General features: G+C 44.8%; 4 protein-coding genes across 4 annotated transcripts; all 4 read right to left on the reverse strand.

The window, feature by feature from the left end:
• Window positions 1-328: 328 nt before the first annotated feature.
• Window positions 329-1610, reverse strand: LOC143859391 (uncharacterized). The gene is made up of 2 exons (XM_077370109.1): window positions 1284-1610; window positions 329-1177 (listed from the first exon to the last, which is right to left on the reverse strand). Exons 1-2 carry the CDS (start codon window positions 1608-1610, stop codon window positions 329-331), a joined length of 1176 nt encoding a protein of 391 aa, XP_077226224.1.
• Window positions 1611-36821: 35211 nt separating this feature from the next.
• LOC143859392 (uncharacterized) lies at window positions 36822-39021 on the reverse strand. Its single transcript, XM_077370110.1, has 4 exons — window positions 38665-39021; window positions 38119-38576; window positions 36942-37182; window positions 36822-36890 (listed from the first exon to the last, which is right to left on the reverse strand). Exons 1-4 carry the CDS (start codon window positions 39019-39021, stop codon window positions 36822-36824), a joined length of 1125 nt encoding a protein of 374 aa, XP_077226225.1.
• Window positions 39022-39369: 348 nt separating this feature from the next.
• LOC143859393 (protein ANTAGONIST OF LIKE HETEROCHROMATIN PROTEIN 1-like) lies at window positions 39370-40731 on the reverse strand. Its single transcript, XM_077370111.1, has 2 exons — window positions 40183-40731; window positions 39370-40104 (listed from the first exon to the last, which is right to left on the reverse strand). Exons 1-2 carry the CDS (start codon window positions 40729-40731, stop codon window positions 39370-39372), a joined length of 1284 nt encoding a protein of 427 aa, XP_077226226.1.
• Window positions 40732-68750: 28019 nt separating this feature from the next.
• LOC143859394 (putative glycosyltransferase At5g03795) lies at window positions 68751-69863 on the reverse strand. Its single transcript, XM_077370112.1, has 3 exons — window positions 69793-69863; window positions 68995-69472; window positions 68751-68885 (listed from the first exon to the last, which is right to left on the reverse strand). Exons 1-3 carry the CDS (start codon window positions 69861-69863, stop codon window positions 68751-68753), a joined length of 684 nt encoding a protein of 227 aa, XP_077226227.1.
• Between the last annotated feature and the right edge of the window lie 1172 nt (window positions 69864-71035).

A 71035-nucleotide genomic window follows, 5' to 3' on the forward strand; every position in this document is an offset into this window, starting at 1 on the left:
TGCATCAAATGATATTTCTGATTTTTATAAATTTTGATGCATAACAGGGGGCATATCTGAAAGGTTGGGTAGGCCTACTAAACAAAAGAGGGGAGAGCTACTTGGATTGAACAAGTCCCCTAAGGATGGGCTTGGGCTAGCGCCTTCATCGCCCTTGCAATGAATAATTAGGGGCGAGGCAGCTAATAGACCAAGTTGGTCTCCAACTAGCAGGGGGACAAGTTAGGATACAACTTGGAAAGGGTTCTATAAATGAGGCATTGTATGCTCCCTACAAGGAACCTCTCTATTAAGGCTAGGGGAAACTTCCTAAGATACACGCTCTAAACTACGAGGCTTGGTTCATAACACTTTGTAAGAACAACATATGTTTTACAGTTCGATCTAGGAGCGCATCAATGCTACACTTTGCTCCGCTTGGGACCATTTCTCGTAGCTCCTTAACCCGATCTTGGATCATCTGCCTATCCCTAGGTCGCTGCCTTTGAGTATCGCCAGTTCCAGCTCCATCTCCAGCCTTTCTTCTGCTAACTTGATACGGCTTTGGGCACTTTCTGGACTGTGCATATCCGATTTTCTGCCTTTTTTCATCCATGAGCGCGCTTGCTCCCTTTGAAATAGAACAAGTTGGAGAACTTGTGAACACTTCACTTCTGGAGACAAGTGCAGATTTCCCATTGTTCCACACACCCAAATTATTTTCTACCAAGGCACTGCCTCGAGATCTAATCTCTGCTTGGCATGAAGTGATAAACTGCCCAGATGAGCTACTCGGTGATCTGATTTTGTTAGATCTGGTGAATACATTCTCATATGAACCACCACATACATTGCCTACCACTGCATGTAAGAGATGCTCTAGACTGTCTCTATCCAAAAACAATCCATTGGATTCACATATATCACAGATTGGACTTGAGTTGTTGCGTTTATCTTCTCCTGGAATAGTTATATCCAGTAGACCAATATCACCTCCTTTCCAAGGAGAGGGCCCAAGCGCTTTGTGTAGCTCAGAGTCAACCGGGAAACTTAGAGTATCACTTGCAATATTATGGTTGTCCTCCTCAGTTGCCATATTAACAAACATTTGATCCATCGCATGTCTAAAAGAGCAAAAATCATACTCATTGGCTAAATTTGTTGATACGCTTCGAATGATTTTCTGTTCGAGGTGGTCCTCCCAAGAATTCAACATGGAGAACTCTAAATGATTGGGATTCATAAATTGATTTGGTGTGGATGATACAGTTGAGGGTAATGAGATCTGCCACTGGTTCCACAACTTGTGCCTTTTCAGTCTCAGCATCCTCCTCTAAAATAATATTTATTGCATTGTCATCTGATATTGAGAGCTTCCCATCAGCCCCTCCCCTCTTCGACCTGGACTTCTTTGCTATCATACCATCTAATGGTGGAGATATATGCGCCTTAGTAGCTACAACTCCTGAATTCCAGTTTTCATTTGCACTACGAGAAGCATCCACATCTACAACTGGACTACCCACAAACTGATCCTCACTAAATAGAGAAACCCTTACTTTAAAAGAATCATCTTGCTTTTCATCTAGGTTTGCTATTCTCTTATACCACAGCAGATGGGCAAAGCTCATTTAATGATCGAAAACAGAGCAGACTATCCAAACCAAAAGGAACACTATGGATCATTACATACTGGTGCATTTAGAAGAATTTTCAAATTGTAATTAAGAGAGAACACTTGACAATGTTATTTTCTTCAAAACACAGCTATAAAAAAATATTGAGAAGAAAAATCAAATCCATCGGATGACCAGAATCAAAGGTATATCACTCAAATCAGCTATTATACAATTATAGATGTAATTTTAAGAAGGAAAATCCATCAGATCTAGAAATTATGCAAGGGAATGATGAAAATTTTACCTGCTACAGACGAATTTCTACCTTCTTCTCAGAATTGGTGAACTCTCCCTTGCAATTTTCAAAGCAACTGAACCAAATAGCAGAGAGCCACCGGATTCGTGATAGCAGAATGACTTTGAACAGAGAATCTGGCGGTCGGAGCTCAGATCCCGGCCGGTAGATCTGCCGGAGAAGGAGATTCGAAATCACCGGTCACTTTCTCTCTCTCAGATCTCTCTCCTTTTCTTTTTCTCCTTTTTCAAATTAGGGAAAACCTAATCAAAACAAATCCCTCAATTTCAGATCTTAGATCTGAGGGTTCCCTCTCAGATCTGAGATTTTCTTTGCTTACCTCCATCTCTCAAACTTTCTCCATCTCTCTCTCTTTCTCTTTCTAAGATTAATGACCGGATCTAACAAGATGTAACCGAATAAAATGGTTGAAATTTGGCCAGAATTCAGCAGGATTCATTGGAGAAAATGGAGAAATAGGTTAGGGTTTCGATGGCTCATGATGGAGATCAGAAAAGGGAAGAATAAGATGGCCGGCCGAGAGCTTGGGTCACCGGAATCAATGGTGTTTGCCGGGGTTAGGGTTTGAGTTAAAAGAAAAATGGGTTTGCCAAACAGGGCTAACAGATAGATCGAAAGAGGAGAAGAAGAAGGAAGTTGGAATGGTGATGAAATGGAGATGCGGCTGACGAGGTGCGGAGCTCGTCGAATTTCCGGCGGAATTGCCGGAGAAGAAGATCGAAATCCCTCTGCGAGAAATCTACCTCTTTTTTTTTTTCTTTTCGTTTGATTTTTTTTATATGTAAATGAGATTTGTGGATATTGGCACTCCACAGATTGATGGGCGCACCACATTTGATAGGCGCACGAATCGGTTCCGTCCCAGACGGGCTAATTCACTCCCCTTTTTGTATAAAAATGATATATTTACCTTCTTTTCTCCCATGGACAACCCCCTTTTCAAATGACTCACCCCCCTTTTATTCTGCATTATACACATTCTCTCGGTTCGTTCACTGAGCAAACGTGCTCGGATCTCAACGAAATTTTACAGAGACCTGAGGGAGACCTTAAGCTATCCCAGGGTTCAATTTGGGACCCCAGCTCACTGATTTGACGAGGCTTCGCACAAACGCTATGAACCCGGGTCCGGTCAAAATGGGGTGTCTACAAGAGGCGTGCCATTTTATCCGGCGATTATCTCCCGGGAAATGGTAGCGTCATTATGTGGCTTTCGGTCGGTCACCTGATAGGGAGGAGACACGTGTCGGGTGGGTCGCGTTGTTTTGAGACACAAGGGTTTCTTCCTCAAGTTTATAAAAGGAAGACCATCCCGGTATTTTGTCATTGCTTTCTTTTTGAGATAGGTGTTTCTCAGCATTTTTTCCCTTTTTTCGGCAACATGTCTGGTTCCCCTTCGCGGGTTAGGGGCAAAGCCCCTCTTTCCCAGGAATCCTCAAGTGACCCCGACCTGTCCTCCGACTCGGAGGAGGACCTTACGGCCCGTCGGAAAAGGGCTAGGAGGGACTCGGGCCCTCCCTCGGGCTTTCCCCCCCTTCGCCTTTCCTCCTTGCCTAGCAAGGACAAGTTGTCTCGCTCTTGTGTTGCCAAGGAGTGGTCTTTTTTCTCCCGGGCCTATCAGCAGGGGATGAAACTGCGTGGTCGGGTCTCGAAGATGGGTAAGGAGATTGAGGACTTGAAGCGGGAGAACGAGGCGTTGCAGAGAAAGGTTCACGCCATCAACGAGCAGCTGCTTGAATAAGAGGTGGACCCCTTGCTGGAGAGCTCCTGGGAAGAGGAGGGGGACCCTTCGGGAAAGGAGTCTTCTTCTGTTCGTTCGAGCGATTAGTTTCTGGCTTCCTTTGTTTTCCTATTTCACTTTCCTTTCTCCCCCCTTCTTGTGGGGGGTTATGGGGCCTGCTTGCCATATGTTTGGTTTCTTACCCCCCCCCCCTTTTTTTGTAGGCCTGTGGGCCAAAAAGATGTGAATGGATGGTTTCTTTATGAATTTGTGCTGTGTTTCTTATGCTGCTTTTCTCATCTGTGTGGTGGTTAGTTTTATTTGAGAGGGAGTGGTGGTGATGAGGCCGGGCTTTTATAGGACCGGGCCCTTTCCACTGTATTTGGTATATATTTTCCTTGTTCCGAGGAATTGTGACGGCTTTGCCCGAACCTGCGCCGGGTTCCAAGCCTTTACCTAGCGCGTTTAGTTTCCTCCGCCTGTCGGGTTCATATGTCGAGCTCTCGTGCCGTGGCTCTGGGTCCAGGCGCGTATTTTTCCTCTAGTGGCTTTGAGGTCGGATCTCTTTGCTTGGTTTCCCATCTCCGGACCCTTCCTTTTCATTAGATGGGGAGGAGTTGAAACTGGGCCAGCGCGGACGATTTGAAGTCCGAGCCCTTCCTTTGATTAAGTGGTGAGGATTTGAAACTGGGCATGTGCGGGTGGTTCGAAATCCGAGCCCTTCCTTTCATTAGGTGGGGATGTTATAGGGATGGCTTGCTGGGGGAAGTTTTTAAGTGGTAGGGGTAGCAACGTCTTTTCAGTCAGGGGGGGGATGACGCTTCGATTTCTAGCGGTTTCCTCGAATTCCCCAATCGGCACCACGTGTGCGCGTCCCATCCGATTAGACAGGGAGGGAGATTAATCGACGCGTGTGGAAACCCTAGCTCTTTTTAAGGCCTTTTTAGGGATTTCATTCTTGCCTTATTTCTTCGTCTTCCTCGGGTGAAGTGGGCTTCCTTCTGCAGCGATTTCTCTGGGTGCTGCTCTTCACCAACTTCTCTCTGGTTTTTGCCCTTCTTCGTTTATCTGCCTCGGTGAGTTCTGTGCTTTTTATTTCGTCTGACATTTGATTATTTTACGATATATGTCGCAATCGGTTCTCAGAGTCCGTCTACCGAGTCAGTAGAAGTAGTCGAGAGGGCTCTGCCAAGGAAAATGAGGCAGTTGGTAAAAGGCGGGGGTGGTGGCTCTCGAGATGAACAGCTGCCCAGGGAGTTGGAAGATAGCTCCGGGGCTTCTGGATCGTCGTTGGGGGCCGCTCCCTTTGAATCTGCCACTCGAGTTTCTTCTGCGCGCGAGGCGGAGATTTTGGACATTCGGTCAGGTGCCGTTATCCGCCCTGGTCGGGTGGTGTCCTGTAAGAGTTCTTTGGAAGAAGGGGCGGCGGAGAGGATTAGGAGGGAGTTTCACATTCCCGAGGATTACGGGATTAGGGTTCCTTCTTTTAGGGATGGGGTGTGTGAGGGCGTTACGGAGGAAGAGGTAGCTTTCTACGTGGAGGCTTTTCGGGCGGGGATTAGGTTTCCGCTCTTGGGTATCATAGTAGAGGCCCTCGAGTTTTACTGGATGGCCCAGTCCCAACTGGCGCCCAATAGTTGGTGTACTCTCTTGGCTTTTGTGGCCAAGGCGGGTCTTCACAAGATTCAGCCTACCCTCCCTCTGCTCAGGAGTTGCGTTGCCTTTAGCCCATTGGTGAAGGGGGAGGACAGCTGGTTGTACCTGACCCAGCGTCCTCAGGTGAAGATCGCGGCGAACTTGCCCTCTTCCATTAAGAAGTGAAAAGAGGAGTACGTGTTTATTATTCCTCCGTCGGATGCTGGTTGGGGCTTCCCCCGTTCTTGGAGGTGCTCCGTTGAGTGGCGAAGGAAATCCCTCATCGACGAGTCCGACTGTAGCAAGTTTGACTTGGAGAAGCTCGCCTCCGGGGAGGCTATTGATGTTTCTGAGTTTAGATGGGAGAGGGGTTTGAGGAGGTTCGGTCTGCTGGGTGCTATGGAGAGGAGGGCCCACTGCACGGGCGAGGAGGTGGGGAGAGTTCCGCCAGTCATCGCGGTGAGACTTTTTCCCTGGGCTTGTCCCCCCTCCTTTTTTTTAGCTGTCGTTTTCTTCGCTCTGAGTTGTTGTTGCTCTTCTATTTTTGGCAGCATGTATGTCTTCTTCTGGTGATGCTGGTAGGGGAAAGGGGGTTATGGCGAAGGCGGCGAAGGGTCCAGCTAGCCGTCAGAAGATTCCCTCCGGCTTTATGGCCGTAGTCAGGAAAGACCGGTCGCAAACTAGGCTTCCCACGTCCGCGCCGTCTAGTTCTACCGGTCGATCGGTCGGAGTGAAGGATACGGCTAGGTCTCCTCCTCGGGAGTTGGAGCCTTCCGCCAAGAGGGTTGCCCCTTCTTGTGCTAAACAGCGGAAAGCCGGTCGTGGGGCCCGTTCTCCTGCCGCCTTTGCGGAGGACATGTCGAGCTGGCTAGAAGGGTCAGTTATGACCAAGCTGCTTCTTGAGAAAATGGAGTTTTCTCCGCAGTGCTACCGGGCGCAAGGAGAACTGTATAAGCCTGACTGGAAGATCAGCGTTGAGGATGGCGTCCTTGGGAATCCCCGAGTCGGGGTGGAGCTTGGGTTGATGACCGCCCTTCCTGGCGATGAGGTTGAGTTAGAAAACTTCCCCCGCAGGGCCCTGGGGGCCGGGTACCTTCATTCTATGTCCTGCGTAAGTACCGAGTGGCTGGCTTTTCCGCTTGCGTTTTCCCTTTTTGGTTGTCTTTGAGACTGCACTCGACAATTCTTTAATGGTTCGCTAGTGGCGCAGGCTTTTGTAGGTTCAAACTTACGCCAGGAAGATGCTGCAGTACATGGTTGAGGACGAGTCCGAGATCGGTGCTTTCGAGGAGCGAGTCCACAAGCTGAGCGAGGACCTGGAGAAGGCCCAAGCCGAAAAGGCGGCACTTGACGACACCGTTTCTCAACTCCGGGGGGAACTCCAGCTGTCCGAGGACGGGAGGAACTCTGCAGAAAATAACTTGGTGGTGACCCGACAAACGTACGCTGAGGAGCTCGTGAAAGCGCGGGAGGAATGGCGAGATTCTGAGGAGTTTTTTAAGGCCGCAGCCTGAATACATTCAGCGTGGATATCGAGATGGATGCTTTCGTCGAATGCCGGCGGCGCGTTCGCGATGTTGATCCTTCCTTCCCTTTTGAGAAGTTAGTGCACGAGGCCGAGGAAGCCGTTCCGGAGGATCTTTTGCCGGAACCAGTGGATACCACGAGACCGGTCGAGGATCCGATGGTTGCCCCGGATGCCTCTACTATTATTGAGACCTCTGCGGGGGGTCGGTGAGGCTCGGACGCCTTGGGATTTTTTGCTTCTCTTTATGGTTCTATTGATGCGCTGGGTCTGTAATAGCTATTTGAACTCTCTTTTTTTTCTTTTTTTTTTATATATACAACGCGTCGTGGGCCAGTTGAGCTTTTTGGTATGTTTCTTCATGGCGGGTTGCTATTAAATTCTAATTTGGTCGGCGAGAATACTTCTAGTGCGCCTCTGTAGGGCGTCGCCTTAGGGCGTCTTGTTCGTAGAAGGGCCATCTTCCCCTCGAGTGATCAGCTCGGAGTTAATGGGTGCTGCCTGCCCTTTAAAAAGGGTAGGTCTCTTTTTTTCATGGGGAGCGTTTTAGGGTATTTTCGGGGGGATCAGCCTAGATGTTACCTCTGTCCCACTCCCTGTCTTCTTCCGGCCCTTTATTCATCATAGGCCGAAAAGTGGAGATGCGCATGGCTCAGGTGGGAACGTTATTCCATTGATTTGTAAAGGGGAATACATGGCTTTGCTCTGGAAACAACAAAAAGAAAACAAACAAAACATCTGTCATAACTTAAAAGAAAACACGGACCTTACCCTTCCTTTTTACTGGTAAAACTCTCGGAGGTTATCTATGCTTCAACTTCGCAGGACTGGGGCCCCGTCAAGGTGCTCAAGCTGGTAGGCCCCGGGGCGGAGCGCTCGAATGACCCTATAGGGTCCTTCCCATTTTAATGCGAGTTTCCTGGTGTTTCGGGGGTCGGATACCTCCGCACGCCGTAGTACTAGGTCTCCGGGCTTTACCGTGCGTTTTTTTACTCGGGCATTGTAGTATCGTGCCACCCTTTGTTGGTAGGAGGCGGTTCGGAGGAGGGCTTGCTCTCTTTTTTCGAGAACGAGATCGAGAGTGTTCCGGAGGAGCTCAGAATTTCCTTGTTCATCGTAGTTCTCCGTGCGGAAGCTAGAGAGGCCGATTTCCAACGGAATGATCGCTTCGGCCCCGAAAGTCAAACTAAAAGGGGACTCCCCGGTTGCGGTCCAGGGCGTTGTCTGGTAGGCCCAGAGGACGCTAGGGAGTGCTTCTACCCAACACTTTCTGGCTTCTCCCAACCACTTCTTGAGGTTTTTGAGCAAGATCCTGTTAGTTACCTCTACTTGTCCGTTGGCCTACGGGTGTGCTACGGAGGCGAAACGGTGTTCGATGCTCAGATTATCACAGAACCTGCCGAATTCAGCACTTGCGAACTGGGGTTCGTTGTCTATTACGAGTATTCTTGGAATGCCGAAACAGCAGACCACGTCATGATAAAAAAACTTCTCTGTCGCTTTTGAATTTGGCCTCGCCACGACTTTAACTTCGACCCACTTGGTGAAGTAATCGATGGCGACGTAGAACATCGTGTGCCCCCCCCCCCCCCCCCCGGGGCTTTTGGGAACGGCCTGAGCAGGTCCATGCCCCACATGGCGAAAGGCAGGGGCCCTGCCACCGCGGTGTACGGGGTGGCCGGTTGACAGGGGGTGGTAGCGAACCCTTGGCACGGGCTGTATTTTTTGACAAATTCCTGGGCGTCTCTGAGGATTGTAGGCTAAAAGTAGTCGTGCCTTAAGATCTTCTGGGCTAGGATCCTGCTGCCTCCGTGGTGTCCACAGATTCGCTCGTGTACCTCTCGTAGTCCGTGTTCCGATTCGGAGGTTACCAGGCATCGGAGGTATGGCCATGTGTACGACCGTTTGTACAGCCTGGGTCCGTGGAGCACGTAGTGGGCGGCCTTTGCGGTTAGGCGTCGGGCTTCCAGCTTATCTTGGAGCAGTATCCCATCTTTTAGATACCGCATGATGGGGTCCATCCAGTTTGGTCCTGGTGGAATTTCCAAGACTTGTACTTCATCGATGCTGGGGTGGAGCAGCATCTTTGTGAGCACGGTATCGAAGTCATGGGTTTCTTCAGAGGCCATTTTTGACAGAGCATCCGCTCGATTGTTCATGTCTCGCGGTACCTGGAGAATCTCAATTTCCCCATTCTCTTCAGCTTCTCTTTTACCTTCTGGAGGTATCTCTTTATCCTAAGCCCCCTGGCCTCGTATGCCCCGTTTACTTGCTCGGCGACCAGCTAGGAATCGCTATAGACCTTTAACTTTCCTGCGCCGAGCTCAGCGGCTAGGCATAGCCCTGCCAATAAGGCATCGTATTCAGCCTCGTTGTTGGAAGCTGTGAAATCTAGCCAGGGGGCGTACTCTACTGTGAATCCGTCGGGGACGTGGAGGACCACTCCTGCCCCGCGCCCTGTTTTACCTGCTGAGTCATCCACGTGCAGGGTCCAGTGAATCTCGCTGCTCTGTTCCGCGGGTCGGGCCCCATGTCTTCGTAATCCGTTTGCCCGGTGGGGCCCCTGGTCTTCTCCATTATTGCGGTTCCGTGGCAAGGGCTGTGGATTCCACTATAAAGTCGGCAAGGGCCTGGGATTTAATGGCCGGCCTTGGTCGGACCTGTATCTCGAACTCTCCTAACTCGACGGCCCAGCTTACCATCCTTCCCGAGGTCTCCGGTTTTTGGAGAATCCTCTTGAGGAGTTGGTCAGTCAAACGTATTATGGGATGGGCCTGGAAGTAGGGGCGGAGTTTCCAGGCGGCGCTGACAACTGCAAGGGCAAATTTCTCTATGTTCGAGTACCGAACCTCCGCACCGTGGAGGGTCTTGCTTACATAGTACACCGAGTGTTCCCTCTTGCCGCTCTGTTTGGCCAATACAGCACTTACCACCGTAGGGCTGATGGCTAGATACAAAAATAATTCTTCCCCCGGCTCAGGTTTGGCTAGTACGGGCGGTGTTTGGAGGTATTGTTTCAAGGCGTCGAAAGCTTCTTGACAGGCCGGGGTCCATTCGAATTCTCGTATGTGTTTTAGCTATTTAAAGAAGGGCTGACATTTCTCCGCCGACTTAGGCATGAAACGGCCGAGGGCGGTGATTCGTCCCGCGAGCCGCTGCACCTCTACCGCTGTTGCCGGGGGCTCCATGTCTAGGATGGCCAGGATTTTTTTGGGGTTGGCCTCGATGCCTCTCTGGCTAACCATGAACCCTAAGAACTTTCCAGAAGTCACCCCAAAGGTGCATTTTGCTGGATTCAACTTCATCCGGGCTTGTCGCAAGGTGTCAAAGGTTTCTTGAAGGTCGGAGATGTGTTTGGAGGCTTCTAAGCTTTTTACCAGCATGTCATCTACATACACCTCCACGTTTCTTCCGATCTGCTTCCGGAATAGCTTATTTACGAGCCGCTGGTATGTGGCCCCCGCATTTTTCAACCCGAAGGGCATGACGGTATAGCAATAGACGCCCTGATCGGTGATGAACGCAGTTTTCGGAATGTCTGGTTCGTGCATTTTTACCTGATTGTAACCGGAGAAGGCATCTAGGAAGGTGAGAAGCTCATGCCCAGATGTGGCGTCGATGAGCTGGTCTATATGCGGGAGGGGGTAAGGGTCTTTTGGGCAGGCTCGGTTTAGGTCTGTAAAGTCTATACAGGCCCGCCAGCCCCCACTGGTCTTCTTAACCATGACCACATTGGACAGCCACTCGGGGTACCGGATCTCTCTGATAAATCCGGCTTGTAGCAGTTTCTCCACTTCGGCTTTTATGTGAGTTTGGCGCTCTACTGCGAAGTTCCTCTTTTTTGGTCAGAAGGGTATGAGGGTCGGATTTACGTTTAACCTGTGAACGGCCATTTTCGGGGGTATACCGGGCATGTCCTGAGCGGACCACGCGAACACGTCTTTGTTGGCTCTGAGGAAACTGATCATTTGGTCTCGTAAGGTGCCTTTTAGCAAGGAACTAATCCGGACTTGCTTCTTTGGTTGATCTTCGGTTATAGGGATGGAGTCTAGCTCCTCGGCAGGCTCCCCTCTGATTGTACGGGCCCGCTCCCGGGGGTCTTCACTCCCGATCGTGAAGTTTTCGGCCGGGGCGTTGCTTCCTCTCAAGCTTGCCACGTAGCATTGGCGTGCTATCATCTGCTGCCCCCGAACTTCTCCTATCCCGGTTTGAGTGGGGAACTTCATCTTGAGGTGGGGGGTGGAGACTACCGCTCCCAAGTCTCTCAGAGCGGGGCGCCCTATGATGGCACTGTAGGTGATAGGTATGTCTACGACCATGAAGGTGGTCAAGATGGTCTTTTGGAGGGGGTACGTTCTAAAGGTTACGGGTAAGTCGATTTTGCCATTGACCCGCACTGATGCCCCGGAGAACCTGTAGATGGGGTACTCCGCGGGTCCTAGTCTCCCCTCGCCCAGTTTCATCTCTTCAAAGGTTCTGAGGTGCAGCACATTGACGGAGCTCCCCGTGTCAACCAAAAATTTTCTTATGTCGAAGTTGGCGACGATTAGCCTGACGACCAGTGCGTCGTCGTGCGGAACTTGTAGTCCGTTGAGGTCTTCGGAGGAGAAAATGATGACCTGATCGTCATGGGGAGGATTCGTCCGGGCCTTTTTGGAAGGCATTTCCAGGGAGAACACCCGCTCCGCGTACCCTCGTCGACCGGCTGTTGTTGGTCCTCCCGCCGCGGGTCCACCTGCGATGATGTTAATTTTTCCGACAATAGTAGGCAGCTGTTCGTGGGCCTACGGCCGTTCAGGGGGCTCTTCTTTCTTGGGGCGCTGGTGGCGGTGTGTGTCACGCCTGCTGCGGGATCGGTGTCTACTCCGGGAGCGATACCTGCTGGGGGATCGGCATCGGCTACTGGATCGGCGTCGGCTACTGGACCGGCGTCTGCTACGCGACTGGCGCCTGCTTCTGGGTTCGTCGGCGGGGTGATGGGCTTCGTGCGAGTTTTCGACAGGGCTCCTGAGGTATTGATTTATATGCCCCTCCTCGGCCAGTTTTTCTAACTGGAGCCTGAGGTGGAAACAATGGTCGGTTTCGTGGCCGTGGTCCCCGTGGAAATCGCAGAACTTTCTGGTGGACCCCTTCTTCGGGTCCGTGGTCATTCTCTTGGGGGGGTCAGGAGATCCTGATCTCTGATAGCAAGCAGGACATGGGAGAGAGGAACCTTCAGGGGGCGCTTCCCAGCATTTCGAAGACGGGGACGGGGTTCCAGCTTGCTTGTCTTTCCTCGGCCCACGGCCTCATGACCCTTCGGCCATCGTTGCTTTTTCTTTCCTCGGGGCCGGGTCGGCCCCGCTCTCGTGGACATGCTTCTTCCGCTCGTACGAACTTTTCAGCCTTGGATTTCAATTCCTGCAGGTCCCGTGGTAGCTTGAGGGTAAGGTGCATTTTGAGATTCGGGTCGGTGGTAGCATGCTTCAGTGTTGCGACCGCTATTTGGACGTCAATGTTGGAAAGTTGGGCTAGCTCGGCGTTGAATTTTAACATGAAGTCTCTTAGGATCTCGTTTCTTCCTTCTCGGAGGGCTAAGAGGGCATCCGCCAGATCATGGCGGAGGCGGTTGTTGGCGAATCTTGCGCTGAACTTCCTTCTGAATTCGTGAAGGATGCAATGGAGTCGGGCTCCAGTCTCATGTACCGATCGTTAGCGGTCTTTCTTAACAGGGAGGCAAAGGCTCTGCACATAAATCAGTCCGACGCGCACTGGAGCGTCATTACCCTTTTGAAAGTTTGGAGGAACTCAAGAGGGTCTGTGCTCCCATCGTACAAACCGAAACGGGAGAGGTCTACTCGTGCTTCCACTGGGGTTTTAAGACCTCCGAGGTGAACGGGGATGCCGTTTCCCTCTCCCACTCGTCGAGGATGTCGTGGGCGTAAGGCTATTTCATTTCCTGTTTTACTTCTCGGATTTGCCTTTGCAGGTTGGCTAGCGGGTCCAGTCCGGGGGGTTGCGCTGAGGTCGCTACCTCCTCTGTCCGAGCTGGGGATGGTTCCTGGAAGTGAGCCGTCCGGACAGGGGGAGCATGGCTTAGCGTAGCTTGCTTTCCGTCGTTTCGCTGGTGCCCCCTGGCTGTGGGAGGCAAAGGGCTATTTGCCGAAGGGGAGGGCGTCCGGCGGGCCAGTACTCGCCTTCGCCGGGGATGACACTCCCCCGGCTGTTCCTCGTCACCTTCGTCATAAGCTTCCGTCTGGTCATGTGTTGTCAGGGGCCTCCCTGAGGCCAGAGGTTCCTGCGGAGGCAAACGTTGGAGTAGCTCGTGGCGGAGTTCGTTAAACATTTCCATGGTGGAGACCATTTGCGGTGTGCTGGAGGCGGGCTGGTGTCGGCCCAAGAGCGGCGAGTTTGGTTCCCGGGAACTTGAGGCGTGGGTTTGTGCGTGTTGGGCCTGGCTTCTAGTCATTACCCCTGTTTCTTGTTGTTGGGTGTGGTTTCTCATCGTTGTAAGGCATTCAATACTCGACGAGTCCCACGGATGGCGCCAATATGATGGCGTCGGAATCCGGGTCTGCGATCGCGCGGTGGGTAGAGAGCCTCCGCGGGGTCTGTAATCACAAACAAATGGGTCAGGGGGGTCCGGGGTGGGTCCCGGACGACCACTTCGACACCCAAGTCAGATTCTTGACCAATCAATATAAAGAACAGCGAGAAGAGGTGAGGGTTTGGCCAGGTTTACCAAGGTCAAGGTGCAGGTTCTCTTCTTGGTGTGTGGGTGGATGGGTCGGAGGGGACTAACAGGGAGAGTGGGATTAAGCTCCCGGCCTCCTCTGTTGTTGCCTTGCCTCTTTCTTTCTTTTCCGGTTGTCTTGAGGGAGATCCCGAAAATCTGTCTTCTTCTTCCCTTCTCCCCCTTTTAAGGGGTGGCGTGCGGACCTTTTCATCATAATGGATAGAAAACCTTCCTTTGCACGATTGGGCCATTCTCCTGTTTTGACGGCGCGCGTGGTTTCGCTGGATAATCCCTTCCATAATTTGTGATGATGAGGCTTGGACGGCGAGAAGGTGACACGTGTCGTAATCGTATGGTCTTGCCATTTATCAGCATCTTTCTTCATGATGGTTAGGCTCAATTGGTGCATGGACGACACGTGGCGAGATTTGGGAGTAGCGCCGTATTTATGTCCCATCACAAGCTCTCCGTGAAAATAGGGCGGCTCTAGCACGTGACCTGATGAAAGTCACCGACACCAAGGTCTTCTCAAATAGCCGAAGAAGATGAAAGCTAGTGGGAAATGACAGAACTTGAACAAATATTGTGGGTTCCACCAAGACGGATGAATGATGGCACCTCAAGGAGATTCAAAAGCTGAAAATTGTTAAACCACAGTCAGCTGAAAAGCTCAGTACATAATGATGCACCACAAAAGTTGGGTCAAAAGCATGCTATATAGAGGGTCAATAGGTAAACGAAGATGGTAAAAGCTACACATGAGGTGACTAATACAAATACAATATCTGAGAAACAAAGCTTACAAAGTCATATTTCAAAGTATCACATCAAAGAAGGTCTCAATATGAGAAGTCACAAAGTCTTAAGAGATCACTGTAAGCGATCAGAAAGGTACGAAATCACCCAAAGGTCATCGGCTTAGCCCAAAAAGCATGCTATTTTATCCGACTGCCCGCGGTTCGAAACTAGTTTTTAAGTTCATATACCTGTCGACAGGGTCAACGAATAGCACCCACTAATAGGACCCAAAAGCCAACGTATAACCCTCATTGGTGTGGGCTCTTATAGTTCACATATAACATAAGCCTCCACAAAAGATGTCCACACATTCACAAGGTCCAAAGATACGTACAAAGTTCCAAAGATTGTAGTTCAAGTTGGTTCCACAAGATTTTTTTCAGAATAGTTGAGTATACAACAATCAAAAGGTTCTCATGATTTTCTTGTTTTTGAAAATATTCTATCTCCTAGACGTCGTAGAAAATTGAGAATTTTAATGTGTTTCAATTCCAGTAATGAGAATATTGTGGATATAAATCCAGTATATAAGGGTCACATATTCAATGCGAAAATCGTAGGCTATCAATGAGTACAAAATTCAATAGATTGTGTTCAAAAGAGGATAAGCATGCAAAGACTCAAATCAAAGACTAAAATTATCAAAGATTTCATATTTTCAAAGAGAATAGAGAGTTACAAATCAAAGGGGCATATCATTCAATGGAGAATTATATCACTAAAGTGGTACAAAATTACATACCTTGATATCGAACTACTTTCCTTTTCATAATCACCTACAATCAAGAGTATGAATATTCTCCATGAGTTTCATAATTAATTTCACTCCTATCAGGCATATATATACTCATACTGACACAAGACACCCTTTGGTGCCTCTTCGGAAAAGAATCGGCAAACCGTCCTAGTGTTCTTTTTAGTATTTTGGAATTATTATCATTATAGAGTCTCCAAAAAATTTTGATACTATTTTTAACAGAAAGTATTCATTTCTGACATGCCCGTAGAGTACAAAAGCGTCGAAAACGGACAAGAAACGAAGAAGTTACGAATTTTTGAAGTTTCATAATTTCTTTGCGATAATTTCAGATTCGTCCCCGATTTTGCCATAACTTCTACAGACCAAACTTTCTCGTTTTAGCTCCGATTCGCGCTTGTTCGGATCCGTTGGATTCGTATCGACGAGATGAATCCAACTAATATAATTTCACACTCAAATCGACACATATAATTATTATAAAAATAATCTAAACTATTTTGTTCGACCCTTCAAGACAAACTTTTCTAAAAACCAAAATGATCCGATCTTGGGCTCGTTAGGGATTCCATAACAAAGCGAATCCTAAGGAAACCGAGATCAATCCTAAGGCACATATTAAACAAAATAAAACCTTCGCTTTCATCTTTTCAAGATCACATAATTCTTGTTTTAGGGTTTCCGATAACATAAATCAATAAAGAACATAGTTCTTACCTTGATCTTCACTTTCTTTTTCCAAAACTCAATCTCCTCTTTCTTTCTCACGAGAATCCTCTCAGGGCTGTAGAAAATGTTTTAGGGTTTCTTAATGGTTGTAAAATTCTCCTAAGATGTGTATTTATAGGCTTTCTTAAAGAAGCCCTAATTTTAGTCTAATTCTCATGGACAAAAACATCGTTCATTTTTAGAGAGGAACAAATTTTTGAAAGGGGATAATTTAGGTATTTGCAGGGAGGGAGCCCGAATCCTTATAAGCCCATCCACATTGTTCCACTCATCCGATGTGGGGTAACCCCAGCATGGAGCATGGATATCAGCCACGGGGACAAAAGGACTAACATTGAAAGCAACTGTATATGACACTCTCTCTCTCTCTCTCTCTCTCTCTCTCTCTCTCTCTCTCTCTCTCAGTGGTCCTCCAAGGCACATTGAAATGATTGAACATATGTGATCCACTTCTTTTTGAGGTCATTTTCCGCCCGACATGGCAAAATGACATGTTTCCATACTATTCTCATTCCAATGATACAAACGCCAGTATTATGGGAGAAAGGACGGTGACAATCCCACGTTTTAGTAATGGCAGTCCTCTCTATCAATAATCTCATACGAATTCAGAACCACTTATTTATTTATTTTTAGATCTTTTCCTTTTGCTTGAATAGAAATTTTAATCAATCCATTTGAGGTTGAATAGAAATTACTTTACCATGCAATGAAAAGATCCCAAAATTGCTTAAAAATTCTGAAATTTTAATGAATGGCACCGACAATCACGGTGATTAGATTGTGTCGACATACAATCCAAAAGACAATATTGCCCTCAAGTGCGAATAAAGTATAGAAAAAACGTCAACTATTCCATCTTATTTTTTCTACTTTTTTCATCTTTACAACTCCAAAGAAGAGGAAGAAGAGGAAAAGGGGGAAGAATAAGAAGAAAAGAAGAGAAAGAAGAAGAAGAAAAGTAAAAGAAGAGGAGGAAGATCGACGCTGGAAAAATAGCAGGCGCCAAAAAAATAGAAAAGAAGAGAAAAAAGAAGAAGAATTGACGCCAGAAAAATGGAAGGCGTCATGAAAATGGAAAAGAAGAGGAAGGATGAAAAAATAGAAGACGCCGAAAAAAATGGAACACTCTTAGATTGACCAAACACAGGGATCATCTCAGTCTGTTCAGGGTCATCTTGGTCTGACAGGGATCGAACGCCCCCGAGTTCTACTAGAACGACATTGAATTCTATCAAGATGAGCGATGACCCCAAGTCTGACTGAGATGACCCCGGAGACAAACCACAATTATCCTGAGTTTGACCGATATGACCCCGATTCAGACCGAGATAACCCAAAGTCCGATCGAGATGATCCCGAGTCAGACCGAGATGACCGATGACCCCGAGTCAGACCGAGTGACCCGAGTGACCCAAGTTGATTCTTATTTTTCCCCTCCTCTACTCTTCTTTTCCATTTTTTCCTGCATTGATTCTTATGTTTTTTCTTCTTTTTTTCGGCACCTTCCATTTTTCTGGCACCAATTCTTCCTTTTACTTCTTATTCATCTTCTTTACTTCTTCTTTCTTTGCTTCCTCTTTTTTTCCCCTTCTTCCTCTTGTTTTTCTTCCTCTTCTTTGGAAGTACAGAGATGGAAAAACTAGAAAAAATGAGAGGAGGGGAAGAAGAGGATATTTTTCTGTGCTTTATTTGCACTTGAAAAAATGTGGGTGTTCACCATTGCTTACCCCGACTCGATGTCGCAATGCTGCTCGGATACCGGTTGATCTTAAATTCGGGTTTAGATGTTGTATCATTATCATCTAGTGGATCAGATACCACTTGATCCAAGATTTAACAGACCGGATCACTTCTGTATGGCTGCATTTGGTAGGAGAAAATGATAACACACGTTCTTAAGTGGAAACAAGCAAATCATGAACTGCAATGGACAGTCAATAGTTGTAGAACAATAGCAAACAAAAGATTGTAATATGTAACCCATGATTTTATTTTGGCCACAGATCGAAGAACGTGTGTTATTATTTTCCCCTACCAATTGCAGCCATAGAAAGCGATATGGTCCGTTAAATCTTGGATCAAGTGGTATCGGTTCCACTAGATTATACAACATCCAAACCCAAAATTTTCATCGCTTGTAACTTATTTTGCGTAGAAATAATTAATCCGACATCATCAGGGGCGGAGCCAGGAATTTGCTTGAAGAGGGGCAGAACATGGGTGACGCCCATTACTCTTTTACACTAGAGGGTTTCTCCCAAGTAAAAAAGGGGGCTAGTATAACTTTTCCCTTACATTTCATGTAGTGGGGCCAAATTATATTACACATGTTTTGATGGGTTGGGTCCACTATTTAACACTCCTAGCATGGCATGGGTAATTTGTTTTGGGATGGTGAAAGTTTGTGTAGTCTGGTATCATTCAAAAAGTATTGTACAACTTACCATATGATGATCCAAGCCGTTCATTTGATAGGCCACAATGTAAGGCTATGCCAGAAAACTCATTTCAATAGAATAATCCTAGCTCTATGAAAGGTCTCCATAATATGCAATTCCAATTCAAATCGTAGAGCTAGGATCATCCTATTGAAATGTGTTCTTGGGCTATGACCCTAACATCGGAAATACATTGCACCCCAAAAACCATTTTCATTGGGGTGCAATGTATTTACGATGTGGCCTAGGATCATCCTATCAAAATGAGTTTTTGGCTATGACCCTAACATCGTAAATACATTGCACCCCAAAAACCATTTTCATTGGGGTGCAATGTATTTACAATGTGGCCCATCAAATGGACAGCTTGGATCATCCTATGGTAAGTTATACAATACTTTTTAAAAAATAATTTGAGCTATACGAGCTTACACCATATTATAACTGATATATTTTGAGCGTATCAGTGGAGATTTTATATGGTGTGTGTATGCGTGAATTCCAGTTTTCTTCTGGGTCCCACTTCAGAGTTCATTTGTGGGCCACAAATCCACAATGTCATAGGAGATTTTTAGTTCGCTGGAGAGAGAGAGAGAGAGAGAGAGAGAGAGAGAGAGAGAGAGAGAAAAGAGTGAAGAACAGAATTTTATTTTCTATTTTTCTGGGATCTCTTACTTGCATTGGTGAACAACATTTGACAAGTATTATTAGACTTGCATAAACGTTTGCAAATTATATGAAATCCCAAAAGAATTTGACTCATAGGCTTCTACCTACCTTTAGACTCTTGAGCGATCGATGTTCCTTTCGGACTTTGAGACTTGGTTTTTAGTCAAAAATTGATTCTTGGAGTCAATTACATTTAATTATGAGTACAATATAATATTTTGGAACTCAAAATCAATTCCCAAAATAAAAAACAAATAAGGCCTTAATGTCACTCATGTTTACACTCTGAGTACGAAAAACAAATAATAGAAAAAGGGAAATCTTACCACACAACCATCAATCGAGTAAGGTTTGGTTGGGAGCGAGCCGTGGCGAAGTAGGCACAAATCCCGCCTCCCGAACCGTTGAACTACTATAATGGCATGGCGATGAAAACTTCGATTCGCTCCACAAAGGGCCTCGAATCAAAGATTAACACACTTCCTTTCATATGCTAATTCAAATCCTTTCTTTCTATATGAAATTCCTTTAGGCCACATTTGGATACCATCGAGAATTAGATTTGGATTTAGTTGATATTTTGAACTGGATCAGATCCGTATATTTCCAAATCAGCTACGTCAGTGCAAAAAACTCCGATTCTACGAGACATTATTTGGAAATCAATATTTGTGGCAACTTCCGTCACCATCGCTACTCCTCGACGTTGCTCCGGCAACAGCGATACATATCTCTCTCTCTCTCTCTCTCTCTCTCTCTCTCTCTCTTAAAACATGATCATGAAGATGATTGATGTGTTTTGTATCTAAAACTCAATTCCAAATCAAAATACAAATGCATGAGGTATCCAAACGGGCCCTTAGTTGCATGCCCCCCAACCTTGGCAAGGTGCCTTTCGTTGGTGGTAAGCTGGGTCAGGTGATAGAAGGGGGAGGGAAAAGGCAAATATTTGCCATTTGTAACTATATCAATCAACAATTGTTTAAACCAGTCCATGATTGGTTGATATCGGTTCTTGATTGGATCCTACAGGATGGGACCTTCAATCAAAGTCGACCTCTTTTGATATTTGTACAGCCACATCTTATATTTCACCATTTAATTAAAGTGCTTTCAAAGGCTATTACCATTACCAAAAGCTCTGAGAAGCCAATTAAAAAAGAGAAGAGAAGAGAAGCTGCATTTATATGCAATTATTAAAACATAGTTGGGGTGCCCTAAAATAAAAAAGACAAATTTCTTATTGGGGACTGATATCTGATATCACGACCAAATTTTGATAATGAGGCGAACTCACGTTGTTTTAGCATATTTAGCCAGCTGTTAAAGGCCAGCAATCTAATTACATATGCCTCTATCTTTTGATGTTGCGTTAAATGCGAGAAATAGTGAATTTGGAGGTGACATCATAGAGCTCCTCCTTGGCCTTGGGTTGGGTAGTCATGGCGTGAAGCTCCACCCTCAACTTTTCCATCGCGCTACTCGGCAAGTAAAAAGGCACAACAATCCCATCCCCGAATAGGATATAAAAGCTTGACAACTCTTGAAGGCCCCTCACCACACCCTCGGCGACCCCACCATAAACTGGCCTACCCCAACCGAAATCTATGTCCTCGAACCCACAAGATCTCACGTCCGAAACCAGGTACGTGCCCACCACCTCAAGGGGAGGCCGCCCTTTGACCACCATGAAGTTCGCCAACGATTGCATGTACGCCTCGTTCATTTCCGCCTTGGCCTTCCTCACCAACTCCACAGCGTACCCCAACGGATTCTCACACAGCTTCCCAGCCCTCGATATGGCCGCCTGGAATGAGAAAGCGTTCCCGTAATAGCCGTCCGGCAGTGGGGGCTTGAACTTCCCACGTGCATTCACAGTGAACACCATTCGGACCTCTTCGTCCGCGTTGAAGCCCAGAGCGATGGTCCGACATCGCCAGAGGCATGCGATCAGCAGATCGAATGCGGAGCAGGTGCGAAGGTGGGGTGGCACCTGCTTCCTCAAAGCTGACACCTGTTGTGGCCCGAAGAAGAAAGAGCCGTGGACCATGTTGTCGAATGGAATATTGATGGTCCCATTTGTGTGGACTACCTTGTCGTACTCGCGGTGCGTGTGCGTCACGTGTGGTGGGTTTCGCGCACTGAACAACTCTCTATGCCGCACGGGCAGCACGGACAGAGTAGATGCGCCTCGGGCTATCTCGCCCACGGCCCGCATGAATTGGACGACCCCGAACCCGTCGCTCATGGTGTGGTTCAGCCGAAGGACGAAGATGAAACCTCCACAACTCAGCCGGGTCACCTGCACTCACCACAAATCATAACTCAGAAACTACCTCTACCTGCGATGAATGATCCATGTAAGGGTGGGCCCTTGCATAAAGAGCTCAAAGAAATTAAAGGGCCCTCCATTGGATCAAGTCAATAATGATGTGCAACAAGGGACGCAAGGTCGGGTTCAACCCAAAAAAGTCGCGGTTCCGGTTGTGTTTGAGTCCGGTCGGGTTCGGATTTAAGTGTCAGTTTCTCCCGACCTGCATCAAAACCTGACATATTTATTTATTTTATTTATTTTTACAATTTTTCAGTTTTGTATTTTTAGAACATAAAAACCTTAAAGGAAAAATATCACAATAACTGGGTCAACCCGACCCAAATTGGGAAATTGAGTCTGGCTCGGGTTGAGACATTAATTTTTCGGGTTGGATCGGGTTAGCCTTCATCGGGTTGAGAGTGTTGAGAGTCGGATTGGGCCGGATTTGGGTTGACAGTTTAGAGATTTGGGTTGGCTTCAACCCGACCTGAGTTGCACCCCATATGCAACCGAATTTACTTTTCAACCGATTTTAAAAGGTCATAAAAATGACATGAATCCTGTTAGGCCTAAAATCGGTAACAGATATGACAGTGACGTAAGGGCCGGACTGGGGGACCCGAGAAGCCGAGGTGAGGGAAAAAGAGTCCGGATGAACTGTGTTCTGCACAGAAGCAAACGAGGTCAGAATGACCGACCCGAAGTGTACTCCGGACAGGCCCTTCGACACTCAAGTCAGTATGAGCCGGAGTGAAGAGGGAGTTTTAAGAGTGGTGGGTGAGAAGTTATTACCCTGATTTATGAGCTTTGGAAGCCCTTTTATAGAGGAAATTTGGGGTAGGTGGGGAGTTAATGCTCCAACGCAGGTGTCGGCCAGCCATAGGTCCAAGCTCACCTACTCTGAGGTAATTACCGAACTACCCTGGGATCTGCAGTGGGCCCACCTTGGGATACATGTCGGCAGCTGATAGGCTGGTCTACGGTGGGCCCTCCCCGAGACACGTGGCGGCAGCTGATAGGCTGGTCTGCAGTGGGTCCTTCCCGAGACACGTGTCGGAAGCCGATAGGCTGCAGCATTTTTACACCCCATCAATTGCCCCCCTAGTTCTCCAAGTTATTATGGTGACTTGGGGAAATGTGGTAGAGTACATCTTTAATTGGTGGTGGCAGAGGGGCCTGCGAAGCAGTCCGGATTCTGGAGCAGTCCGGATTTTAGAACAGTCCGGCTCTTGGAGCAGTCCGGATTTTTGGAACAGTCCGGATTTTTGGACCAGTCCGGCTTTGGAACAGTCCGGATTTTTGGAACAGTCCGGATCTTGGAGCAGTCCGGCTTTGGAGCAGTCCGGCTCTTGGAGCAGTCCGGCTCTTGGAGCAGTCCGGCTTTGGAACAGTCCGAATTTTTGGAACAGTCCGGATTTTGGAGCAGTCCGGCTCTTGGAGCAGTCCGGCTTTTTGGAACAGTCCGGATTTTTGGAACAGTCCGGATTTTGGAGCAGTCCGGCTTTTTGGAACAGTCCGGCTTTTTGGAACAGTCCGGATTTTTGGAACAGTCCGGATTTTGGAGCAGTCCGGCTCTCGGAGCAGTCCGGATTTTTGGAACAGTCCGGATTTTTGGACCAGTCCGGCTTTGGAACAGTCCAGCTTTTTGGAACAGTCCGACTTGGGCCAGACTGCTTTTTGTCGTTTAGCGATCCAGTCCGGCTTGGGTCGGACTGCTTTTTGTCGTTTTGCGAAACGCGTCATATCTAGTCCGGCTTGGGCCGGACTGCTTTTTGTCGTTTAGCGATCCAGTCCGGCTTGGGCCGGACTGCTTTTTGTCGTTTTGCGAAACGCGTCATATCCAGTCCGGCCTCGCTTTTTGTCGTTTAGCGATCCAGTCCGGCTTGGGCCGGACTGTTTTTTTGTCGTTTTGCGAAACGCGTCATATCCAGTCCGGCTTGGGCCGGACTGTTTTTTGTCGTTTAGCGATCCAGTCCGGCTTGGGCCGGACTGCTTTTTGTCGTTTTGCGAAACGCGTCATATCCAGTCCGGCTTGGGCCGGACTGCTTTTTGTCGTTTAGCGATCCAGTCCGGACTGTTTTTTGTCATTTTGCGAAACGCGTCATATCCAGTCCGGCTTGGGCTGGACTGCTTTTTGTCGTTTAGCGATCCAGTCCGGCTTGGGCCGGACTATTTTTTGTCGTTTTGCGAAACGCGTCATATCCAGTCTGGCTTGGGCCGGACTGCTTTTTGTCGTTTAGCGAGCCAGTCCGGCTTGGGCCTGACTGTTTTTTGTCGTTTTGCGAAACGCGTCATATCCAGTCCGGCTTGGGCTGGACTGCTTTTTGTCGTTTTGCGAAACGCGTCATATCCAGTCCGGCTTGGGCCGGACTGCTTTTTGTCGTTTTGCGAAACGCGTCATATCCAGTCCGGCTTGGGCCGGACTGCTTTTTGTCGTTTTGCGAAACGCGTCATATCCAGTCCGGCTTGGGCCGGACTGATGCACAAACACTTGGCGGATGCCCTTAACTCCTTGGAGATACGCACGTATTTGCTTGCGCTTTTATCTCGATGCGTGTGTCCATTTATTTATTTAATATAGGACACGTGGCATCAGTAAGACGCCCTCGAAGTGTGTGCCCTTCATTAAATATGCACCGCCTCTGGTAAAACTTATAAAAGGAGGTTTTTTCCTTCTCATTTTTTACTTTTTCTTCTCCTTCTCCTCCTCTTCTTTTCTCTGCCAGTTCGGCGAAGGCTAGTTTGGCTCTTGTAGTTTTGCAGCTGTGAACGGCCGCGGATTCAGAAGCTTCCAGTTCGGTACCTTTAGTAGACCGGTAATTTTCTTCAGCGCGCTTCATTCGTTTCTTTTCCTGCTTTCATGTCTAGTAGCTCTAGTTCTGAGTCCGGTTCGGGGGAGTCGTCTTCTAGTAGTTCAGGGTCTAGTGCGTCGATTAGAACCGAGGACAGGCCTACCTGGTCACCAGCCCCGAAAATGGCAAGTCCCGATGTCAGTGTGGATATCATATGGAGTGATGAGGAGGTGGAGGACGAAGTGATTTTGGACTTGAACGCCATTCCGCTTCGGACAGATAGTTACGTCCCACTGGAGGGGAGTGTTGGTAGTGACGTCGGCGAGGCGTCCACAACGTTAGTCCCTGGCCGGGCCGTTGAGGTTGTGGGTAGGGCCCGGATGGATGCCAATCCCAAATACAACATACAGGCTCTCAACGAGGAGAATCACCTGGATGAGTCCATGCTGGTGGTGATTAGGGATAAATACTGTATTCCATCCCGGTTTGGGCTGAGGGAGGCGATGGAGGGAGATAGGGCTTGTAACGAGAGTTCTGATGTTTGCATATATGAAGAGTCGTTGAGAGCCGGACTCAGATTTCCTATGCACCCATTCTTCGCCTCGGTGCTTCAATATTACGGACTGGCTCCAGCTCAAGTGGCGCCTAACTCATGGAGGCTACTGGTAGGGTTCGTATACCTCGTTCAGGGCCGGCTCCAGAGGAACTTGACATTGCCGTTGTTCCGTGTGTGTGCGCAACTGAAGAGGCACAAGGGCGGGGGTTGGATTTACATTAGCCAGCGCCCAGAGGTGAAAATGATCACTAGCATTCCCTCCTCGATACACTTGTGGAGGAACCGATTCTTTTATGTGGAGGACAGGGAGTCCAGCGAGCCCTGGCCGGTTCCTTTGAAATGGGGCACCCCGGACACAGCTCCGATGAGTCGCAAGCCGCTTCTCGAGGGTGAAGATGCGAGGACGCTTGCTTTGCTTCGAGACTTGCTGGACCGCGAGGGGCCTACCGACTGTTCGGACTTCCAAGGGGAAGAGGTTCTCGTCGGGTTGGGCCTTAGTACGGCGACCCGGGCGCGTACGTGGCCAGTCTCGCTTAAAACTTATCTTTCTTCTTTTTCCCTGCTTCTGACTAGTTTCGTTTTTGTCTATCTTTCAGAGATGCAGCAGCAGTCTTTAGTTGATAAGATGAGGAAGGGGGCCTTTGGGACGGTTCATCAGGGCCAAAAGAGAAAAACCGTAGAAATGGAGAGTCCGGCGCCCTCCCAGACCGCGGCACCGCCTGTCAGGGCACCGCCTGCAAAGGCCCCGCCTGCCAAAGCCAAGACAGTGGTCAAGTTGGTGGACGCCCAGGGCCGTGGCCAGGAATCTTCCAAGCCGGGAGGCACATCAGCGGGAGTCCGTCCTCCCGCGACGAGGACAGGAGACAATGTTTTCCGGCCCAACTGGGCCGTCCAGAAGAACGACACCGGTCTGGGTGAGACTCGGGTGGCTAAGGAGCTTCTTAGCAAAGTCCTCCTTAGCAGTGACAAGCAACAGGTTCTCCACGAACCTCCTGCCGCTGCTGAAGAGGCCATTTTTTCGGAGGAGGAGAACGGCAAGTTGATCCGAGAGGTGAAACAGCTCCAGGAGTCCGCTGAAAAATCGGCTGAGGAAAACAAGCGGCTGCAAGAAGAAAACAAGTGGATCAAAGAAGACTTCGCCGCTCAGCTGACTGCGCAGAAGGAGGAAGCCGTGGAAGCCCTCAACGCCCAGAGGGACAGAGCCCGAGAGAGGCAAGAGGTGGCTGTTCAGAGAAAGGAGGATGAACTCATCGCCCTGTCTAGCGAGGGGTACAAAGTCGGGTTCTATGACTGCCTCGAACAGGTCAAGGATTCCGACCCGGGGGTTGATTTGTCCAAGGTGGTTCTGCCTGATCCACCGACAATTACTGGTGATGATCCGGCCACATCGAACGCACCCTTGTCTCCAGGGGCAGATCCCGCGCCGGATGGCGGTGGCGAGGCGTCTTGAGCTCTTCTCCACCCCTTTTTGTGACTTTGGACTTCTTTTTGTAATGGACCTTTGGAGGCTCGACTTTTTGTAACGGTCTTCTGAGGCCCTCATATATAAATAGAAAGCAAATTTTTACAGTCTACTTCTTCTTCGCTTGTTCGTTTCTAGTTTATACTGCTTGTCCGTATACTGTGTGGCGATTACTCTAGGCGGTCGTCATGGGCTTAGGTTGAGCCTAATGTGCTTGGCGAACCAAGCATCGAGTACCCCAGTTTTAGTGAACTGGGTTTCCAAGGAGCTTTGGTTTCTGCATCCGGGCTGGTTCCGGACCAGGAGTGGACTCCCGGTCTTTGCGGAGACGAGCCGTGGCGAACCAAGCGTCGAGTACCCTAGTTTTAGTGAACTGGGTTTCCAAGGAGCTTTGGTTTCTGCATCCGGGCTGGTTCCGGACCAGGAGTGGACTCCCGGTCTTTGCGGAGACGAGCCGTGGCGAACCAAGCGTCGAGTACCCTAGTTTTAGTGAACTGGGTTTCCAAGGAGCTTTGGTTTCTGCATCCGGGCTGGTTTCGGACCAGGAGTGGACTCCCGGTCTTTGCGGAGACGAGCCGTGGAGAACCAAGCGTCGAGTACCCTAGTTTTAGTGAACTGGGTTTCCAAGGAGCTTTGGTTTCTGCATCCGGGCTAGTTCCGGACCAGGAGTGGACTCCCGGTCTTTGCGGAGACGAGCCGTGGCGAACCAAGCGTCGAGCACCCTAGTTTTAGTGAACTGGGTTTCCAAATGGACGAATACGAAGAGATTTGTAAAAGAGCTTCTTTCATTCATATTCAGTATAGATTTACAAAGTCATTTTCGCACTGGTTAGCTCGCTACTGATGGTATTTGCGAAGGTTCTTCGAGTTCCAGGCGTGGGGTAGCGGCTGTTCCTCGAGTGTTTCCAGCCTATAACTTCCCGGACGAACCACCTCCTTTACTTGGTACGGCCCTTCCCAGGTTGGGGAAAGTTTTCCAACCTTCTTGGGTTGGGAGATGGCAGCTTTCCTTAAGACCAGATCTCCAACTCGAAACTCTCTGGGGTGAATCTTGGAGTCATGATAGCGAGATACTCTCTGCTTGTAGGCGGCGACTCTGATTCGTGATTCTTCTCTGGCCTCCTCTAATAAGTCAAGATCCGCGCGGAGTCCGTCACCGTTGAGCTGCTCATTGAAGCTGGTGATCCGGGCAGATGGGGTGCCTACATCGACGGGTATTACCGCCTCTGTTCCAAACGACAGGTTGAACGGTGACTCACCCGTTGGTGTGCGCGGGGTGGTGCGATACGCCCATAGGACATGATAGAGCTCGTCTGCCCATCGACCAGCTTTTTCGTCCAGTCTTTTCTTTATACCCTGTAGTAGGATTCAGTTTGTGACTTCTGTCTGCCCATTGGTCTGTGGGTGCGCTACTGAGGTGAATCTCTGTTCGATTTTCAGGTCGGAGCAGAATTTCCGAAAGTTTCGGCAGTCGAATTGTTTATCATTATCTGTTATCAAGGCGCGAGGGATCCCGAATTTGCAGACCACTGATTTCCAAAAGAAGTTTTGCACATTCTGCTCGGTGATCTGGGCTAGAGGTTCTGCCTCTACCCATTTGGTAAAATAATCGATGGCCACCACTACGAAGGTGCGCCTTCCGGAGGCCGGTGGGAAGGGGCCCAAGATGTCCATCCCCCAAATTGCGAAGGGTAGCAGGCTGATGATTGGAACCATAGATACAGCGGGCTGATGAATGGTGGGGGAAAACGTTTGGCATTTCTCACACCTCTTGACGAGGGTCAATGCATCTTGTCTTAATGTCGGCCAGTATAGGCCTCTCAGCAGAACTTTGATCGCCAGGGCCTTGCCCCCTAGATCCTCTCCGCAGATACCTTCGTGTGTCTCTTGCAGGGCGTACGTGGCGTCGCTGGGCCGGAGACATTTTAAGTAGGGGAGGGTGTAGGATCTTTTGAACAAGTTCTCTCCATCGAGCAAAAAACGGGCTGCTCTTTGGATTACCTTGCGCGCTTCTCTCTTGGCCTCGGGTAGTCTCCCACTTCGTAGGTATTCGACGATTTCGTCCATCCAGCAGGGCTCGTGTTCCACCTGCATTATTTCAGCAGCCCTTCTTTCGATACTGGATGCCTGTAAGAACTCCATGCGTATATTTCCGAGAGTTGTGTATCCGGATGCGGCCAGCTTAGACAGTATGTCTGCCTTTGTGTTGTCCGTTCTGGGGATTCTAACGACCTCAAAACATTTGAACTTGGAAGATAGCTGTCGGACCAGGGATAGGTATTTGATCATACGCTCGTCGCGGGCTTCGTATATCCCTTGGATCTGGCTGGCGACCAGCTGGGAGTCACAGTAGGCTTTCAATCTCTAGGCGCCAATCTGGACTGCAAGATTCATTCCGGCAAGGAGTGCTTCATACTCGGCCTCATTATTAGATGCGCGAAATCCGAACCTTAAGGCGTAGTCTACGGCGAAACTGTCCGGCCAGGTTAAAACCAGACCGGCTCCGCAACCAGCCTTGTTTGAAGACCCGTCCACGTGCACTTCCCAGAGTGATTCGGCGATGGAGGGATCATGCTCAGCTAGTGGCGTGGGGATGATTCCTATTCTGGCTCCATCTTCTGCTGGGGCTCGGGCGACTTCAGGTTCGGAGATCGGCTGGGGGATGGAGCATTCGGCTACGAAATCTGCCAATACTTGAGCCTTGATTGCGGGCCTGGGCATGTACCGGATGTCAAATTCACTCAGTTCCACGGCCCATTTAACGAGTCGTCCCGAGGTGTCCGGCTTATGAAGAACTTGCCTAAGCGGCTGGTCAGTTAGGACCTTTATCGTGTGAGCTTGAAAATACGGTCTCAACTTCCTGGCTGCCGTCACCAGCGCGTAATCCAATTTCTCGACCCGCTGGTACCTGATTTCAGCGTCGTGCAGGACTTTACTAACGTAGTAGACCGGCTTTTGTTGGCTGTGCTCTTCACGAACTAGGACTGCGGCCAAAGCCAGGGGGCTTATAGATAGGTACAAAAGTAGCTCCTCACCGAGCTCCGGTTTTGTCAATAGCGGTGGAGAGGATAGATATTGTTTTAACTCCTCGAAGGCGACCTGGCATTCCTCTGCCCAGGGCGCGGTCTTGAGTCCTTTGACTGCGCTGAAGAAGGGGAGACAACTCTCTGCAGATTTTGAGACGAAGCGCCCCAGCGCGGCTATCATCCCTGTCAGTCGCTGCACATCTCTGATGGTCTTCGGCGGGCTGAGCTCCACCACGGCCTGGATTTTTTCCGGATTAGCCTCTATCCCTCTCTGGCTGACCATAAACCCTAGGAACTTTCCTGAGCTGACGCCGAAGATGCATTTGGTGGGATTGAGCTTCATCTTATGATCTCTCAGGACTTGAAATGTTTCCTTCAAGTCGGAGACATGATCGTGCGTGCTTCGGCTCTTGACCAGCATGTAGTCGACATAGACTTCCATGTTGCGGCCGATCTGATTCCGGAAGAGCTTGTTTACGAGCCTCTGATATGTTGCTCCAGCGTTTTTCAGGCTGAAAGGCATGACGCGGTAGCAGTAGGTCCCCTGGTCTGTTACAAATGAGGTCTTCGATATATCTGACTCATACATTCTGATCTGATTATATCCGGAGAAGGTGTCCATGAAGCTCAGTAACTCATGACCTGCAGTGGCGTCGATGAGTTGATCGATTTTTGGAAGCGGGTAACTGTCCTTGGGGCAGGCTTTATTCAGATCAGTGAAGTCGACGCAGGTTCTCCATTTCCCATTAGCCTTTTTTACCAGGACTACGTTTGCCAACCAGTCCGGATACTAGATTTCTCGAATGAAGTCAGCCCTCAGGAGCCTCTCCAATTCTTCTCTGATCGCCTGCCGCCTTTCGAGGGTGAAGTGTCTCCTTTTCTGCTTTACCGGTCTGTAGGTTGGGTCCACACCTAGCCGATGCGTGCTGACCTCAGGGTTAATACCGGGCATGTCTGCGGGAGCCCATGCGAAGACATCGGCGTTGTCCTGAAGAAACTGGGTGATGCTGCGCCGGGTGTTGTTGTCTAGAGAGGAGCTGATCTGAACCACCTTCTCATCTTCGTTTTCACACAGGGAAATGGATATAAGGTCTTCGCGGGCTGAGTCCCCTGAGCTTCATCTCTCAGGTCCAGTAGCTCGATTGGGAACGACTCCGTTGCTTTTTTGCCCTTGAGTGCCATTGCATAGCACTCCCTAGATTGTGGTTGGTCTCCCCTAACTTCTCCGACGCCGCTTGTCGTAATAAATTTCATCTTCTGGTGATAGGCAGACGCGACGGCGCGGATCAGATTCTGCCCAGGCCGTCCTAAAATAGCGTTATAGACCGAAGTGGCCCTCACTACTAGGAAGTTGACCATGGCGAAGGCTTGGCAAGGTGGCTCTCCGACGAGGACAGGAAGCTCGATTTGTCCCTCAACCTTGACTATCTCTCCTGAGAAGCCGAAGAGATCTGAGTTCGCCGGCCTTAAGCGGTCGTCACCTATCATCATCCTTTCAAAGGAGTGATAGTATAAGATGTCGGCTGAGCTACCATTGTCTACCAGGACTTTCCTCAGCTCCCAGTTTGCGACGAGCATTGTTAGGACTAGGGCGTCGTCATGTGGTAATATCAGGCCGTCGAGGTCTGCATCCGAGAATGAGATCTCATTCTCCGTCTTCGCCTTCTTGTTGCATGCGTGCATGGCATTAACTCGGCGTGCGTAAGCTTTCCGAGCAGCGGATGAGGCGCCTCCCGCAGCCGGGCCGCCTATGATTGTGCCAATGACTCCCCTTGGTTGGGAGCGGTGTGCCTCTGGTGGTGGACTGGGTGGCGGAGGAGATTGTCTTTGGGCTGGGGGCGGTTGAGACCGCGGAGGGCTTCGGCCCTGGGGATCCTTGGGGTCACTTCTGCGGGTGTCGCTTCGGACATATTTTTTCAAGTAGCCCCTGGTGATCAACTGCTCGATCTCCTCCTTCAGCTGCCAGCAGTCGTATGTATCATGGCGATGGTCCCTGTGGAACCGGCAGTACTTCGACTTGTCTCTCCTGTTTCCCTTGGAGATCATTGGGGTTGGCCACTTTATGAACTCTTCTCCGCTGATGGCAGCCAGTATATGTCTTCGGGAGGTGTTGAGAGGGGTGAAGTTTTCCTCCCTTTCTGGGAGGACTTGTCTCTTCTGACAACCTTATCATCCCTGCGCTGCTTAGCCGGGTACCTGTCTTGGTTCTTGTCATCAGAGGTCCTCCTCCGACTCGAGTCCAGAGCAGCCAGTGTCTCTTCCACCGATATGTATTCCTCTGCCCCGGCCATCAGATCTGCTAAGGAGTGAGGATTCCGGCGGGCCACCGCTCTGCGAAAATCATTTGACTTAGCACCTGCGAGAAGCGCGTTCGTAGCGGCCGAAGGGTCTAGATCTGGCACTTGGAGTGCCTCCCTGTTGAAGCGGCCGATGAAGGCTTTGAGAGGTTCATTATCCTCCTACCGCAAGGTCATCAGCGATGCTGTTGTTTTCCTTGGCCTGCGGCTGCTCATAAAGTGGCGGACCAGGTCTTCCCCGAAGTCATCGAAGTTGCTGATGGAGTTTGGTCTGATCCTTGAGTACCAGTCCCTTGCTGCACCTGTTAGGGTCGTCGAAAACGCTCTGCAGAGGAAACCGTCTGACGCACCGTGGAGGAGCATCATTGTCCGGAACGTCTCCAAGTGGTCCACGGGGTCCGTGGTCCCATCATACTGCGGGATAGTTGGCATTTTAAATCCCCTGGGTGCTGGGGCACCCATCACGTCGTCGGTGAACGGCGTTCTGCTTGAGAACGCCCTGGACGCAGGCCGGCTTTGATCTCTAGCCAGCTCCTCAATTCTGTGGTCCATTTCTTCTATTCTCCGCAGCATCGGGTCTGCCCTACAGTCTGGCGACCTATTTCTCTCCACAGATTGGCTCGCCGCGGAGCTGGAGTGGCTCTCCGGACTCCTACGACGGGACAGGGATTTTGCCTGCGGTGGTGCGCGCTCCTCATGAGCTCGGCGCCTTTGCACAGAGCGAGACCGCGACCTCCGACGTCGGTGCGGCTCCGTCTGTGCATGCCCGGCTGCGCGGTGACGGACTTGTTCGGGGTGACGGTGAGTTCGGTCCTCGCCACGGCACGACGACTCTCCCCTGTAGATTTCTGGCCTTTCTTGGACAGGTCGTGGAGCTTCTGGAGGAGGTTGGGGAGGCGCTTGGAGTAGCTGCTGGTACTGATCTACAAGGGTTGTCATTTGCTGGAAAAGAGCTTGGACTTGCTCTGGAGTGGGCATGGGGTTCAGGTGTTCCGAACGAGGTTGGCTCTGTTCGGCCGTAGCAGAAGCTGCCACTACCTGCGAGGCGACTCGCTCGCTCCGGGTCCTGCGAGGCAGGACGGCTCGGGTAGTCCGCGCGGTTGGCACCCGCGCACTCCTGCGCCCTGTCATTTTTATGAAGTGATTGGAACAGCCTTTAGTTCGAGGTCCCACGGATGGCGCCAATCTGTTAGGCCTAAAATCGGTAACAGATATGACAGTGACGTAAGGGCCGGACTGGGGGACCCGAGAAGCCGAGGTGAGGGAAAAAGAGTCCAGATGAACTGTGTTCTGCACAGAAGCAAACGAGGTCAGAATGACCGACCCGGAGTGTACTCCGGACAGGCCCTTCGACACTCAAGTCAGTATGAGCCGGAGTGAAGAGGGAGTTTTAAGAGTGGTGGGTGAGAAGTTATTACCCTGATTTATGAGCTTTGGAAGCCCTTTTATAGAGGAAATTTGGGGTAGGTGGGGAGTTAATGCTCCAACGCAGGTGTCGGCCAGCCATAGGTCCGAGCTCACCTACTCTGAGGTAATTACCGAACTACCCTTGATGACGCGGGATCTCCAGTGGGCCCACCTCGGGATACGTGTCGGCAGCTGATAGGCTGGTCTGCGGTGGGCCTTCCCCGAGACACGTGGCGGCAGCTGATAGGCTGGTCTGCGGTGGGTCCTTCCCGAGACACGTGTCGGAAGCCGATAGGCTGCAGCATTTTTACACCCCATCAAATCCAATCACGGTCCCATCTCTTTATGCAAGGGTACCCTTGTATTTATCATTCCTCCGATTATACATACCAAAGTCAGACGTCTTTTGTTGTTTTTTTACACAAAAGTTTTTTATTGGAAAATTTAATTTAATTTCCAGCATCTTGCAGACTCATTTTCTATGGAAATTGTTTTCCAAAACTGATAACTTTCCTTATTTTCATGGAATACCTACAACACATTTTTATCCCATGAATATTATTTTCCCTAAATTTTTTTACACGCCATGTACAGCATGGCTGTAGCCCTCCATTTGGCATGTCATGTTTGAAGGGTGGGGCCACCATGTTACCCCATGGGTGATCAAGGCCCATCATCTCCACCCAAATCCATGGATAAGGTGAGGCCCACTACTTTATACTCATGCACATAGCTTGGCTAGAAATGGTAGTAATAAAATAGCCGAGTTCGTTAAAACTTAAAAGAATATCCTAGTCACGGGAAATCATTGTTTAATGCTCTGTTTGGATGCTGGTAGATGTTGGGGGGATTCAGAGAAGAAGAAATCAAAAGGAAATCAAAAGGAAATCAGTCAACAGGGAGATTGTGAGCAAATCTCCCCGACGTTGTTTGGTTGGGGGTACGAATGTGCAGGAGTTTTTTTACCGTATTTTTTAAGATTTTTTTGGGGAATGTTATCAGCACTACTGTTTTTTGATGAGGGCACTCCTCACTTCATAAAAAGTACGGTATGGCCTGCATCACAGGATTATCCAAACCGTCCATTAGATGGCCCATAGCCTAAATAGGTTATGCCCCAAAATTATTTCCATTGGTTGATTCTAACCCTCCGATCTATAGAGGGTTAGGATCAACCCTCTAACATTCAGATTGGTGGGTTAGGATCATCCTATTGGAATGATTTTTGGAGCATAACCTATTTAGGCTATGGCCCATCTAATGGAGGGTTTGGATCATCCTATGGTGTGGGCCATACCGTACTTTTAATAAAGTGAGAATGCCCTCATAAGAAAACAGTAGTGTTAATAACATTTCCTTCTTCTTCTTTTTTTATAGGAATTTGCTAGCAAACTTCTCCTATGTCACTTCTCGGCATGTGGCCATCCTTGGTGCAAAGATGCGCACATGAGCAAAGGTTGCTAGCAAAAGCAAAAATAAGCAAAAAAGTAATCATTACAAAAAAACGAAAAAAAAAAGAAAGTAAAATAGCAAAAGTTATAAAGTTTTAAATGAAAAATTACCTAGAAATGATTATAAAGTTTGAAAATTGCGAAAAAAAAGACCAAACATATGACAATTACGGAAAAAACTACAAGCAAAAATAGAAAGTTATGACAATTACGGTGAAAAAGAATTTCCCTGAGAAATTCTCCCATTTTTCCTTCGATTTGGAGAAATTCGTCCGGCGAATTTCGAGGGTTCCACGTCACCCGCCGAGCGCCCGACATAACCGGCGGTCAAAACTCCAATTTTTGCTAAATCCCTACCAAACACCCCTCGGGTAATTAGTAGAATTACATTCCCTGCTATTTTACTCAAAAAAACATACGGGAAAAATCTTAAGTTCAAGTGTTTAGGCTTTTTTAGAAAGTTAAAAATCATGGGTTAATGAATAAATGACTGCACCTGAATCAATAGCAAGGGGCAGTTGAGTATCTCTCCCATGCCAGGAACTTCATAGAGAAACTTGTCTAGCCAGGGGAAGGGCGGATGCAAGGCCTCACCCAATTGCTCCAGTCTCACATCCGCATCTGCCTCTATGAACAACACGCCCTCACCGGTGCATTCCACTATTAGCTTTCTACCGGACCCTTCCCTAAGCCTACCCGCGAAAGGGTAGTAGAAAACGAGCACCTTAGCGAGCGCGTCTCTCACAACTCGAGCTGGGTCTCGCCCTCCCATCCTTGTGTCATTATGGTAGAATTGTATGAAAGGAACTTGGAACCGAAGAGTCTCCTGGTCATCGATGTCTGAAAGGGGCTTGAATTCATGTGGTGTGGGCTTGGCAGGGGTGACCAATACTGGTTCACGCCTTGTCACAGAGAATACTAGAGGGGATGCCATGAAAGAGGTGTCTCGACAAAAAGAAGTGGGTGATTTTAGTTAGCTGAGAGAGGTTCGAGTGTCTGTCTTGATGATTACATGGGACATGGATTTATAGTGAGAGAAAATAAGTCTACAATCAATCGTTTCAACTTTAATTTTCTGGGAAATGACATCCCGCCCACCTCTTAATATCTTTTAAACTTTAATTTTCTGGGAAATGACATCCCGCCCACCTCTTAATATCTTTTAAACTTTAATTTTCTGGGAAATGACATCCCGCCCACCTCTTAATATCTTTTAAACTTTAATTTTCTAGGAAATGACATCCCGCCCAACTTTAATTTTCTGGGAAATGACATCCCGCCCACCTTTTTCACTGCTTGACGATAAATTCACTCCCTTAGGCTCTGTTTGGTTGCTTTTGGGTGTTGGGGTTTGGGTGGAATTAAAAGTCAAACTGGATTTGGGTGGGATGTCAGTCAAAAAGGAGAAAGCTGGCATCTTTGAAAAGTGGTGTTTGGTTGTAAAGGCAAAAGGTGGAAGTTTGCTGGAAATGACAGACATTCCTGCATTTGGTTGCAAGAATATGTTGAGGAGAGGTGTGGGAAAGTTCTAAAAGTGGCATTTGGTTGACGGAATTTGTAGAGGAGCTTTGAGGAGAAGTTGTAAAAGTTGCATTTGGTTGGTTGAATATAGGTGGGAGACTATTCAATGTTATGTTTATTTTCAATGCTTGGGCTTGGTTATATGAAAAAAATATTGGCCACACTAGAGGATGATCCAGGCCGTCCAGTTGATGGGCCACACCATAAATAGGTTGTATGTTATGCCCAATAATTCATTTGTATAGGACAATCCTAGCCCTCCCATCTATAAATGAACATATTATAAAAAGTTGGAAACGTATTAAAAATGTATCGGACGGCTAGGATCATCCTATGAATTAAAAGTTTTGGCGAGAAGCTATTTACGCTTTGGCCCATCAAATGGACGGTTTCGATCATCCTGGCCCATCAAATGGACATTTTAGAGAGGACAACAATAACTTTTCAATGTTATGTTTATTTTCAGCAAATGGGCTTGCCCAATAATTCATTTGTATAGGATGAACCTAGCCCTCCCATCTAAATTTTTTTATGATGTTTCCTGGGTCCTGGGGATGCCCCTGTTTGTTGGCCACAACCAATCTTATTATTTGCCCCTCCTTGATCAAATTCCTCACACCGTTTGGATGATGCCTCTTGTCCCGTGTTTGTTGTCCTACATGTAGATGCATTTTTTTTTGTTGATCTCAAAAACATATTTTGTTGTCCCCATGGGGTACGAACTACTTAAGTTGTGGAGTGCAGTGGGCTTCCTTTGGTTGATATCAATAACATTTGATACACCTATATCTCTTCAATGGATGATTCACGCCAAGATCAGAAAAAGTACAAACATCACCCAACTGATGCAACTGAAATTCAATAATGCCATGTGCAGTTAGATTATATAGTAATAGATGGAACAGAGAAAAGCACACAAATTCAACTGCAAATGATTTCCATACAAACCCAAGTGTATTTACCATTCCAAGATTAAAAAAAAAACTACTACTAAAGCTAAAAGCCACGATGCAAAATAAGATCCGTGACTAGGATCATAAAGTTTACAGAAGCGAACACAATACAACACCTAATATCAGAGAATAAAACATACTACAACTGCCTGATGCAAGAGCAAAGCTGTCCCTCAAAGGTGATATTCCTCCACTGTAACTGATCCTTCTGTAACAAACAACACAGTTCAACCTAAGTGTAAGAAGAACTGGTCAATACAGAACTTGTTGAAGCTTGGGAATCCGCATGAATGTTCGTATCTTCTTTTATATTTTTGGTACGGCCACTAATGCCATGGAAAAACGCATTAAAGTCAGCTTCAGCCTCCTCCCTACTCCTATAGGAACGAAAGCACGCTCCACTAAACCCGTTAACTTGAACATGACAGTGTTGCCAACTGTCATAAACGCCTACCTGCCTTCCCTTAAAAACCACATAGAACTTGTTTTTCACCATTAACCTGCAGAAATGCACATAGAACATTGAAGTACTACTACATTAGTTGAAGTGCAGCCATGAAGATGAATGTTGGATCAAGTAGAAATAATAGTAGCAATGGTGAAGAAAGATGAACTTTTGTTCGGAGTAGATATTTGTATATCATTTTGATGTGTTTTTATTGAATTGGGCTGTGGATAATGCCAACCGTAGATACTAAAGAACAGTATAACAGTAGAACTGATCAACGAATAAAAACTAATATTTCTAACAAACCATTTCATATGTAAAGGCTATAACATTTGCAATCTATTGAATTATGTGCTATTCATTTTGCTATATTTTCTCGCTTAGAACGCATAATTGCAAGCAAAAACCCAATCCGAAAACTGTTATTTTATACCCATTCCTGACTGTGCAACCATCCCCGTCCTTGCTTATTGCTTCTGGTAACTATGGAATTACTAAGTTGGTTTTTTTCCCACAAGATTAGAAGATTAAAATCTAATCATAACAGCCATTCAAAAAAAAAATCTAATCATAACACCAACAGTGGGAATATCCCAACTTACGAAGCGCATAGGAGTTACAGAAACGATTGCAGTATGGTAACATGCTATTTAGGATACCTGTAAAAGCCAGTTACATGGAAATTACAGTTGTATTAATTGTTTATTAGTACAGGACCCATTCGTCATATTTAATGTAATTTAATGTAAATCATAGCATAAGGTGCATCACAGTTACATTAATTGTTCTCTCAACATCTTGCAGAAGGGAGCAGTGGTCGCAGAGCAAGAGGTTAGTAAGCTTCCAAAGAAACTGATAAGTTGGAGAAGAGACACCAAAGGGAGATTTCTAATCTTAACCACTTGCAGAGTTTCGTCTACTCAAGGAAACATTAAGACCTGAACGTAATGATGCTGCCATAGCTATGAGATATGATGAACGTAATCACATTCTGGCATTGGATATCAGCCTTCTCATTTCCCTTAGAAAAGTACAAACACCTCTCTTCTTCCTCTTAGAAGAAGCAACAGATTGACTTCCACCTGCAGCAGCACTTGTTTCCATTGGAGTACGTGTCGCAGTGCGCTGCGACCGTTGCCCGACCTCAGGTGGCGAAGTCCTACGAGGGGAAGGTACCTGAGGCATTTCTTCGGTCGGAATATAACTCGGCATGTCGTCGTACTGAGACCCAGTACCAATAAAATCAAATTGAGACGAAGTGTGTTCAGTGTATTCACTCTCCTTATTGGCCACGTTGACGACGTAGGCCTCCTCCTCAGAAGGCCGCGTAACATTCTTATTTGTTTTTTTGTAGGTTCCATGTGCATATTCATCTCCAAATATTTCAGCCATCTCCTCATAAAAATCATGACGCTGACTGAAGTACCTCTTCCTGTTAGGATAAGACTAGGAATAAAACAAAAGCAGATCAGTTGAAAGCTAGCGGTTTGCATTATATAACTAAAAAACTCATGGATATGCTTATAATTAATACCTTCAAGTACTCCATGGCAACGTCTCTTGTAACTACGATTTTCTTTTTCTCTTCATCCCATCCAAAGCCACTTGTGGCAAGCATCTCAGCCACAATTCTGTAGTTGGCTTTCATTGTCTTAACATGGTTTTTCACTTGTTCAAACGTCAAATCGGTACCGCATGCCTGATTAACTTCAAGTAGTGCATACTTATACGCACTCTTCTTGAAGCCGTTGGGAATTTTGCCCCCCTCTATGGCCTCATGCCTAAGGGCCTGTAATAACACCAAGTCCATCGAAGATGTCCAAGACGCATTTTTTCCCTTCCCTTCATCAACCGCATATTTTCCCTTCCCATCATCAGCCGATGTTTCCATTCCCTGCCTCGTGTAACAATATCATATCATAATCCATAACAACATTCATATTACCTCAAAGAAACACATAAAACCTTCCACTGGAACAATAAAAACAAACATGCATGAAAGCCCATTACAGTACCATAAGTAATAAGTAAAACTTAGACAACCACAACAGTTTACAGTACCATAAGTAATAAGATAAAACTTAGAGAACCACAACAGTTTACAGTACCATAATTCCCATAAGATAAAACTTAGACAACCACAACAGTTTAGTGTTTGCAGGACCATAACAATACTTCACTTAAGAGTATCAAATTAACTACACAATCCAAATTTCAAAACAAAATAAACAGTTCGACATCAGTCGGCCGCGCCGTAATCATTCCACATGTCAGTACAGATCTGCTCCCGAATCCGATTTCCTTCCCTAGCATCGGCTGTTCGGCCCAATCGTGGTGCACTTTCATGTTCTTCTGCCTCTGAATCATCTTCATCGGGAGCTTCTCGGCGGCGGCGGCGGGCACGTCTACCTTCTACTTCAGCTACTTCCCTATCAACCTCAGTAATATACGCATCATTCGGCATCACCCCTCGTAGGAAGTTGTGCACAGCACAACATGCCATAACAATGTCAACTTGCCTTCGATAGGCGTACATTTGTTCGCATGTTAGGATGGGGAAACACTTTTTCAGAACACCAAAAGCACGCTCAATAACATTTCGGGCTGAGGAATGCCTGTAATTGAAAAGCTCTTTCTTTGTCCGGGGTGCGCAACCTCTCTGTTCACTTAGATGGTACCTTGTAACGCGGTAAGGAGTGATAAAATTGCTTAGTAACGGGAAGCCTGCGTCTGCAAGGTAGAACTTCCCAGGGTGGCGGGTAATTCCAAAGTCGTCAGCGATGGCGTCCCCTAAGATCCTAGAGTCCGACGTAGACCCTTCCCATCCCGCGACAACAAATGTGAATTTCATGTCAAAGTCACACGCGGCGAGTACATTCTGCGTTGGGTGGCCCTTACGACCAATAAATCGCTTCTTCATTTCGGCCGGTACTTTTGCAGGGATGTGTGTCCCATCTATCGCGCCGATGCAGTCCTAAACAATTACAAGTGACGGTGTTACTATTATGTGTTACACCAGAAATTAGAGATAATTTTAAAGGAAGGAGGTTACCTTAAAATAAGGGTACCATCTTGGATTTTCCGCAATCTGCGTAGGTGTCTCCGAAGAAGGTGGTATTATAAATTGGTCTACCATAGACAGAATGGCACGGAGAACTTTATTAAAGTAACGACTTATGGTTTCTCCAGACCTTCGACAATACACTTTCATGCAACGGTTCCTCAGGTTGTGTGCAACTGTGTGCAGGAAAATCGCAACCTGTTCGTCAACATTGCAGTGGATAGTGTCCTTTAGGGTGCCGCTCTCTTTAAAAATATTCACGAATCGTCTAAAGCATTCGACGTTCATCCTAAGGAGATTATGACAATGCTCATCGCTCTCTACTACATAGTTCACGAAACCGCGATCAGTGAGATAGTGGTTCTGGTAAGGACCCCTTTCTATGAAAAGCCCTTCTTCGCCCATTACCGTCATTAAAAATAAACACGCACCAACACAAACAACTGAGGCCACTTCGTCAACCAAATCATCTTCATCGTCACTGCCTCCACTTCCCTCGGTATAGACATCAGCATCTATTTCCCAGTCATCGTCCTCCATCCTGATGTCTTATCGCAGTTGGATCAAGTCTAACATAAATAATTCCGTCAAAATTACTGCCGTGTTAGTAACCATTTCATGAGTCAAAAATCGAACCCAACATAACCGTGTCGTGTAATAGTTGCAAAAAATCACAAAACTACAGCTTCCCGTGTGTTGGATTCATTGATTAAAAATATAAAAAAACATGTAAACAATGCAATTCATGTGCACATTCGCATCAGAAGAGCCGTAATAGACAAACCAAACTGATTTCCTTATTACGGTTGAGGAAATGCGAAAAAATCTAGTAAACAATACCATTAAAGCCCAAATAAAAAATTTCATTTCACCAGAAGCCAATCATAGGGGATATGAAGAAACGGTCTTATCAAATAAAGAGAAAAAAAATTATATACATAATGCAAGGAAAGGACATAAACGATCTACAAAAATAGTCATCAATTAACAAGTTTTTTATTTTTGATGGGCAAGTTAACAAGTTCAGATATTGAAACAGTAATAATGAAGCAACCACCTAGTAGAGAAGTTGGATGAGAAGATAAATGTAAAAAGAGAAGAAATGATTACCCCAAAACTCCATTCAAATAGTACTGGAACAGGGGAAGAAATGCGGAAAAATAGACAAACAAATAGCAGAAAACCCCAAATAAATAAATGCATTTCGCCATTTTAGGGTTTAATATGCGGAAAAACCCGAGAAGAGCGGGCACGACTTCGCCATTTCGACCAAAAAAACCCCACAAAGCAAACTGATTTTTCTCACTAGGGTTTCAGATACATCGAACAATAGAACCCCCAAAAAAAAATTAAACCAGTCGAATATCAGACATGCATACCAAGTTACAGAGGGTTTCGTCCTTTTTTTTATGGGTAGGGTTCCAGAGAACAACAAAAAACCCCAAATAGAGAACCCAACACTTCACAATGCAAGAAAACCCTCAAATAGATCTACCATCACAAAGCTTTGATTCAAAGGGGGAAAAAATTTTGAAAAACACGAACTTACCGGACTAGCCTTCCGCTTTTTGCTCCTCGACTTCAGTGGAGAGGGGAACGAAGAGGAGCTTGAGGAAGAGAGAATGGTGGTTGTGGCCATGAATGGTCGTCTCCTCTGTTTATATTTTTTTCTGCCCTCACGTCCTCTCGGAAATGCCTCGAGCAGTAAGAACGAATCTTCAGTCATTCCAAAACCCATTCTCATCCCATTCTCATCCCATTCTAAACAAAAAACTCTCATTTCTGGGTTTGCCATTCGGCATGGTGGAGAAGGCCACGTGGGCCGACAAGCATCCAACAAGCCCAGTGGTCAAACAGAGTTTCAAAAAGAAAACACATCCAAACGGTGGTGTGGAACTTCATTTGGAAAAAAAATCCCACCCCAATGCCACATTTCTATGCAACCAAACAGAGCCTTAGTGTTTTTCTTTGCCTTTAAAACTTAACTAATAACTATGGGGGGATTTTAACTGTCCGAGGGGGAAATATCGTGTAAAATGGCAATGTGGTCCCTCTTAATATGTGGTCCAACTCCAACCGTTTAAAACATATGTGTGACGAAAAATCAGTCTCCTGAAACCAAAAGCACGTGGAAAAAAACGTGGACGGCATATTAAAAATGACTACTAATGCTTGTTTTGGGAAAGTTGCTTGGTCTCCCACTAGGGGTGTAAACGAGCCGAGCCGAGCCGAGCTTGGTCAGGCTCGGCTCGGCTCGTTAAGCTCAAAAGCTCGGTTCGGGCTCGGCTCGGGCTCGAACAAAGCTCGGGCTCGGCTCAGCTCGGTCAGGCTCGGCCAGGCTCACGAGCCTTACTGAGCTTGGGTTATATTAAGTTCACACCCCTCATCTTCCCTGGACAGCCCTATATAGTGTAATTTCACTACTTTTTTTACACTAAGTGGGGTGGTCCAAGTAACAAATGGGGTTCCTAAAATGAAGTGACATATTTTGCCTCCCCCTTTCCCTCCCTGGACAACCCTTTTAGTGTATATATTAATATATAATATATATATTTAAATATATTAAATTCTTAACGAGCCTTAACGAGCCGAGACGAGCCGAGCCTGGCCTAAATCGGGCTCAGCTCGTTAAGCTTAACGAGCCTGGTGAGCCGGCTCGGCTCGGCTCGTTAAGGATTCGAGCCGAGCTCGAGCCGAGCTTTTTTCGAGCCAAGCTCGAGCGAGCTTCCGAGCCCGAGCCAAAATTGACACCCTTATCTCCCACGGCATAGTGGTAAGCAAAAAAAACGAGAAAGGCAAGTTCATTTTAAGGAGGAAAAATCTATGGTGTTTTGATGAGGGCACTCTCACTTTATTGAAAGTACGGTATGGCCCGCACCATAGGAAGATCCAAACCGCCCATTAGATGGCCCACAGCCTCAATAGGTTGTGCCCCAAAAATCATTTCCATAGGTTGATCCTAACCCTCTGATCTGAATGTTAGAGGTTTGATCCTAACCCTCAATAGATCGAAGGGTTAGGATCAACCTATGGAAATGATTTTTGGGGCACAACCTATTTAGGCTGTGGCCCATCTAATGGACGGTTCGGATCATCCTATGGTAGGGCCATACAGTACTTTTAGTAAAGTGTGGAGTGCCCTCATCAAAACACAGTAGTGCTGATAACATTTCCCTTCATTAAATGCCCTATATAACAAATAACTATGTTGAAGGAATCTATATAGTGCATTATAATATGGTTAATTTAAATATTTACAAATATTCTACACATGAGAACAAAATCTCCTAAAAAGAAGAGAAACTATGTAAGTAAAGAAGAAAACTTGGTTATAACTTATACAGAAAGAGAAATGAAAATCTAACCATCATACAGTATAAATCGAAGTACTTTGAACCACACACACATACACGTACAAATAAAAGAGGAAAAAAACTTAGTTATACAAAAAGAGAAATGAAAATTTAACAATCTTATAGTATAAATCCAAATAGTTTGAGTCACGGGCACACACAAAAAAGAAGAAACAAAGAAGGTGGCTCTAGGCCTCATGCATGTTCACGCACACACAGGGGCGGAGCTACATGTACCATAAGGGGGCAGCAGCCCCTGTTGAGTTGGGCCAAACTCCTTAATAGGCCCAACTCAATTGGCCCAGTCTTATGTATAAATCCTAGCTCTGCCACTGCGCACACACATACAAAGAAAAGAAGAAAAAAAAGGAGGCTCCAAGCCTCATCCATGTCACATGTACATAGTTGATGTCAATTGGTGAGCAGCCACAGTTGTAGCCCATTGCAGCTGGTCCCACAGTAATTGGATTATCCTCGGATCTTGATCAATAAGGCATCTTTAGGATCCTTTTAATAGAAACTTAGCCACTGATTGGATCGATAGGTTAGGACTAGGCACGTGTAGGTTGCCTCAGGGGGATCCACCAATCAATGGTCTAGATTGCACGTATGTTATGTGGGATCCAATGTCAATCATTACAGATCATATCTTAAACAATGATAGTTTGCGGAGTGAACTCATTATTATCTCTATTATACCCCATAGAAACTTATTCATGAAAGCACATTTTTTACATGAATTATGCTTTTTATTTTTAGGGAAACACTTCCAAAACGGGATTTCATTTGGAAAATAAAGATGAGGCCCTTTAGGAATACATTGCCCGGTTCAACACCGAGGCCTCAGAAATACAAGAGGTCAACCACTCTGTAGCTTTGACCGCGATGTGTGATGAACACATTTATGTGTGAATGGTAGGCGTAAAGAGCATGCATATTTTATATTTAAAGCTGTACTACTAAGGTAAAGAGCATGCATATTTTATATTTAAAGCAGTGCAGGAAACGCTGGCAGCTCTGGACTCAAATCGGAGGAGAACCTTTGAAGACAAGAACCCTACCAAGCAGCGTAGGGACGATAAGGCCCCCAGAAGAGAAAAGTCCCCTCAGAGGAGAGAAGAGAAGTTTACCCTTCTCAACACATCCCGGAGACACATACTGGCCGCAATCAGAGGAGAAGAGTTCGTAAGGTGGCCGACCAGGATGATCTCCAAGGAAAACAAGAGAGACAAATCGAAGTACTGTCGATTCCACAGGGACCACGGTTACGATACAGACGAATGCTGGCAGCTCAAGGAAGAAATCGAGCTGCTGATTGGCCGGGGATACTTGAAAAAATATGTCATAAGTGACGGCCACAGAAGGGAGCGCAGAGAGAAGAGTCCTCAGGGCCGGAGCCCTCGACGGTCACAGCCACCCTCGCATACCTGAAGTGCCTCCGGCCGAGCAACGCCGCATACACCCTACAAGAGACGCACGAAGGGATTTGTGGAGAACATCTAGGGAGCAAAGCCCTGGCAATCAAAATGCTGCTGCGAGGCCTGTACTGGCCAACCTTAAGGCAGGACGCACTGGATCTGGTCAGAAGATGTGAGAGATGCCAAAAATTCTCTCCCACCATCCACCAGCCTGCTGTATCCATGGCCCCGATCATCAGCCCACTCCCCTTCGCAGTATGGGGGATGGACATCTTGGGCCTCTTTCCCCCGGCCTCTGGAAGACGCGCGTTCGTAGTAGTGGCAATTGACTATTTCACCAAGTGGGTGGAGGCTGAACCTCTAGCACAGATCACAGAGCAAAACGTGCAGAACTTCTTTTGGAAATCGGTGGTTTGCAGATTCGGGATCCCCCGTGTCTTGATAACAGACAATGGAAGACAATTCGACTGCCGCAACTTCCGAAAATTCTACTCTGACTTGAAGATCGAACAGAGATTCACTTCGGTGGCGTACCCCCAGACGAATGGGCAGACAGAAGTGACGAACAGAATCCTGCTCCAGGGAATTAAAAAGAGGCTGGACGAGAAAGCTGGCCGATGGGCGGACGAACTTTATCATGTCCTGTGGGCGTATCGTACCACCCCGTGCAGGTCAACGGGGGAGTCACCATTCAACCTATCCTTTGGGACGGAAGACGTGATACCCGTCGATGTGGGCACCCCGTCTCCCAGAGTCACCAACTTCGATGAGCAGCTCAATGGAAATGGGCCCCACGTAAACCTCGACTTGCTGGAAGAAGCCCGGGAAGAGTCCCGAATCAGGGTCGCCGCCTACAAGCAGAAAGTGTCCAACTATCATGATTTGAAGATACGCCCCCGAGAATTCCGAGCAGGGGATCTAGTCCTAAGGAGAGCTGCCATCTCCCAACCGAAGAAGGTCGGAAAACTCTCCCCGACCTGGGAGGGGCCGTACCGAGTAAAAGAGGTGATCCGCCCGGGAAGTTATAAGCTGGAGACACATGGGGAGCAGCCACTACCCCATGCCTGGAACTCAAAGAACCTCCGGAAATACTATCAGTAGGCCACCGGCGTGAAAAGGACTTTGTAAATATATATTGAATATGAATGATAGCTCTTTTGCAAATCTCCTCGTGCCACTTGGAAACCCAGTTCAGTTCACTAAAACTAGGGTACTCGCTGCTTAGTTCGCCACGGCTCGTCTCCGCAAAGACCGGGAGCGCACTCCTGGTCTGGAACAAGCCGGACGGCAGAAACCAAAGCTACTTGGAAACCCAGTTCACTAAAACTAGGGTACTCGCTGTTGGTTCGCCTCGGCTCATCTCCGCTGTAGACACCCCATTTTGACCGTGCCCTAAACCTTCCAATTTTATGCAAAAACCCCATCAAATCAACTAGGCAGGGTCCCAAACTTCATCCTAAGCTAGGTTAGGGTATCATCTAGGTCCCTGTAAAATTTCGTCAAAATCCGAGCGCGTTTGCCTAGCAAACGAGCCGAGATAGTGTCGCGGTGCAAACCCAGAAAAGGGGGGTGAATGTATCCTATGGAGGACGCGCCCGGGCCAAATAAGACAAAATTTGCGGGCGCACCTTATCAAAATTTTCGCGCGCCTAATCTCGGTAGTGCCAATATCATCACCCTTATTTTCTTATAAAAAGAAAAAGAAAAAAAACATATGAGAGAAGAGAGAGAGATCCCCAAATATCAAAAACCCAAACCCTTTCTTTTCTTCTCCGATCGAATATGCCGGATTTCGGCATAGCTCCGGTCAAGCTCCGGCTATTTGCCGGCTCTTTCTTCTTCACTTCACCACCTGCTAGCCACCGTACTCCTTCTTCTCCGGTAGAATTTTACTCTCCGGCCGGTCATCTTCTATTTTTATTTTGAGAAACCTCAGATCTACTCTCCTCCATTGCTATTTTGTTCATTTCACTATCTTGCCCTCTCAGATCTGCTTCAGAAGTCCCAAAATTTTGCTCTAATTTTTCTTTTTCCCGATCACTCCTCATCTTCTCCGATCGCCTCTCCGGCAACTTGCCAGAGCTCCGGTCGGATATTCTTTCTCCGATCGCTTCTATAAGCCTTCTTAGCTTTGCTTTCTTTCTTTTCTATCATTTTTTCTCCAGATTACAAACCCTAGTAGAGAGCTTCTTCATTTTTGCCCAGATTTCTTAGATCTGATTGTTTTACCGGTCAGTTCTCCGGCAAGGATTTGTTTTCTCCTATCCAAACCTTCTTCTCCAGCCAAATTCTCATCTCCAGCCGGTGGAAATCTCATTCCGATCATTTGAAGCAAGCTATAAGGTGATTTTCGATTTAATTTTCTTAAAGAAAAGGTAATTAATTTTATTTTTTTTATTATTATTATTTATTTTTTCCTTCTTCTTAAATATTGTTTGATTATGTTAATTTTGTGATGATCATTTCCAGACGTTCATTTGATAGAGTATTGATGTGGTTTTGTTTAAAATCAATAGAAATTTTAAATGATTTGAGATAGTTTTTGCTTTGATCGTTATTTGACAGTGTAGAGTTATATTTTTGCTTGAAATTTGTCATAATCTTGCCAAGATCTGTAGTTGCTTGAGTATTTGATTATCATTTGGAAGCATACAGTTGTGTTTTGGTAGATCTTTTATAGTTTGGGGTAATCTTTATTAGAATGTAATTCAATGACATATAGCTGTAATTCTGTTTGAATTTGTGACAATCCTTCTATAATTTTGAGCTATTTTTATTTTATTTTTTTTATATTCTTGTCACATTTTAACAGGTTTAACATGCTTTTGTGAGATTTGTGCGATTGTTAGAACAAGAAAATTTTATGTCACTATGTTAGAATTTCCAGGTCTTTATAGTTACACATGCTCCATGATTGTTGTCTTAGTCCTTGGAAATAATGAATCAGGTGATATCCCCTAGAAACAAATGGAGGTTTAAGGATTTGAAATATATCTAATATCAGTGTTGATTTGGTTAACTGTAATTCTTTGTAGAATTTATTTTTGCATTGTTCAAAATGAACATTATTGTCAATTAGTGCATTTGTTATGTCTTATGGCTGATCAGGGAATTGAAGTATATGCTTCTTAATATGTAGGTTCGCCTGTCATGTATTAGCGTCGTTACATACATTTCTTTCTAATGAATGAGCTTGTTGGATAGTTAAATCTTATCATGAACATGGAAAATAGCATTTACGATGAACATAGTAGTAGGCTTTTGGTTTGAGCAGAGAAAGAAATGAGATGGGTTTGAGTCATTTATCCAAATAGGGTGCTGTCCGCAATTAGTGTTATGGATTATTGGTGCTGACATGGCTATGTTGGGCAGTTATATGTTCTCAGTTTGTCTTTCCTGATTCATGTTTCTTTACTAGTTCAGTTTCTATGCAAATATATTGTAGTGTCAATTGGGAGGATTCTAAGTGGTCATTAAAATAACGTCATAACAATGTGTATTGGCCCCTACTCATTGATGTCAGTATCACCATGTCATGATAAATACTCTGTTTCTTCTTACTCCCTCCTCTTTAGGTAGAGAGTTGCTTAGACCTTTAGACATTAGTAGCCCTTCCATTGCAAGGGCGATGAAGGAGCTATCCCAAGCCCATCTTTTAGGGAGACCTACTTGGTCCATGTAGTATCCCTCTTCCTTTTGTCTTTTATAAAGATAGCCTCAAGTCATTAGATCCTTTCATTCATCGCCAGGGCGATGAAGGCGATAGCCCAAGCCCATCCTTAGAGGGATTTATTGGATCATGATAGTACCCTCTCCCCTCTTCTTTCCTCTTATTTAGGTAAAGAATCCTCAGTCTTTTAGATACCCTGAAACCTTTAGTTCTTCATTGCAAGGGCAATGAAAGAGCTATCTAGAGCCCCCTTTTAGAGAGACAAGCTGTGTCTCAGCAGAAAAATCAAACCTTTTTAGGAGACAAGCTATGTCTTATGTAAAAAATGTCACACCATTTTAGAGAGACATGCTTTGTCTCGTAGAAAAGCTTACCCTCAGGGAGACAGGCTATGTCTCATGCAGAGAAAGTTATATCCTTTAGAGACAAGCTTTGTCTCATTAGTGAATCCATCCCTAGGAGACATGCCATGTCTCGTTAGCCCCCTTTCTTAAAGTCACCAATTTATGAGTCAGTCTTAGTATAGGAGTCGGTCCTTCAGTTTTGGGAGTCAGTCCTATCATCATAGGGGTTAGGATTCTTTCCAACCTCTCATTAAATCATGTTATTTTTATCCACTCTTGCAAGGTATAGGATGATGTCCAACCCTTGCAGAGTCGTGATTCTGTCATTTTCCCCCGCAAAGCATAGGATGCTGTCCAACCTTTGCGGGATAATCAGGAGTCTATCATACTCTTATGATGATAGGAATTTGTCCTCTTGAGTCAAAAACACTTGAAAATTCAAAAAACATCTAAAAACCAAAAATCGCAAAAATCTTGAGTCATTAGGAGTGTAGTTAGGAAATTCTATTCCGAACTACGTTGGCTTGATCCTCTTCCACGAGGTACGTAGTGCAGCTTGAGATCCACATCCCAGGTCCAGCCAAACCTTTAAAAAATAAACTTGCCAAACCTTCAAAAAAATACAAAAATCTTCAAAATCTTTTCAAAAATATCTCCCCCTAGAGTTAGGAGTCCGTCCTAGTTGTTTGGGGTGTTTTAGAGTTAGGAGGCTGTCCTGATTTGTATTGATATGGTGTGTCCTATCGTGTGAGTGTCCCTAGAGTTAGGAGGCCTCGAGTCGATCGGTTAGACATTTAGTCAAACCGATGGCTAGACTAGGAAGCATATAGTCAGCCCATGGTTTTCATTAGGTTGCACAGCCTAGATACACATAGGATGTAGGACCCACCTGCATTAGCTTAAGGCTAACCAACTTGCATTAGTTAGGGCATATAGAGAGTCCTAAAAATTACAATTCACTTGAATCTAAGCAATCGCACAAAAAGCTTTAAAAATCAGTCGAGTCTAGTGGATCGAGTCTAGGATAGCGGTTCTAGATAGTTAGGCATCGTAGTTTAGAATAGGTCATCGAACTACGTCGACTCTGATTCTTCCCGAGGCCGGGATACGTAGAGCAGCCAGGATGGATGGCCATTCTGGTCCGAGTCAAGTCCTGCATTAGAGTTTTAGGATTTGTCTTGTCTAGTCATGAACAGAATTGATTTGTGTTTTGTGTTTTGCTGTGTTTTTCTTATTTTCATGTACAGATCTTATACCTTTAGCTGTAGCATGAGTGTGTTTGCACACCAGAACTCAGACACCAATTGGGTATGACACTCATAACTTAGATATTCTTAGGCGACACTTCTTTCATTTATTTTGTGTGTGTTTATTATTCATCTCTGAGACATGCATGATTAGGTAGACGTCTTCTCGGAGATATATGTTCCCATTTCGCATGACTTTCGCTCAAAACTTTTCAAAATCAATAACAAATGGCATAAGAGACCAGGTGCTTGCACTTGGGCGGACGAGGTGCTCTTCGGACCTTCCAAATTCGTAACTAGGCACGAACCTTCTTTTTATATCTCTGGTTATCCGTTGCAACAGAGCATAGTATGGGATCCTTGGCCCACTTCCTTGGATGGCGACTCTTCTTTGTTTAAGGTACGCCTCAAATCTGGGCTAGTCCCCGAATCGAGAGGTATCTCCCTTCGTATCGCCATTCATGCTGTGAGGGGCACTTCTTTCGAGAGTTTCTTGGTAGAGCTCTCCATTCACGTGGATGATCTAGAGACTCGTGTGGGGCTCGTCCCCTGCCTCTCTCGGATCGCGGTCCACATCCGCAAAGACCGAGAGCGCACTCCTGATCCGGAACAAGCCCGGACAGAAACCAAAGCCGCTTGGAAACCCAGTTCGCTAAAACTAGGGTACTCGCTGCTTGGTTCGCCACAACTCGTCTCCGCAAAGACCGGGAGCACCCTCCTGGTCCGGAACCAGCCGGACGGCAGAAACCAAAGCTACTTGGAAACCCAGTTCACTAAAACTAAGGTGCTCGCTGTTGGTTCGCCTCGGCTCATCTCCGCAAAGACCGGAAGCGCACTCCTGGTCCGGAACAAGCCCGGACAGAAACCAAAGCCGCTTGGAAACCCAGTTCGCTAAAACTAGGGTACTCGCTACTTGGAAACCCAGTTCACTAAAACTTGGGTACTCGCTGGTTAGTTCATCTCGAATGTCCGCCCAGAGTATTAGAATCAAACAGTATTAGCCAGGGGCAGACAAGTAGAAAATGAGCAACAAAATGAAATTTCTATTCATGGAGAAGTAGGGCCTCGAAGGACCATTACAAAAAAAGGTCCTCCAAGGGCCGATACCAAAAGAATCAGAAGACAGGGCCCAGAAAAGAAAGAGGGGGAGCTCAAGACGCCCCGTGGCTACCACCCCGTGATGGGTCCGCCTCCGGGACCTCTGCGGCAGCGGTGGTTCCCGGCTCGTCGTCATCAAGCGCCGGTGGGTCAGGGAGAACCATGCCGGTCAGGATCACTGTAGGGTTGAATTCCTTAACCTGCTCAAGGCAGTCAAAGAATCCCACCTTGTAGGACTCGCTGGACAAACTGATGAGTTCGTCCTCCTTCTTCTGAATGGTCGCCTCGAGTCTCTCCCGGGCTCTCTCCCTCTGTGCGTTGAGGGCCTCGGCTGCCTTTTGCTTCTGAGCGGCCAACTCTTCTTTGAGCCGCTTGTTCTCCTCGTCCTTCTCTCCAATGGACCTCTGGAGCTCCATTTCTTCCTTCATCAGCTGCCCGCTCTCCTCCTCAGACTTGGTTATTGCCTCGGAGAACTTCTTGCTCTTCTCCCGAAGATTGTTGTAGTTCAATCTGATCTGCAGGCAAGCAAGTGTTAACACAAGAGAGCAAGGCAAAAGACAAAAAAAAAGGAGAGAACAAGCATACTCGCGGGCCATCTTGAAAATGGCCTCGTCGGCCGCAGCTGGAGGTTCGTGGAGAACCTGCTGTTTGTCCTTGTTGAGGAGGACTTTGGTGAGGAGCTCCACAGCTACCCGGCTCTCACCAAGGCCGGAGTCGCTTTTCTGAACGGCCCAGTTGGGCCGAAAAACATTGTCTCCAGTCCTCGCCGGGGGAGGACGGGCCCTAGCGGATGTTCCCTCAGACTTTGAGGACCCCGCTCCCCGGCCATAGGCGCCAACCAGCTTCACCGTAGTCTTGCCTTTGGGAGGCGCCGTGTCTTGGGTTGGAGCCGAACTCGCCATCTCGGCGGCTTTCCTTTTCTGGCCCTGCTGGGCCTTTCCAAATGCTCCTTGCCTCACTCTCTCAATCTTTGATTGTTTCTGCATCTCTGAAAGTCAACACGAGCAAAACGGTCAGAAACAAAAGAGAAAAAAAAAGTTTGAAGCAAGACTAGCCACATACGTGCCGGGGTCGCAGTACTAAGGCCAAGCCCGACCAGAACCTCTTCCCCATGGAGTTCCGAACAATGAATGAGTCCCTCACGGTCCAGCTCCTCGCGGACCAGGGCAAACGTTCTCGCATCCTCGCCCTCAAGGAACGGCTTGTGACTCATTGCAACTGTATCCGGGGCGTCCCATTTCAGAGGAACCGGCCAGGGCTCGGTGGACTCCCTGTCCTCGACATAGAAGAACCTGTTCTTCCATAAGTGTATGGAAGAGGGAATGCCAGTGATCATTTTCACCTCCGGGCGCTGGCTAATGTAAATCCAACCCCCGTCCTTATGCCTCTTCAAGTGCGCACACGCGCGGAACAACGACACAGACAAGTTTCTCTGAAGCCGGCCCTGGACAAGGTATACGAAGCCGGTCAGCGTCCTCCACGAGTTCGGCGCAACCTGAGCCAGAGCCAGCCCATAATAATAAAGGACCGCGGTGAAGAATGGATTCAGAGGGAACCTGAGTCCGGCCCTCAACGACTCATCGTATATACAAACGTCGGAGCTTTCGTTGCAAGCCCTATCTCCCTCTACCGCCTCCCTCAGCGCAAACCTTGGGGGAACACAGTACATATCCCTAATGTCCCTCATCATGGACTCATCAAGGTAATTCTCCTCGTAAAGAGCCCGTACGTTGTATTTAGGATTGGCGTCCATCCAGGCCCTAGCTACGACCTCAACGGCCCGGCCAGGGAGAAACATTGTGGACGCCTCGGCGGTGTCACTACCAACACTCCCCTCTGCTCGGAGATAACTATCCGTTGGAAGCGGCGTTGTGTTCAGATCCAAAATCACCTCGTCATCACTATCTACGATCTCTACTCTAACATCGGGACTTGCCATTATTGGCCCGGAAGTCCTAGTCGGATTATTTTGGGCCCTCCTTGATGAACTAGACCCTGAGCTACTAGAAGAGGACTCCCCTGAACCAGACTCAAAGCTAGAGTTACTACAGGACATGAACGTAGAAAAAAGAAATGCTCAAGAAGATTACCGGTCAGAACTGAAGGCTCCTAATTCATAGACGATCAGAACCACGAACTACGCGAGCCGAACTAGCAGAGCAAAAAGCAGAAAGGAGAGAGTAAAAAGTGAAAAGTAAGAAATGAAGGGTGAAAACCTCCTTTTATAAGCCTTGGCTAAGGCGGTCTGCATTTAATGAAGGGCACGCACTTCAAGGGCGCTTGTATGGTGCCACGTGTCTTTCATTAATGACGTACACAAACTTCAAGGCAAGGGGGTGAGTAAATACGCGCGTATCTCCAAGGGGCTAAGGGCACCCGTGAAGTGCTCGTGTGAGGGGCAGCTCTTAAAGCGATTGTGCCCGTCAAGAAAATCAGGCCGGCCCAAGCCGGACATGATATGGCGCATCCGCTACGCGACAAAAATCAGTCCGGTCCAAGGCCCAAGCCGGACAGGATATGGCGCATCCGCTACGCGACAAAAATCAGTCCGGCCCAAGCCGGACAAGATATGGCGCATCCGCTACACGACCAAAATCAGTCCGGCCCAAGCCGGACAGGATTCGCTAAACGACAAAAATCTGTCCAGCCAATGCCGGACAGAATATGACGCGTTCGCTAAAACGACAAAAATCTGTCCGGCCAAAGCCGGACTGATTTCCAAGCCGGACAGACATATTTTCCGAACTGATTTCCAGGCCGGACTGACAAAACCGGACTGGCTGACAGGCCGGACTGACAGATTCTCCGGACTGATTTCCAGGCCGGACCGGACTGATTTTCCGGACTGATTTCCAAGCCGGACAGACAGATTTTCGGGACTGATTTCCAGGCCGGACTGACAAAACCGGACTGGCTCACAGGCCGGGCAGACAGATTCAGATACAAAATAAGATCTGATGAAATTTCTGGACATACAGAACTAGATAAAAAGAAAAAGAAAGAGTTTCTAAAAGGGAGTACTTGTTCAGTTCCAAAATTTGGAATTTCCTGAGCGACAGTTTCAAACACTTGTTGTGGCGAAACAGAAGATACAGATTTGTGGGCACAAAAGACATAGATTGTGGAGGAAGAGGATTTGATGTAGGCCTGTCAGCATCCTGAAACATTTAGAGACATTAAGAGCGAGTCTTACAGGAGTCCATTCGAGACAATTCGAATCCTTCAACAGCTTCCCACAAGATTCCACTAGATACCTCTTATCACATAATTCTCCGGATGGAGGTGTAATTACAGTAAACTTGGGGAAATCATTGGAAGCAAATTCACAAGTTACAACAGCATCGTTGGAAGTGATTGCATAGAATTTGTCCTTGTAATATATGACATCTTCATAAGGACACCATTGATTCTCTAAAGTAGTCCATTTTTCATCTCCAGGTTTATAGAAGGACAGCTTCAGCATACTAGAGACAATGGTAACAACAACGTAATCAGGTGTTGAAAGAGGATTAGCTGATAGGAGAGCCTTGCGAATATACCTGAAAGGACAATTTCAGCTAATTAGCGACAATTGTAACAATAAAGTAGTCAAGTGTTGAAATAGAATTTGCCAATACAAGAGTCTCGACGATATACGTGTAGTCCCATGGTAGTTCAGGCCAAGAAATGAATTGCGGGTCAGGAAATTTATCGAGTGAGGGAAGCTGAATTTGAGTACTTGTGAAGGGATCTAATAGATGGATGTTTGTGCTCTCATCTACTGTGAGCACCCATCCCTCGGAAGACCCACAACACAATTTTCCATGAAATTCTGGTAACTGAATATCGTAAAACTTATTTTCAGTGACATTGTAGAAGTTACGAGTTTCCGTATGCTCTTTATCATAGACCAACATAAATGGAAGTTGGTAGTGAAAGTCCAACCAGTGGCAATTTTCCATGGTGAATTGATACCAGGATGAGTACACAGCACCAAACCGGATACGATCGATGGAGAGAAGGAGATGATCGAAGGCCACTGCTAAGAGGTCATTTGGAAGTTCAGGCCACTTATCCATGTCACTGTTCATGTGTATCTTCTTGCTACTGATAAGATTGGAGGCTGAGAAAAGAAGGAAAAAGAATTATGATAAACAATAAGTGCAAAAAGGTTATTTAATTATGAAAGACAATTAGAGAGTAATATATATGTATATGGAGCTGATTTTTTGGGCACACCCTATTTTTTGGATCATCCAAACAACATGGGCCCACTGTGTTTTTGGTCGGTGGACTAGAGAAGGTTCTCTAGCCGACCGACTAGAAACACTTTCCTCATATCTATCATGAAATTATATGATTAATTTATTCCAGGAGGATATAATGTTCCATTTATAAATATGATTGACTCCCACTGGTATCCAACTTTGATCATGGTCTCTTAATGTAACTATAATTGTAATCCTATAATACAAAATAATGGTTAGCCCTTGAAAATAGGTCAAAACAATGATTTGTATTATAGGATTGCAATTATTTTTTTGGCACAAAGCGGAATGAGAAGAGAGAGAAAAAACACAAAGCAACATGGTACATATATGTTTGTATTTTAATACACATACAGTGACACACGTGTGTGTGGCAATGGAGGGGATGGAATTTTCTAGGCAATTTTTGCTTTTGCAGGAGACAACAACCTAGACACACACTCACACACGTGTGACTAGGTTGAAAGTTAATTCGATTGAAAAGAAATTGGGTGGAATTAAAACACAATAAAAGAAAGCTAAAACCTAGTTCACGAACGGAAACACAAGTTTTTTAAGATTGTTGACAAAAATCCACTAAGATAAGATGATAGCTTTTGTTTGAGCATACAATATTGTGGCAGTTTGTAAAGCTTTGTACTGTGATGTAGTCTACAATATGTACTGTGATCTAATAGAACAAAGATTGCTAAAATACCCAAAAAATAATAAAGAATAACTAAAGATTAGAATGAAAAAAATAAATAAAAATGTTGCAGATGATTACCACCATAAGATTAAAATACCCAAAATATCCATCATGCAGGCGACTTTTTTCTTTTTTTTGATCGGTAGGTGACTTCTTTTATCTAGTGTTCAAGGGTCTAATTCGTGTGATTTACCTACAGATTTATTTTAGTAGGTTTTTTATTAGGAAACTTCTAATAAGTTCTTACCTAGAAGGGAATTTAGTTTTTATTAGGAAACTGCTAAGGTTTTAAAATTTGATGATATTGTTTTTAGGGTTTTTTCTATGTATTTCAAAGGAGGATGATAATATTAGGATTCTATTAGGAGTAGGTTTTTTAACGATACACTCATCAAATTGTAGGAGCATATGGAATGAATATCTACCGATCAAATGGTGAGAGTTCTCTCTCTCTCTCTCTCTCTCTCTCTCTCTCTCTCTCTCTCTCTCTCTCTCTTCAAGATAGAATAATGCAAAGAATCAACGGCTTTGAGACATAATCTCGATGAATGACTTTTTCATCACCTTGATCAAGTGGCTATGATCACGTCACTAGTGATATTGTGGCGTGAAACATTTTGTTCGGTCCCCTTTTAGGTCCTACTCTCGGTTTCACGTCACTACTGTGCGGCCCACTTCATAGGATGATCCATACCATTCCATTTAGGGCGATAAATAGAGTTAAGATCATCCTGTGGAAATGATTTTTGAGGCACAACCTATTTACATTGTGGCCCGACAAATGAACAGTTTGGATCATCCTATGAAGTGGGTCGTAGACTACTTTTGAAAAAATACTATATTATACGACCACGGAACATATAAAATGGGAAATGATAAATGCACCCCTTTTCATCACATGGGACACCCTAGTGCAATGTACGTGAAAATCAAATCCTTTTGACGTGAAGTACATCAGCCCCTCTGCAGTCATTGATACACTGTTGCAGGGTGTCCCAAGTGATGAAAAGGGGCGCAATTATCATTTCCCTATAAAATCTCCCTTAAAAGATACTTTTGGGCCCCATTTGACTTGTTTGTATCATCAAATCCGTTTAGTTTTCCACCAAAAAACCAATCTGGGGAGCATAAGCATAAGCATTTTTTTAGGGAAGTGATATATTCATCATTTTGTGTATTTGGTACAGACCCTCTATGTGCTTTTATGGCTACTCTTTTACACTAGAGGGGGCTGTACCATGCTAGAAAAAAGAGGGGGGGGGGGACTGATAATAGGAGAAATTATATGATGCCGCCCGACCGTCAAGACACGTGAAGACTTCAAAAGTACCACCCTTGATATTTGATCCAACAGAAGCCTCTTAAAATGTGTGCTGCTGTTGGATCAAATATCAAGGGTGGTACCGTTTTGATGGTACTTGATGATGGTCGGGCACCATATAAAAACTCCTGATAATAGAATATCAGTTACATGACGCTCAATGAAGTTGGTGCAATTATCAAAACATTGTGATCTGAATATCAGCAGCCTTCTATTAATGTCACTGGCACCTCTCAAGTCTGAGAATCGATTTTGAGCCCAAAACTTATTATTGGACTTAAATTAAGCCCAACAGTGGAGAGAGCATCAGTAAAATAGTGAAAAAATAATACCTACTTAAAATGACATTTTTTCGTCTTGTTTTGCAAGAGCGAGTCAAGGCTCAAAATCAATTCTCAAAACTCAAAACAAAAAGGTCTAAAAGGATAATATTTATAGGTTTTAGGCAAAAAGCAAACACATGGAATGAACTTACAAAAACCTAAATCACAACTCACCAATTTAAACGGTCATTGAAAATTTCATACATGCTACAAAGAATACATGCCATGAATTAACTCAAAGTAGGAGAACACTAGGGACCTCTTATTAAATGATATCTACAAAAATTAAATAAGTAAACAGCTAATGACAATTTCCTATTGCTTCAATAATTATTCATGAATCCAAATGTAGTAAATCCATCATGATCAAACCATTAATTAGGAAATCTAAGAATAAAAAGGAAGCTAATGTTTTGATAAACATGCACTCCACTTGTTTGTTGTGTAGCATTTAATTAAAGGGCTTTAAGAGCTTTTTGAGAACCGTAATATCCTTTAAATATTACACGACAAACAAATGGAGCGCATGTTTATCAAAACATTCTGGCGCTGAAATCATTTCCCTAATTAAATGGGATTCACTTACTAAAATATGGAGAGACGACCCAAAGAGGCATTTTAAAACTGTTTATACTTCTCATCATGTTCTCCAAGCCGAAGATGCCATTATCATTTTTCCAATCTAGTGCATCATCATTGCTGTCTGTGAAGTAGATGCGATTTCACTTGCACTAGGGAAAGTCAAGAGCTGAGAGAGAGGAGCTATTACATCCCAAGAATAATATTTGATCACCTATGCTTTCAGTCTCAATCCACTTTCCCGTGTCCTCATCCAATTCAAAAACATTGAACCACACTATCCTATAAGCCAATTCTGGAAAAGGATGGATTTCATTACCATTCTCATCGTAGTCATAATCAGGATACCATTGGCAACATCTTAAAACCTTCAACAGCTTCCCGCAAGATTCCACTAGATACATCTTGGCACATTTTTTCGAGCTGGAGATGGAGGTATATCTACTGTAAACTTGGGAAAATCATTGGAAGCAAATTCACAACTTACAACAGCATTGATTGCATAGAATTTGTCCTTGTAATATATAACATCTTCATAAGGACCCCATTGATTGTTTAAGGTAGTCCATTTTTCATCACCAGGTTTATAGAAAGACAATTTCAGCAAATTAGTGACAATGGCAACAACGACGTAATCTGGTGTTGAAATAGGATCTGCGGATAAAATAGCCTTGCATATATACCTAAAGGACAATTTCAGCTGATTAGTGACAATTGTAATTAGTCAAATGATAAAATAGAATTTGCCAATAGATTAGTCTTGACAATATACATGTGGTCCCTTGGTTTTTTTGCGTAGGTAAGTTGGGATCTAACCTGCGTCCTGTGGTACCTTGATTCTTCCGGAACATAACTATTTTGGTCGTCAGTAAATTTATCAAGCGATGGAAGCTGAATTTGGGTACTTGTCAAGGGATTTAATAGATGAACATTAGAGCTGTCATCCACCGTAACCACCCATCCCTTGGAAGACCCACAACACCTCTTTCCATGAAATGCTGGTAATTGAATGGCGTAAAACTTATTTTTAGAGATACCATAGAAGTTACGAGTTTCCGTACGCTCTTTATCAAGGAGCATCATAAATGGAAGTTGGTCATGCAAGTCCAACAAGTGACAATTTTCCATGGTGAATTGATTCCAGGATAAGCACACAGCACCAAACCGGATATGATCGATGATGGGTAGATGATCCAAGGCCATTGCTAAGAGGTCATTAGGAAGTTCAGACCACTTACCCATGTCACTGTTCATTTGTATCTTCTTGCTATTGATAGGATTGGAAGCTGAGAAAAGAAGAAAAGAATTATGATAAAACATAAGAGCAAATACGTAATATAAGTAAATATGCAAGGGTGAATTGGAGCCTCTTTAGATACTCCCTACAAATCACTTCCTTATAATCTAAATCTAAGTAATATAATTATTATAAACAATATAACTGCATGATAAACAATCGGAGCAAATAAGTGATTTTGTAACTGTAGTATATGGCAATATGCAAAGAGATTTAAAGCCTCTTTAGCTTTGATTTGATCGACACTTTGAATTTATTGCCGACACATGTGTCGAACCCGTATCGACACTCCTTTAGACACTTTTACATGTACGGCTAGAAGTGTCAGTAACTTTATATAAAAGTGTATGATTATGACACTATTCTAGTTTTTTAGGGGCTTCCATGTCAGATACCTCATATCCGTATCGAAACTCGGCACACAAATCCATGTCTACAAATCATGATTATATGTACTTTCTATTTTAGCCGTATCCCCATTTCTAACCTTTTGGGAGTTTGCTGTGTTGGACACTCCGTGTCCGTGTCCACAAATCATAGCTCTTTAGATACTGCCTAAATATATAATATATATGTAAAACGGAATTCTGGATGACGTGGGTGCGCCACGTGGCACCCCTCCTCAAAAAACGTAAAACTCTCTCTATAATATATTTGGATTGTAGAAAAAATCTCACCATATCCCATGTTTTTAGCAAAATCGTTTCAATTACTCACTATCCCACGTATATTAGCAAAATTGTTTCTATTTATTGGAGAAAAAATCTCCACTATGTCCCATGATTTTATCAAAATTGTTTCTATCTCTCAATATCCTACGTATATGGGCAAAATTTTAAATTTTGGCGAATTATTTATTTTTTGCCCCGTGCATCGCACGGGTTGTCCACTAGTTTATTTCCTTAAAATTATATATGTATATAGTCTAACCTGCATATAATAATATAATTCAAATAATTGATATAAAAGTTGTATATCTATTATCAAATTATATGATTAATGTCTTCCAAGAGGATTTAATGTCCCATTTGCAAATAAGATTAACTTCTGCTAGTATCCAACTATGCTCATAGTCTCCTAATGTAACTATAATTGTAATCCTATAATACAAATTACTGGTGAGCCCTTGATTAAGGCTAAACAATGATTTGTATTATAGGATTGCAATTATAGTTATATCAGGAGGCTAAGAACTTATCCTAAAGTAATCATATTTGCAATTCAATGAGAAATAAAAGTCTCTTTTAGAGGTTTCCAAAGAAGAAGAGAAAATAAAACAGAGCTACATAGTACATATATGTTTATTCTTGAATACACACAAACACATCATATGAGTTACAGAGTTACAGAGTTTCCAGAAAAGGAAAAAAAATTGCTAAAAATAAACCAAGAAAACTCTTTGACAGCTACCCATGATTGATTTACGAACAATCTGATACAGTAAATATGGGTTACATACATATTTTTTTATCAAATGGAAGAAACCAAGAGAGAGAGAAAAAAGAACTATCTAAACCATCCAACAATAGGTGGGCTTGTTCATTATAAGCTCAGTATAGATGTAGATGTGTAGTCAATTACATAAGTATGAGAAGAATCACATAAGTAAAAAGATTTAATGAAAGAAGCATCCTGATTGAGGAAATGGGGCTGTTTCTCCCCAATTTGAGTATAGCTCCTCAACCTAATAGGAAATATTTATGGAAGAGGCACACCAAAAATACAAACAAAAGTTTCCCACTTCCATGGGGAATCCCTCTGCAAGGATTCGATTCAGGAAGATGATATTAGTACTTCAAACAAATACAAAAAACAGGTGAAATTAATAACGGCAAAATTAATATTATAAATAAAAAGGAAACTAAATAGTTCTGAGCTATGCTTTGGCCGACACTTTGAATTTATTGCAAACACACGTGTCGTGTCGTGTCCGACATGACACCCATGTCCACACGTGTCGACACTCCCTTAGACACTTTAAGTGTACTCCTAGAAGTGTCAGTAACTTTACATGTATGTACGTGCATGATGTGCCAATATTTCTAGATTTTGAGGGATTTCCATGTCAGATACCTCATATGTCGAAACTCAGCACACGAATTTGTGTCCATAAATCATGATCATATGTACTTTCCTATTTTAGCCGTGTCCCCATTATAAATTTTGGGAGTTTGCCGCGTCTGACACTTTGTGTCCGTTTCGACACGCGACACTCATGTCCGTGTCCACAAATCATAGGTTTTGAGCTGGCGCAGAAACAGATGTAGACAGGATCTTGGTGAAAGGTTTTGCTTTGAAAAGGAGAGGCTGACTTGACTTCCAGTAGAGCTTAAATGGGACACTGTCCACATCATCATTGGTTTGTCCACATCACCATTGGTTTGTCCACATCACCCAAGTGGCTTATAGCTATATTTTAATAGATAGATATATACTAGTGGGAGTACCCATCCAATGTATGGGCCAAAAAATCCAAGCTTCCAATGCATTGAAACCAGTGATAAAAATGATTCAAATTCAAATCAACCAATCATACACTAAAAAAAATTATACATTTGAGTTCTAAATTATGAAACATAGCAAAGAGGATTTCAACTGACCAATATCTCAACAGCCAAGGCTCAAGGAAATTAAGGGCTATAAATAGTTGAATAAGGTAAATCCATAAGAAATTAAAACCACCAAAACGGAGCATAACCTCCCATATCTCTCTCAAATAAGACCAAAAATTATTGTAAAACGAGAGAGAGAGAGAGAGAGAGAGAGAGAGAGAGAGAGAGAGTTTTAGTAAATTTGAAAAAACGTTAGAGATTTTACCTTTCGAAGAATAAACAGTAAAAAGCTTGGAGGAAATGAAGGGGTTGCGTGAGAGAAATCGAATAGGTAGTTTATGGCAAAATAAGTCCTCTACTTTGCTCTATTTGCAAAATCAGTCTCCCTAGTTTGACAATTTACAAAAAGACTAAAAATACAGAAACGAAAAACTCTACTATCCGGTTTTTTAGCAGCAACTCATCACTGATTCTGAGATTTCGTTTACTGATTTTTAGGGATTTCGGTGGACTTTGGAGACACCGAATTATCTTAAAAACAAATTCCCAGTAGCCAATATGATTTTTAGGGATTTCGGTGGACTTTGGGGTCCACATGTGCCACATGTATGGCCAACCAGAAAAAAAGTGTGGCCACACATGTATTGGGTGCCTAACGTGTTCCATCAACTCTGGAGCTTTTGGTGTATTGGGTCCCACCCAGTCCCATTCCTAGGCAGGCCCCCCACTTAGGACTGTAACACCTTTCTTTCACGTTTTCATATATGCTTTAATTTGCATTATTTTTCCACTTATTATCCGTGATACGCCTTGTTGTATAATATGGTTTCTTCTTCTTCTTCTTCTAGGAATCCTATTGGAACTAGGAGTGGTGATTTGTGGTTAGTTTTAGAGTTCTTATTAAATTAGGACTCTGATAGGATTTGTTTGAGTAGTAGTTATAGGGTTTATTTTAGTCAAAGATAGTTTTAGTGAATAGTAGTCATGTGGCTGTTTCTATGGTTCTAGCATAGGTTGAGTCCAAGTAGGATTGGATGTTAAAGACGTGTAGGTAATTAGTTATGGAGTTTGAGTCAAAAGTGAGTCTTTTTTTTGTCTATATAACCAGAGAGGAATAACGTGAGTGAAAAACAACACACACGGAGAGACGAGTGAAAACAACACACACAGAGAGAGACGAGTGTGTAGCACAGAGTGCACATAAGCAAGGTTTTAAATTTCGGTTTCGTAAAGGGTTTCGGTCCTCACCGAAACAGAAATTTTATGATGAAATTTCGAAATTTCGGGTGAAATCCACGAAACCAATATTTTATTTTGATTGAGTAATTTCGGCTGAAATTTCGGGATAATAAGTTTTTTGGGTCAAATCCCTCGGCCGAAATTTAGGGGAAGATATCGAAATTTAAATATCCGAAATTTCTGAGGTCGAAATTTAAAACCTTGCACATAAGAGAAAAAGCAAAACTTTAGCAGAGAGGTATCGTTGGGCGCTGACATTCCCCCCCCCCCCCCCCTAAGGCTATTTGCCCCCCATTCACGGCTGGCTAACGTTAAACGTTAGGATATGTCACTTTCCCACCATTTGACCGGACTCTCTCCACTCTCTCTCTCTCTCTCACTTTCCCACCATTTGACCGGTCTCTCTCTCTCTCTCACTTTCCCACCATTTGACCGGTCTCTCTCTCTCTCTCCACACTCTCTCTCTCTCTCTCCACACACACACAACAGGAACAGTTGGTGGGCCCAACAGAAACCGTTGGTGGAATGGTGGGCCCATCTTTACACAACGTAGGCCCCGCCCATACCACTGTAGGATAATCCAAACCGTCCATTTGATGGGCCATAAACGTAAATAGGTTGCGTCCCAAAATATCATTTCCATAGGCAGATCCTAGCCCTCTGATCTAAATAGAAACTACATTTTATACAACCTCTATAGATTATAGGGTTGTGATATTCCTATGGAAATGATTTCTGGGGCACAACCTATTTACATTGTGGCCCATCAAATGAATGGTTTGGATCATTCTATGGAGTTGGTCGTAAAGTAACATTAAGGCCCGTCCACAACATAGGACGATCCAAGCCGTCCATGGTTTGGATAATCCTATGAAGTTGGTAACATTAAGGTCCAATCGTAGGCCCAACCGATTTTTTTTCAAATTGAAGCGTACCGTCCAGAACATAGGATGATCCAAGCCGTCCATGGTTTGGATCCTCCTATGGTGTGGTTCGTACAGTAACATTAAGGCCCAATTTAGGCCCCACCCATATTTTTGAAAATGAAGTGTACCGTCCAGACCATAGGATGATTCGAGCCGTCCATTTGATGGGCCATAACGTAAATGGGTTGTGCCCCCAAAAGGGTTGGCCCATCAAATGAATGGTTTGGATCATCCTGTGGTCGTACAGTAACATTAAGGCCCATCCACAACATAGGATGATCGAAGCCGTCCATGGTTTGGATAATCCTATGGAGTTGGTCGTACACTAACATTAAGTCCCAATCGTAGGCCCCACCGATATTTTTCAAATTGAAGCGTACCGTCCACAACATAGGATGATCCGAGCCGTCCATGGTTTGGATCATCCTATGGTGTGGTTCGTACCAATTTAGGCCCCACCCATATTTTTGAAAATGAAGTGTACCATTCAGACCATAGGATGATCCGAGCCGTCCATGGTTTGGATCATCCTATGGTGTGGTTCGTACCAATTTAGGCCCCACCCATATTTTTGAAAATGAAGTGTACCGTTCAGATCATAGGATGATCCGAGCCGTCCATTTGATGGGCCACAATGTAAATAGGTTGTGCCCCAAAAATCATTTCCGTAGGATGATCACAACCCTACAATCTATAGAGGTTGCATAAGATGTAGTTTCTATTTAGATCGGAGGGCTAGGATCCGCCTATGGAAAAATATTTTGGGACACAACCTATTTACGTTTATGGCCCATCAAATGGACAGTTTGGATTATCCTATGGTGTGGTATGGGCGTGGCCTACGTTGTTCAAAGATGGGCCTACCATTCCACCAATGGTTTCTGTTGGGCCCACCAACTGTTCCTGTTGTGTGTGTGGAGAGAGTGTGTGTGTGGAGAGAGAGAGAGAGAGACCGGTCAAATGGTGGGAAATTGGGAATACGTTGGCCAGCCGTCAGGCGCGGGGGGGGGGGAAATCAGCGCCCGTATCGTTTTGTATTTTGCATATTATATTGAATAATATCTCTCTCTCTCTCTCTCTCTCTCTCTCTCTTTCTCTCTCCATTCTTCTTTGTCATTTGTGTATGTGGGTTTTGCTTCTTGCTGTGGCCCATCAAATGGACGGTTTGGATCGTCCTATGGTGTGGGCCATACAGTCCATCTTGATGGATTGTACGGGCTTATACCATATAAAAACTCATGCTGAGATAACATATAAAAACCACTCCTTGGGGTCCCTCTATGAAAGATTGTAATATGTTTTTTTCTTAATATATCTGATAGGAGTCCGCCTAACCCCAGCTTGCCCATCAAAAAAAAAAAAGTCGCATGAAACCAAGGAATTAATTTCAAAGACATGAACATGAAAAAACTTGGAATACATGCTTTTCTTTTGTGTTAATTATTTTGAAGATCATTCTAGATTAAAAAAAATATCTTTGCCTATTATTTCAAATAATGGACTCATTAAATAACTTTTCCCTTGTATTTTTTGAGTTTGAGAAAGTATTATAATTCCTTGCATCAATGTTTAAAAACTGTTTATTATTGCAGAAAACAGTGCCAGGAATGGATCAAGTAGGAGATAAGAAAGTGGAAACAGTTATAGTGATCGAGGAGGAAAATGCATTACTTCGTGAATTGCAGCAGGTATTTTTATTGTTTGCATGAATGTTTTAAAATGAGATTGAATACTTAGAAACTTCATTAACCCAATCTGATCCAATCAATACTCTGTTTGAGTCTTGTAAAATCTAAGCCTAAGCCACCTTGATCCTATGTTCCTACCCACCATTACCATTTCAAAAAATATAAGTGAAAAAGGCTTTTTATATAAGAAATTTCAGTGTAGACTAAAGTCACAAATATCTCTCATATTTTCAAAAATATCATTATATTTTTTATTTTTTATTTTTTTTTTTTTTTTGAGAATTTGAACAATCAACAAGATATCTTCGCATTTTACTTTTACCGCAAAAGTATTGGAATAAACTTACCATCTTATTTTTTGTCTTAATTTTGTTATTTTAAATATTTTATTTTTCTTGATATAAACCCAAAAATATCCCAAAAAAGTCTGAGACAAATATTTGTGACTTGATTTGCTAGGCAATTTTGGCGAAAGCCATTTTGCGTCTTACATTTGCAGAAGAGAACAGCCACTTCAGATGAACTAATGGAATAAGACAAAATATCCTAATAAAAGTGATCCTTCTAATAACAACACAGAATATCCTAATAAGACAGAAAATATTTTAGCAAATCCTTTGTAACTATGAGGTAGACTTGGTTAGACCCTGATTTCATATTCTAAATGCTACATTTGTGTGTAGAATATTTCTGTTCATTACAATATCAGAATGTATCCCTTGTTGTTACATTACACTTACCCAATAATATATTTTTTGACTTAGGCTTTGGAGGCACTGAACCAGTTGCATTCTTTGCAAGTTGCTCTCCCGGAGTTGAAGGTTGCTCTCCTGAACAATAAGAACGATTTGCATTCTATTAGACTTACTGTCCAGAATGGCTTCACTTTTATAACCCATAGTTTCCTAATCGGGATTATCGTCGTCAATCTCGTTTTCATCTTCCTTGCTAGCAGTAGTAAATTGTAATTTGGGTGGTTTGGAGTATTAGTGATTCATTAATTTAAAGTGTGGTTTGGAATATTAGTGATTAGAGTAGTAGTAGTGATTCGTAATTTGGGTGGTATTTACATTCATAGACCTGGGGATTGAATATTTCAAATTTATTTATTTTCTTTAGCATGGTTCACTTTCTTACATATTCTTTTTTGCTCCATGTTTTGTATACTTTATTTTAAGAACTGGAATATGAATTTGCACCAACTAGAAGGCTTTCATCCTAGGCATTGTATTGGTGTAAATTCTCTAGTCTAAAAATTTCCTACATAGGCCATTACAATACTTATTTTAGAGGCTGAATCTCACTGCCATAGTTTGATGTTGGCACTAGCGTGTTTAGATAATTGCACCAACTTACCTTGTCTTTTCTTCTTTAATTTTGTCTTTTTATATATAAAGTTTTGAGTCATATTTTAAAAAACATGCCTTGGAGCTGATCACATGGGATCAGAATTTCATATTTCTAACTAAAATTTTAAACTGGCACTTTTCTTTATTTTACACTTTTCTTAAGCAACCTACATCTGCCCTAACATATTTTGATAACAGCACCACTCACTTTGTTTTAAACTTTTAATTAGTTTTTAACAGCCGTTACAGTACTCAAGATGTCAATAAACATCCAATCAGGAAAGTGTAAAACAGAGTGAGTAGTGCCATTATCAAATTATGGTTTAATTATGTATAGTTGATAAAGAAAGGAAAAAAAAATCGTGAGATCCATCTTTTAGGGTTTTTTTCGCCATAGGCCCTCGCCACAGCAGTTTGGATCCAAGCCCCTGTTAGGGTTGCAGGAAAAAAAAATCAGGCAGAAAAATTTTCCTAGGTTTTTTTCTTATTTCCACAATTTAGAGAGAAATGATAGGGTGATGGTTTAATTAAAAGGGACTCAACTCAACAAAGCCTTTGTCCCAAGCGAGTTGGGGTCGGCTAAATGAATCCTTTAGGAAAAAATAAAAATTTATGAAGAAGGTAAAGGGATCTACCCGGCTCTAATCCTGATTCTAGTTGGGTTCTTCTACGTTGATCATTTTCTTCCATTCTATCATATCCAAGGTTATGTTCTATGTTAAGTTCCTAGCTATCAAGAGAGAGCGAAATGATAGGGTGATGGTTTAATTAAAAGGGACATTATCATAAAATGAAGGTCCCTCTATATTAAACTTGAACTGCACTGGTTTAGGTTAAAAAAAAATTTACATGTATAATCAAACAATGGAATGGATCATGTTACTCTTTTTATGTGTAATCAAACAATGGAAAGGCAAATTCTGGGTAAATTTTTCTTTTCTAGACTTTTCCAGAAAATTACTGCAATCTAAACTAGGGCTAGAACGAAAAAATAGATTCCATAGAAAAACAACTTTCATAATCTAATAGGTTTTCAATTTTCCAAGAAAACTGGGAATTTTTTCTACTACTCTTTTACACTAGAGGGGGGGACCAAGTAAAAAAAGGTGGCAAATAGATCATTGGTACCCACATGTAGTAGTGGATGTGCCTCACCATATCAAAATGGGTCATACCCAACCGAAGCATTTCCCTTGCCTAATGAATGTAGTTGTACACCATTAACTGCTAATCCTTACCATCATCCCCCTCGAATCTACAAAACAGACGGTCAGGATTGAGCGATTTTCAGATCGTGATGAATCCAGAATGGCACCCTTATCAGCCAATGTGTAGATCAATCCAACACCATGTAGCTGGTCCCAACCAATGCGCCTTTGGGAAACAAATTTTCCTGTTTTTCTATATGCATCACATAGAATTTGAAAGATTTTTTCCATGATCAAGGCTGGAAAATGTACTTACCGGAATCCTGACAACACTACGCCGGAGCCACAACTCGTACATGACCATGTAAAAAGCATCATAATCCACCGGCGAGAGATTCCACTGGAAATGTTTACGCATCTTCATTACATTCCTCTCTAAGTTTTTGTACTCCGCCAAACTAATTCCATGGAGAATTTTCTTCAACAATGGAATGTCCAAAGTGGCGACTACGAGGGAAAAGCTTTTCCAATTCAGTATATCTACAAATGGTAGATCATAGTGATTGGCAATAATTATGGGGACGCATCCATAGTAAAGAGCGTCAGCCACCCTTGCTGTGTTTACTCCGAAGCCTTTGACATGGAGGCAGAATTTGCTGCCAAGGAGTTGGTCGGAGTATGGAGTTGTGAGACGCCCGAAATGTACGGAAATCTCAGAATCGTTTTTCCAAGTTTCGACGAGCTTTTCTCGTACTGGGGAGTTGATTGAGCCAGCAAAGAAGGCTAGTTTTTTCCTGCAATGTCATGTAGATAGAAGTGGAAGATGAGGGACTCTGAAAGTAGGGTAGAAGAGAAAGTGTTTTTTGTGGTTGGAGTAAATCAAGCTGGAACAGTTTTTAGTTCATGAAATCTATGTAATGAATAGAAAATTAATATATTGCAGAAACAAATGATGATATGTGTTGTTATTGTTTTTTTTTTTAGCAAATTTCACTAAAAAGCAAAGGACAAACTGAGGTGGTCAGTCCAAACAATACAGAAGGGGAAAGATAAAACAAGAAAACCTAAAAAGAAAGAGAAAGATCCTAACAATCAGGGAGGAAGGTAGTCAAACATGTCAAGACCCCGTTTAGCAACACCATTCCCGGTAGTCAAACATGTGAAGCCCCAGTTTAGTAACACCATCTCTGGCTAGTTTATCCGCCACACTATAGGCCAACCTCCTAACATGCATAAATGTAATTGAAGCTCCTTCGACCTAATCCTGGATCTCGTCAAAAAAGTGGGCAAATCTCCAAGGAGGCACAGAAGAACCCCTAAGCTATCGGATGACGTTTAGGGAATCCCCTTCCACAATCACCCTATCCAAGCATTCTCTTGGTCGACAGCTCTAACTTCTGCCTAACTTGCATCTGCGGTTCCAATAGGGCCGGAAAAGCCCCAATGACCTCTCCCGTGAGTTTCAAAGGACACCTCCAATGGCTGCTGGACCCGGATTCCACAAGCTAGAGCAATTAAAATTCAACTTTAGAAGCCCTTGAGGAGGAGGATCCCACTTTATAAAATATAATGAATTAAATAACACCAACTATAATGGCTTAAGCTTTTGGAGTCATTCGTTGTTTCACATGGTATCAGAGCTATTGCCTCACGGCATGTCCTAGAAACACAAGAAATGAGTTTAGAATTTTGTCATTTACAAAATATGGTTGCGCTAAAATTAGAAAGTTGGCCGAAAAAAAGTGTTTAAAACGTTTAAAATGCATTTTAAACGTGTTTAAAACATTTGCCTAAAAAAACAGAGTTTATTCTTTGTAAAAGTTTTAAACGGCACACAATAAAACAAAAAGAAAAAATGTCGTTTTAAACAGAGTTTTGCTAACTATGATTAATCATGAGGAATAAAGGGTGCTTTATATTACTCCGTGATGTGTAATATACAACCAGTTTTAGGAAGAATAAAGCCTAGAACTACTGTCCTGATGCGATACCCTGTTTTAGGAAAGGTGAATGGTACAGCACCACCTTCTACTCTACTCTAACCACATGAAAATAAGAAAAAAGTTTTCAATTCCAATCCATTGAGGAGTGATTAATTGAGATTTGAGGTTGGCGGGTTCTCTGTCAAATTATAAGAGAAGTAAAAACAAGAGAAATGATTTCAGCACAACTATGTTTTGATACATGCGCGCATGTATCTTGTCTTTTAGCATTTAATTGTCAGGTAAGTGCTTTTTGGGGACAGTAAAAGCCCTTTTAAAGCTCTTTAAATATAAAAGACAAGAAACATGAGCCTCTTGTGTCAAAAGATGTGTGTGTTGAAATCATTTCCCCAAAACAAACAGTAGGTGACAAAA

The sequence above is a fragment of the Tasmannia lanceolata genome, unplaced genomic scaffold (assembly GCF_043159265.1).
Source record: "Tasmannia lanceolata isolate RefF3 unplaced genomic scaffold, GAP_Taslan_0.1 ptg000029l, whole genome shotgun sequence".
NCBI classification, from domain to species: domain Eukaryota; kingdom Viridiplantae; phylum Streptophyta; class Magnoliopsida; order Canellales; family Winteraceae; genus Tasmannia; species Tasmannia lanceolata.

What these genes read in the sequence shown, in the direction of transcription:
- LOC143859391 (XM_077370109.1), bottom strand. Translation starts at nt 1,610, where the DNA reads ATGAGCTTTGCCCATCTGCTGTGGTATAAGAGAATAGCAAACCTAGAT. An exon ending in CTGAGACTGAAAAGGCACAA is followed by an intron (nt 1,178 to 1,283) that starts GTTGTGGAACCA and finishes AATTCTTGGGAG; the next exon opens with GACCACCTCGAACAGAAAAT.
- LOC143859392 (XM_077370110.1), bottom strand. Translation starts at nt 39,021, where the DNA reads ATGGAAACATCGGCTGATGATGGGAAGGGAAAATATGCGGTTGATGAA. An exon ending in TTGCCATGGAGTACTTGAAG is followed by an intron (nt 38,577 to 38,664) that starts GTATTAATTATA and finishes TTTTATTCCTAG; the next exon opens with TCTTATCCTAACAGGAAGAG. An exon ending in CCCAAGCTTCAACAAGTTCT is followed by an intron (nt 36,891 to 36,941) that starts GTATTGACCAGT and finishes TGTTTGTTACAG; the next exon opens with AAGGATCAGTTACAGTGGAG.
- LOC143859393 (XM_077370111.1), bottom strand. Translation starts at nt 40,731, where the DNA reads ATGGAGGACGATGACTGGGAAATAGATGCTGATGTCTATACCGAGGGA. An exon ending in GATGGTACCCTTATTTTAAG is followed by an intron (nt 40,105 to 40,182) that starts GTAACCTCCTTC and finishes GTAATTGTTTAG; the next exon opens with GACTGCATCGGCGCGATAGA.
- LOC143859394 (XM_077370112.1), bottom strand. Translation starts at nt 69,863, where the DNA reads ATGGTGTTACTAAACTGGGGCTTCACATGTTTGACTACCGGGAATGGT. An exon ending in GCTAAACGGGGTCTTGACAT is followed by an intron (nt 69,473 to 69,792) that starts GTTTGACTACCT and finishes ATGACATTGCAG; the next exon opens with GAAAAAACTAGCCTTCTTTG. An exon ending in GTAGTGTTGTCAGGATTCCG is followed by an intron (nt 68,886 to 68,994) that starts GTAAGTACATTT and finishes GGTTGGGACCAG; the next exon opens with CTACATGGTGTTGGATTGAT.